Source organism: Ovis aries, chromosome 5 (assembly GCF_016772045.2).
Source record: "Ovis aries strain OAR_USU_Benz2616 breed Rambouillet chromosome 5, ARS-UI_Ramb_v3.0, whole genome shotgun sequence".
NCBI lineage: Eukaryota > Metazoa > Chordata > Mammalia > Artiodactyla > Bovidae > Ovis > Ovis aries.
Window position 1 is genome coordinate 11,803,895 of NC_056058.1, and position 57,991 is coordinate 11,861,885.

Sequence of the window (57,991 nt, forward strand, 5' to 3'; positions counted from 1 at the left end):
GTCTAGAGGATATCCTTTAGAATTTGTTGGAGAGCTGGTTTGGTGGTGCTGAATTCTCTCAGCTTTTGCTTGTCTGTAAAGCTTTTGATTTCTCCTTCGTATTTGAATGAAATCCTTGCTGGGTACAGTAATCTGGGCTGTAGGTTATTGTCTTTCATCACTTTAAGTATGTCTTGCCATTCCCTCCTGGCCTGAAGAGTTTCTATTGACAGATCAGCTGTTATCCTTATGGGAATCCCCTTGTGTGTTATTTGTTGTTTTTCCCTTGCTGCTTTTAATATTTGTTCTTTGTGTTTCATCTTTGTTAATTTGATTAATATGTGTCTTGGGGTGTTTCGCCTTGGGTTTATCCTATTTGGGACTCTCTGTGTTTCTTGGACTTGGGTGATTATTTCCTTCCCCATTTTAGGGAAGTTTTCAACTATTATCTCCTCAAGGATTTTCTCATGATCTTTCTTTCTGTCTTCTTCTTCTGGGACTCCTATAATTCGAATGTTGGAGCGTTTCATATTGTCCTGGAGGTCTCTGAGATTGTCCTCATTTCTTTTAATTCGTTTTTCTTTTTTCCTCTCTGATTCATTTATTTCTACCATTCTATCTTCTATTTCACTAATCCTATCTTCTGCCTCTGTTATTCTGCTATTTGTTGCCTCCAGAGTGTTTCTGATCTCATTTATTGTGTTATTCATTATATTTTGACTCTTTTTTATTTCTTCTAGGTCCTTGTTAAACCTTTCTTGCATCTTCTCAATCCTTGTCTCTAGGCTATTTATCTGTGTTTCCATTTTGATTTCAAGATTTTGGATCATTTTCACTATCAATATTCAGAATTCCTTCTCCGGTAGATTCCCTACTTCTTCCTCTTTTGTTTGATTTGGTGGGCAACTCTCCTGTTCCTTTACCTGCTGAGTATTCCTCTGTCTCTTCATCTTGGTTATATTGCTGCGTTTGGGGTGGCCTTTTATATTCTGATAATTTGTGGAGTTCTCTTTATTATGGAGCTTCCTCACTTTGGGTGGGGTTCTATCAGTGGCTTGTCAAGGTTTCCTGGTTAGGGAGGCTTGTGTTGGAGTTTTGGTGGGTGGAGCTGGGTTTCTTCTCTCTGGAGTGCAGTGGAGTGACCCGTAATGGGTTATGAGACATCAAAGGTATTGGGATAATTTTGAGCTGCCTGTATATTGAGGCTCAGGGGAGTGTTCCTGTGTTGCTGGAGAATTTGCGTGGTATGTCTTGTTTTGGAACTTGTTGGCCCTTGGGTGGAGCTTGGTTTCAGTGTAGGTATGAAGGCTTTTGATGAGCTCCTATTGCTTAATGTTCCCTGAATTCAAGAGTTCTCTAATGTTTTCAGGCTTTGGGTTTAAGCTTCCTGCTTCTGGTTTTCAGTTTTATTTTCACAGTAGCCTCTAGACTTCTCCATCTATACAGCACTGATGATAAAACATCTAGGTTAAAGATGAAAAGTTTCTTCACCTTGAGGGACACTCAGAGAGGTTCACTAAGTTACAAGGAGAAGAGAAGATGGAGGGGGTAGTTAGAGGTAACTGGAATGAGATGCGGTGAGATCAAGAGAGGAGAGAGCAAGCTAGCCAGTAGTCACTTCCTTATGTGCACTCTATAGTCTGGACCGCTCAGAGGTATTTACAGAGTTATACGGGGAAGAGGAGAGGGAGGAAGTAGACAGAGGTGACCAGGAGGATAAGAGAGAGGAATGAGTAGGAGAGAGACAAATCCTGCCAGTAACCAGTTCCTTAGGTGTTCTCTACCGTCTGGAACACACAGAGATTCACAGAGTTGGATAGAGAAGAGATGGGGGAGAAAAGAGACAGAGGCCACCTGGTGGAGAAAAAGGAGAGGCCAGAGGAGGAGAGAGTGGACAAGCCAGTAATCTTGCTCTCAGGTAAACTTGGGTAGTGAAGTTTGGGTTTTTAAATGTACAAAATTGACAACAAAGATTAAAAATCTGGAGTAGAGGTTGGATTTTCAAAGATACAATATTAAAGAAAAGCAGAAGGAAAAAGGAAGAAAGAAAAAAAGAATTATTAAAAACAAACAAAAAACAAAACAAAACACCAACAACCATCCAAAGAGTATATATGGTGTTTGCCTTAAAAAAAAAAAAAGTCTTTTTTTTTTAAAAATAGTAATACTAGGTTATAGAAATAAAAATTAGAGGAGAAATAGAAGATTTAACAATTAAAAAAAAGCTCGGAAAAAAAAGGAAAAAAATGCAAAAGGCACACACACACAAAAAAAGAATGATTTTAAAAATATTAAAAAATTAAAAATATATCTGGCTCTTCTCTGATGTTATGGGCCATGTGGGCTCACTTCCAAGGTGGTTCCCTCTGTTTAACTTCTTCTGTTTGCTGGTTTTTAGGCTCACTAGTTCAGTTGCGCTGTGGGGAGGGGGGATGCTGCAAACAAATAGCACTGTCGTGTGTACACAGTATCTCTGCCCTGCTTGACCTGTCCTTTCTCGCGGTGCACAAACCGCTCCGGCTCTACGATGCTCAGCCGGGAACCGTCTGGGGCCGGCCCTAGGCTGCGTGCACTTCCCCGGTCCAAGCCGCTCAGGTTCGGCCCTCAGGCAGCCCTCAGAGGCACAAATGCAGCTGGGACTGCGCTTTGTGCCCTTCCCAGGTCCGAGTAGCTCAGGAGTTTGGCGAGCGCAATTGCCGCGGCTTGTCACCTTTTCCGCCGCTGCTGCTCAGCTCTCTGGGTGGACCGCTGGCGCACGCCGTGAGGCAGACTGTGACTGTCCAGCACCCCCAGAAGTCTTAGCAAAGGAGCCTGCTTGCAGTTAGGTAAGTAAAGTCTCTCTGGGTCTGCAATTGCCCCTTTCCAGTCCTTACGGCTCTGGCTGCCTGTCCCCGGTGGGGAATGGTCTGCAGCTGGCTTTTTCCGTCCTTTGTTCTGTGCTGGGTCCTGGCGGTGTCTTATGTTCGAGCTTTTCGCGTGGTAGCTATCCCACAGTCTGGGTTGCTAGCCCAAGTTAGATCGTTCTGGTGGAGCGTGGGGCGTTCCTGCCCGATTCTTGCAAAGCACTGCAGCCCGCGCCTCCTGCGCGTCCCTGCCCTGCCCCCACTTCCCAATGGCGGATGCAGGCGTCTGTGCTGCTTTTCCGCTGGGGGAGTTACTGGTGGGCTTGTAATCTCTTGGTTTTAATTATTTATCTATTTTTCCTTCCTGTTGTGTTGCCCTCTGTGTTTCCAAGGCTCGCCACAGACTCGGCAGGGAGAGTGTTTCCTGGTGTTTGGAAACCTCTCTTCTTAAAATTCCCTTCCCGGGACGGGCTTCCCTTCCCGGGACGGAGCTCCCTCCCCACCTCCTTTGTCTCCTTTTTCGTCTTTTATATTTTTTCCTACCTGTTTTTGAAGACAATGGTCTGCTTTTCTGGTTGCCTGATGTCCTCTGCCAGCCTACAGAAGTTGTTTTGCGGAGTTTGCTCGGCGTTGAAATGTTCTTTTGAGGAATTTGTGAGAGAGAACGTGATCTTCCCGTCCTATTCCTCCGCCATCTTTCCCTCTCTGGCCCATTTTTTTATTGGGTCGCTTATTTTTCTGGAATTGAGCTGCAGGAGCTGCTTGTATATTTTTGAGATTAATTCTTATTTATCTTTATACCACAGGGTCTTGACAAAATCTCTCTTTTTTTTTTCCTTATTTTTTTTCTTTTTTAAAAAACTTTTAATTTTATATTGAGCTATTGGGCTTCCCAGGTGGCGCTAGTGGTAAAGAACCCATCTGCCAATGCAGGAGACAAAAGAGATGCAGGTTTGATTCCTGGGTCAGGAAGATCCCCTGAAGTAGGAAATGGCATCCCATGCCAGGACCCTTCCCTGGGAAATCCTATGGACAGAAGATACTGCTGGGCTACATTCTAGAGGGTTGCAAAGAGTCAGACATGACTGAAGCAACTTAACACACATAGCCAATTAACAATGCTTGTAAAATTTCAGATGAACAGTGAAGGGACTCAGTTTAGTTCAGTTAAGTCGCTTAGTTGTATCTGACTGTTTGTGACCCCATGGACTGTAGCACACCAGGCTTCCCTGTCCATCACCAACTCCCAGAGCTTGCTCAAACTCATGTCCATCGGGTCGGTGATGCCATCCAATCATGTCATCCTCTGTCGTCCCCTTCTCCTCCTGCCTTCAATCTTTCCCAGCATCAGGGTCTTTTCCAATGAGTCAGTTCTTCACATCAAGTGGCCAAAGCATTGGAGCTTCAGCTATAGCATCAGTCCTTCCAATGAATATTCAGGACTGATTTCCTTTAGGATTGACTGGTTTGATCTCCTTGCAGTCCAAGGGATTCTCGAGAGTCTTCTCCAATACCACGGTTCAAAAGCATCAATTCTTCGGTGCTCAGCTTTCTTTATAGTCCAACTCTCACATCGATACGCGACTACTGGAAAAACCATAGCTTTGACTAGATGGACCTTTGTTGGCAAAGTAATGTCTCTGCTTTTTAACATGCTGTCTAGGTTGGTCATAGCTTTTCTTCCAAGGAGCAAGCGTCTTAATTTCATGGCTGCCGTCACCATCTCCAGTGATTTTGGAGCCCCCCCAAAATAAACTCTATCACTGTTTCCCCATCTATTTTCCAGGAACTGATGGGACTGGATGCCACAATCTTAGTTTTTTGAATGTTGAGTTTTACACCAATTTTTTTCATTCTCCTCTTTTACTTTCATCAAGAGACTCTTTAGTTCTTCTTTGCTTTCTGCCATGAGGGTGGAGTCATTTGCCTATTTGATATTTCTCCCTGCAATCTCGATTCCAGCTTGTGCTTCATCCAGCTTGGCATTTTGCATGATATACTCTGCATAGAAGTTAAATAAGCAGGGTGACAATACACAGCCTTGATGTACTCCTTTTCCAATTTGGAACCAATCTGTTGTTCCATGTCCAGTTCTAACTGTTGCTTCTTGAACTGCATACAGATTTCTCAGGAGGCGGGTCAGGTTGCATGGTATTCCCATCTCTTTCAGAATTTTCACAGTTTATTGTGATCCACACAGTCAAAGGCTTTAGCATAGTCAATGAAGCAGCAGTGGATTTTCTAGAATTCTCTTGCTTTTTCTATAATCCAACGGATGTTGACAACTTGATATCTAGTTCCTCTGCCTTTTCTAAATCCAGCTTGAACATCTGGAAGTTCATGTTGAAGCCTGGCTTGGAGAATTTTGAGCATTACTTTGGTAGCATGTGAGATGAGTACAGTTCTGTAGTAGTTTGAACATTCTTTGGCATTGCCTTTCTTTGGAAAGGACCTCAGCCATACATATACATGTATCCATTCTCCCCCAAACGCCGTCCCCTCTAGGCTGCAACATAACCTTGAGCAGAGTTCCATGTGCTCTACAATAGGTACTTGCTGGTTATCCATTTTAAATATAGCTGTGTGTACATGTCCATCCCAAATTCCCTAACTATTCTTCCCCCTCAGCCTTCCATCCCGGCAACCATAAGTTCATTCTCTAGGTCTGTGAATCTCTTCCTGTTGACAAAGATCTCATTTTATTTCTGTTCATGAGGTGGAGAAACCTGAGGGAGGTTCAAAGCTTCTGGACCACTGCGAGAAGTTGTGCCAAGAGCTTGTCCATTAACAATGTTAGTTGGGTTTGAAATGTTAGTTGGGTTTGAAATATATCAGCAGTATCTTCATTAATAGAAACCTCAAGTGGAAAAACAAAGGAGGTAATGTATCCTTTCTGATCTGTAATGATCAGATCAGTTGTGTTTTTCTCTAGTCCTTTTGTTTTCCTCAAAGTAAGAGGGAGATCAGGGAAGAATACTGAATCTGGAGATGAGAGATGGGCTGCTAAATTAAAAACTATGTCGTTAGAAAGTGAAGTCAAGTGAAAGTGAAGTCCCTCAGTCATGTCCGACTCTTTGCAACGCCATGGACTGTAGTCTACCAGGCTCCTCTGTCCATGGGATTTTCCAGGGAAGAGTACTGGAGTGGGTTGCTAGAGAAGTACGTAAATCATAATAGTAATATCTTTTATTGGACACCTACCACGCGCCAGTCTTTTTACATTCATTATGGCATTGCATCATTATAACCCTCTTGACTAAGAGCTCAGATGGATCATATAGCCCTTCAGTCACAGCTAAGAAGAGATAGATGTGCTCAGTCGCTCAGTTGTGTCCGGCTCCTTGAGAGCCCATGGACGTAGCCTACCAGGCTCCTCTGTCCATGGGATTCTCTAGGCAAGAATACTGGAGTGAGTTGCCTTTTCCTTCTCCAGGGGATCTTCCCGACCCAGGGATCAAACCTGGCTCTCCTGCGTTGCAAGCAGATTCTTTACTGTATGAGCTACAGGGAAGTTCCAAAAACTCAAATCTATGTCTGTCTGCCTCATAAAACTGTCGTCTTAACTGCAGTGTCAGCCTTGTCTTCCTGGAGGAATGTTTTGAAAATAACTACCAATGAGGATGCTACGTCAATAGGAAGAGGATGCATTTCCTATAGAAATACATGTGAATGTTCTCTTCAATGCAAGTTTTATAAACACAGTTAAACCAACTTCCATAGAAAAGGGAAGATTATCAGAAAATCCATGCATATTTAAACAGAATGCAGGGCAAGAAGTTAACCAGAAGTGTTGAAGGGCTGGTTCTCCAACCCAGAAAGCTTCAGAATCAATGTCATCATCTCTATCTCTTTCCTTTTTTCTCTCCTTCCCTTATTCTCTCATGCCAAGTGATATGATGTCTCATTCTAAGTACTTGCCTTACTTCCTTCATCTCTGCAGGCTCTATTTCCCAACTTTTAAAGTTTATTGAGCCATGATTTCTTTAGGTTTCCATAGCGTGTCAGGAACTCTTCTTTAAACTCATTTATCCCTGTCAACAGTCCGATGGAATAAATACCATTAATAATCCCCTTTTATGCCAGTGCACTGAGACAACCCAGAGGGATAGGATGGGAAGGGAGGTGGGAGGGGGGCTCAGGATGGGGGACATATGTACACCCATGGCTGGTCATGTCAATGTATGGCAAAACCCACCACAGTATTGTCAAGTAATTAACCTCCAATTAATTATGTCACACTCCCATGTACTTCTTCCTCTCCTACCTGTCCTTTCTTGACATCTGTTTTCCCTACACCACTGTCCCGAGGATGCTAGTGAATATTCAGACACAGAGCAAAGACATCTCCTACATAGGCTGCTTCACTCAGGTGTATTTCTTTACAGTTTTTGCTGGAATGGACAATTTCCTCCTGACCGTGATGGCCTATGACTGGTTTGTGACCATCTGCTACCCCCTGCACTACACGGTCAGCATGAACCCCCACTTCTATGGTCTCCTGGTTCTCATGTGTTTGTCATTTTATTCAGCTCCCTGTTTCATATACTACTGATGATGTGGCTGACTTTCTTGGAATTGAAATTCCATATTTCTTCTGTGAACTGACTCAGACTCTCAAGGCAGCCTGCTCAGACACCCTCTCAATAACATCTCTTTGTATGTGGCCACTGCCCTGCTGTGTATGTTTCCTCTGACTGGGATACTCTTTTCTTAATCTCAGATTGTCTGTCCATTAATAAAGATGGCCAAGGAAATGGCAACCCACTCCACTGTTCCTGCCTGGAGAATCCCAGGGATGGGGGAGCCTGGTGGGCTGCTGTCTATGGGGCCGCACAGAGTCGGACACGACTGAAGTGACTTAGCAGCAGCAGCAGCAGCCACTGAAGGCAAGTACAAAGCACTTTCCATCTGTGGGTCTCACTGCTCTGTGGTCTCCTTGTGCTATGGGACAGGCCTGGGGGTTACCTTACTTCTGCTGTGACCCAGTCTTCCCAGAGAAGCTCCATTGCCTCAGTGATGTACACTGTGATCACTCCCATGATGAACCCCTTCATCTATAGCCTGAGGAACAAGGATGTGAAGGGGGCCCTGGCAAGGTTCCTGAGTCTAGGCACCCCTTGTCCGTGATAAGTCACTCACCTCAGACCTAAGTGGACTTTGTGAACCCCAAAGACAAATGTTGTAGATTTAAATCTTCTGGCTCCTTTTCTCCCTTAAAAGACATTCTCATTTCTTCTATTCTTAAAGCACCTGTGACTTCACTTTTTTGGGATTGTCTTTTAAGGTGTTTTTTTTTTTTTTTTTTATGTAGACCATTTTTTAAAGTCTTTATTGAATTTGTTACAACATTGCTTCTGCTTTTATGTTTCGGGTTTTTGGCCACGAGGCATGTGGGATCTTAGCTCCCTGACCAGGTAACAAAGAAGCACCCCCTGCAAGGAAGGGGAAGTCTTGCCACTGGGCTGCCGATAAGTCCCCACTTCTGTTTTTGTGTTTATTAGTTTCTCTACTGTTATATTAGTTTCTCTACTGTAAATTTTTTTAAACATTTTTCTTTATAGGCTGTCCATAAAATTTCATGGTTTTACATGCTTTCTTGTAGCCATTCTAACAATTTCTAACTTCAGATTTAGAGCACTTTATCAAGTGCTGACCTGGTAGTCCCCAAATTAGCCTCTCAAACATTGATGTTCTTCACATTCATTTGGTGGTGGGCTTGTTATCTCCAAAAGAATTGGGATAGAAATCATACAATAGACATAACAAAGAGTTTCTCACATCAGGATTGTGCTTGTTTCCTCACGTGTGACTTTATATCTTCTTGAAAACACTTCTTTGAGATATTTTCTTATTCACCCCACTTTTCAAAAGAAATGACTTCCCTGGTGGTTCAGACAGTAAAGAATCAGCCTGCATTGGCAGGAGACATGGGTTCGATCCCTGGGTCTGGATGATCCCTTAGAGAAGGAAATGGCAACCCACTCCAGTATTCTTGCCTGGAGAACCCCTTGGACAGAGGAGCCTGGCAGGCTACAGGCCATGGGGTCGCAAGAGTGAGACATGACTTAGGATGAAGCAACAAAAACAACAACAACAATTTTTTGATTACAGGAAATAAGCTGCATTCAGCCTCCAAGATCTTCCCTGAATTCCAAGGGCAGGTTCAAACAGTTGTTAATTAGGAAAGGGAGGGGATGCAGAGACAAAAGAGGAACAATCAAGAAGCAATAGTGCAATTCTTAAATCATCCAACATGTACATTACCTTTGTAAAATAGGGGCTTCCCTGGTGGCTATGGCACCCCACTCCAGTACTCCTGCCTGGAAAATCCCATGGGTGGAGGAGCCTGGTAGGTTGCAGTCCATGGGGTCGTGAAGAGTCAGACATGACTGAGCGACTTCACTTTCACTTTCTGGTGGCTCATATGGTAGAGAATATGCCTGCAATGTGAGAGACCTGGGTTTGGTCCCTGGGTTGGGAAGATCCCCTGAAGGAGGGCAGGGCAACCTGCTCCAATATTCTTGCCTGGAGAATCTCCATGGACAGAGGATCCTAGTGGACTACAATGCATGGGGTAGTAAAGAGTTGGACACACCTGAGCAACTAAGCACAGCACCGCACATGTGAAATAGATGACCAGTGTGAGTTTGATGCATGAAGCAGGGCACTCAAAGCCAGCGGTCTGAGGAGGGAAGTGGGAGCAGGGTTTAGGATGGGTGGGAAATGCATGTATACTTATGGTCAACTCATGTTGATGTTTGGCAAAAACAATCACAATATTGTGAAGTGATTATCATCCAATTAAAATACATGAATAAATTTTAAAAAAACAACTGGAAAAAAAAGACTCAATAGTATGGTGTTGGTGCAGGGATATAGGTGAAGATGGTAAACGACTTAGGCCAGTGGTATCTGGGGAGAGAGTGCACCAGGCAGAGGTTACGGTTAACACAAAGACCCTGAGGTAGGAGACTGCATGGGGGTGGGGGTAGGGGTTAGCTGGAGCAGAGTGACTGAGGAGGAGCACAGTAGAACAGGAGGACAGGTATCAGGGCTGATCTATGAGCCTTTCTCTGCCACTGAAAGACTCACACTTTCATTTACTCTGAATGAGATGGGGAGTCATTGCAGGGATTTGAACAGACATGTAACATGATCTGACAAGATTTTAAATATCATTCTGGCTCTGGGTTGAGCATGGGTTGTAGGGTATAAGGTAGCCTGTTTGGACTTACCTGCAGGCAAGCCTGGTGAGATATAGGTACCTAGGACCAAGGGCAGGATAGCAGTTAAGCACTGGGAAGCAGTCAGTTGAATTGTATTTTGAAGGCAGAACTAAAAGGATCTGCTTCCAGGAAGGATACATGTGTGAGAGAAAGAGAAAAGACAAGAATGACTCCAGGATTGGGGCCTGAACAACTGAAAAAATATAATTGAATTCATTAAGATGGGTTTCCCAGGTGGTGCAGTGATAAAGAAGGGTTTGATCCCTGGGTCAGGAAGATCCCTTGGAGAAGGAAGTGGCAACCCACTCCAGTATTCTTGCCTGGTAAATCCCATCAACAGGGGTGCTGGGCTGATTATAGACCAGTCTGCAAAGAGTCAGACACGACTGAGCTGCTGAGCACAACAGCACACATCCTTTGAGACATAGAAGTTAAGAATGGAGCAAATTTGAGAAGAAAAGAGGACACCAGAGATTCAGAAATATCTCAAAAGTGAGATATTTCAAATGGATATATATTCTATGAGTCCACATATAAGAAGTATGGAGAGTAGTCAAATTCATAGAGGCAAAAATAGAATGGTGGTTTCCAGGGGATAGAAGAAGGGAGGAAATATGATTAGTGTTAACCAGGTCCAGAGTTTCAAGTTGGGAAAGGTGAAAAAGATCTGGAGATGGATGATGGCAATTATTGTTCAACACTGTGAATATACTTAATGCCAAGTGTATAGAACTGTACACATAAAAATGATTATCATGGAGAGATGGATCCAAAAAAATATTGCTGTGATGTATTTCAAACAGTATTCTGCCTTTGTTTCCCTCTGGGCTTCCCTGATAGCTCAGTTGGTAAAGAATCTGTGTGCAATGCAGGAGACCCTGGTTCAATTCCTGGGTCTGGAAGATCCACTGGAGAAGGGATAGGCTAACCACTCCAGTATTCTTGGGCTTCCCTTGTGGCTCAGCTGGTACAGAATCTGCCTACAATGTGGGAGATCTGGGTTTGATGGGAAAGGCTACCCACTCCAGTATTCTGGCCTGGAGAATTTCATGGATTGTACAGTCCAGGGGATCAAAGAGTCGGACATGACTGAGTGACTTTCACTTCACTTCACTTCTATGTTTCCCTCTAAGAGTTTTATAGTATTCAATCTTACATTTAGGTCTTTAATCTATTTTGAGTTTATTTTTGTATATGGTGTTAAAGAATGTTCTACTTTCATTCTTTTACATGTATGTTATGTAAATGTAATCACAATAAAAGCATTAAGTAGCACAAAATAATGGAGAAAGATCGAGGCTGATAATATTTTCAACATCATTATAAAATAATAGAACTTAGGATTTTTTTTGGATGAAAATTTTATTTTTATTTATTTTTTGACCACACCACACAGTTTGCAAGATCTTAGTTCCCCAACTAGGGGTCAGACCCATGCCCCCTGCAGTGAAAGTGTGGCCTTAACCACTGGACAATTAGGGAAGTTCCAAGATAAAAATTTTAATATTTTTCCTCAACAACATAGACAAGGGTTTCTCAACCTCAATAATACTGACATTTTTGGTCTATATTATTAATATTTGTCATAGAGTCTATCTTGTATATTGTCTGATGTTTATCAGGATCCCTGGCCTCTACTCGTGAGATACCAGCACTGAGTTGTGATGAGCAGAAACTGTTTATTCCAGTGTTCTCAACCAGACTGATTTTGCCAGTTGTTCCAGAGAGAGCAAAATCAGTCTGGTTGAGAACACTGGAATAAAATAAAATTCTGTGGGTACCAGAATTGATGGTGTATGCTTTCAAAGAGATGGGATCATAGAAAAAGCAACATTTTGGGGAAGATAAAATGTCAGGTTATCTCGGAAAGTTTGAGTTGACGGCCTTCAGAACACCCCGCTATTATCTGAGAGGTAAGTGGTATTGGTCTGGACATCATTAATCTGCACAAGTGACAGTATAAGTTAATTAATCATACAGACAGAAGAAGTTCCTGCTGAGAGATTCAGGAGTTATTAATAGAAATAGAAGCCCATGCTTGAATGAACCCTACCCATGATGCTTCAGTTCTCATTTATAGAGCCTCATCTGGATATATGATCTCATATGACCCATTATAATATCCAATCATCCACATTCCCATTTCTTTCAAGGGAAATAAAACACTCATAGACCCATACTCCCCTTTGGGTATCGCTCCAAACTTTTAAAGAATTTGGTCAGTATTTGTTACTTCCATTTTCACAACATTCACTCTCTTCTCAACCAATTCATCAGGAGTATTTCTACCTCCATCACAACTGCCTTCCCTAAGGTCTGCAGTGGCCTCACATGCCAAAAAAGTTTTAAGGGATATTTCCTTTTGTCAAAATGTTTGATGTCTCAGTAGCAATATCACTAATGGCTGCATTCCCTTTCATAAAACCAGAACCTTTCTAAAGCATTTTGTTTCTGTTACAATGGGATTCCCAGATTCAAGTCCACTGGGTAACTTGCAGCATTAACACATCCCTGAGGGAGAAACGTCTAACTTTGAAATCAAATCCCATAAAGGGGAAGCAAGAATTAGGGCAGAATCTTAAGGAGCCCTGGGAGACTTCTTCATGAAGAAAGCTTTTTCATCTCCAGGGGAATAATCTTGACTGTAAATGTTTGAGCATAGCCAGATAAATTAAGAATAATTGGAACAAAAAATTTGCCTCTCTTTACTACGATCTTCTGGGAAACAGCAGTGGCAGAAAGTTTCTTTTCTATTATTCTCCTTCTACCCCAAGGGAGCTTAATTGTTTAAAGAGTAGAGTGAAAACAGCCAATTTATTTAATGAGACAGCCTGAGAATTCAGCTACCAAAGTTCTGGAAACTTTTGAAATAAGCTTTCTGTGTCCCCAAGGCAAAGTATCTTGGGCTTCCCAGACATATGGTGTGAATTCCCTTCTTGGATAATCTCCCTGTATTTTCTGGAAGAAAATGTGTGCTATAGGAAAACAACCAAGACAGCTAGGGGTTTCCATGATATCATCCGAAAGAGGCAGGGTACCAAAGTAAAGGTTGGGGGTGGGATAGAGGAGGGAGATGTAAGCAATGGAGGGAAAACTTATTAGACAGAGTCCTAGGGACACAAAGAAGAGTAGTGTTTCTCATAGTTTTGTCTCCAGACCAGCAGCATCAACATCAGCTGGGAGCTTGTTAGACAAGCACATTTTTGACCTTCATCCTAGATTTGTTGGTGCTAAGTCAGAAACTCCAGGTTCAGCCCTAGCTACTTGTGTTTAACAAGCCACCCAAGTGGATCCTATGGGTGGCTAAAATTTGAAAACAACTGCTTTAGGGGATTTGTTGAAATGAGTGATGAAGGACCCTCACAAGGCTGCATCTTCAGAGATCTGAAAGATCTTCACCTCCAACATCTAATCTACAAATGATAATACATTTGTCACTTTAAAATGTTTGTCTCCCTTTCCTGTTTTCATTTTATGCATTTGTTTGAATTATAGCAGTTAATTTTGCATGTTTGCTAATTGCCATTTCTTAAAGCTTCCACGTGCCATTGAATGTTACCTCTCAGTTAAACATCAAAATTTATTATTTTAAAGATATATCTTTATTTTTCTAGCATGAGATCCTGCACCTTCCCCTCCACATATTATGTACACATGGCCCTTTGCAGCAATGGCTATTAAAAATGAACAAATAAATTTTTAAAAATATAAATTTATTTATTTTAATTGGAGGCCAATTACTTAGCAATATTGTATTGGTTTTTGTCATACATCAACATGAATCCACCACGGGTGTACACATGTTCCCCATCCTGAACCCCTCTTCCTCCCCACACCATTCCTCTGGGCCATCCCAGTGCACCAGCCCCAAGCATCCTGTATCCTGCATCAAACCTGGACTGGCGATTCATTTCTTATATGATATTATACATGTTTCAATGCCATTCTCCCAAATCATCCCACCCTCTCCCTCTCCCACAGAGTCCAAAAGACTATACATTTATGTCTCTTTTGCTGTCTCGCATACAGCGTTACGGTTACCATCTTTCTAAATTCTATATATATGCGTTAGTATACTGTATTGGTGTTTTTCCTTCTGGCTTACTTCAATCTGTATGATAGGCTCCAGTTTCATCGACCTCATTAGAACTGATTCAAATGTATTCTTTTGAATGGCTGAGTAATACTCTATTGTGTATATGCACCACAGCTTTCTTATCCATTCATCTGCTGATGGACATCTAGGTTGCTTCCATGCTATTATGCTTCCTGGCTATTATAAACAGTGCTGTGATGAACATTGGGGCACACGTGTCTCTTTCAATTCTGGTTTCCTTGGTGTGTATGCCCAGCAGTGGGATTGCTGGGACATAAGGCAGTTCTATTTCCCGTTTCTTATGGAATCTCCACACTGTTCTCCATAGTGGCTGTCCTAGTTTGCATTCCCACCAACAGTGTAAGAGGGTTCCCTTTTCTCCACACCCCTCCAGAATTTATTTCTTGTAGACTTTTGGATTGCAGCCATGGTACCCCAGAAATAGTACCTCATTGTGGTTTTGATTTGCATTTCTCTGATAATGAGTGATGTTGAGCATCTTTTCATGTGTTTGTTAGCCATCTGTATGTCTTCTTCTATTTGGTTCTTTGGCCCATTTTTTGATTGGGTCGTTTATTTTTCTGGAATTGAGCTGCAGGAGTTGCTTGTATATTTTTGAGATTAGTTGTTTGTCAGTTGCTTCATTTACTATTATTTTCTCCCATTCTGAAGGCTGTCTTTTCACCTTGCTTATAGTTTCCATTGTTGTGCAGAAGCTTTTAATTTTAATTAGGTCCCATTTGTTTATTTTTTCTTTTATTTCTAATATTCTGGGAGGTGGGTCATAGAGGATCCTACTGTGATTTATGTCAGAGAGTGTTTTGCCTATGTTCTCCTCTAGGAGTTTTATAGTTTCTGGTCTTACATTTAGATCTTTAATCCATTTTGAGTTTATTTTCGTGTGTGGTGTTAGAAAGTGATCTTTTCATTCTTTTACAAGTGGTTGACCAGTTTTCCCAGCACCACTTGTGAAAGAGATTCTTTTCTCCATTGTATATTCTTGCCTCCTTTGTCAAAGATAAGGTATCCATAGGTTTGTGGATTTATCTGTGGGCTTTCTATTTTGTTCCATTGATCTATATTTCTGTCTTTGTGCCAGTACCATACTGTCTTGATGACTGTGGCTTTGTAGTAGAGCCTGAAGTCAGGTAGGTTGATTCCTCCAGTTCCATTCTTCTTTCTCAAGATTGCTTTGGCTGTTCAAAGTTTTTTGTATTTCCATACAAATTGTGAAATTATTTGTTCTAGCTTTGTGAAAAATACCATTGGTAGCTTGATAGGGATTGCATTGAATCTATAGGTTGCTTTGGGTAGTATACTCATTTTCACTATATTGATGCTTCCAATACATGAACATGGTATATTTCGCCATCTATTAGTGTCCTTTTTGATTTCTTTCACCAATGTTTTATAGTTTTCTATATATAGGTCTTTAGTTTCTTTACGTAAATATATTCCTAAGTATTTTATTCTTTTTGTTCCAATGGAGAATGGAATTATTCCCTTAATTTGCCTTTCTATTTTCTCATTATTAGTGTATAGGAATGCAAGGGATTTCTGTGTGTTGATTTTATATCCTGCAACGTTAGGAAGGAAAGAAATCTTAAAAATTAGGGCAGAAATAAATGCAAAAGAAACAAAAGAGACCATAGCAAAAATCAACAAAGCCAAAAGCTGGTTCTTTGAAAGGATAAATAAAATTAACTAACCATTAGCCAGACTCATCAAGAAGCAAAGAGAGAAAAATCCAATCAATACAGTTAGAAATGAAAATGGAGAGATCACAACAGACAACACAGAAATACAAAGGATCATAAGAGACTACTATCAGCAATTATATGCCAATAAAATGGACAACGTGGAAGAAATGGACAAATTCTTAGAAAAGTACAACTTTCCAAAACTGAATCAGGAAGAAATAGAAAATCTTAACAGACCCATGACAAGTACAGAAATTTGAACTATAATCAGAAATCTTCCAGCAAACAAAAGCCCAGGTCCAGACAGCTTCACAGCTGAACTTTACCAAAAATTTAGAGAAGAGCTAACACCTATCCTACTCAAACTCTTCCATAGAATTGCAGAGGAGACTAAATTTCCAAACTCATTCTATGAGGCCACCATCACCCTAATACCAAAACCTGACAAAGATGCCACAAAAAAAGAAAACTACAGGCCAATATCACTGATGAACATAGATGCAAAAATCCTTAACAAAATTCTAGCAGTCAGAATCCAACAACACATTAAAAAGATCATATGCCATGACCAAGTGAGCTTTATCCTAGGGATGCAAGGATTCTTCAATATCCACAAATCAATCAATGTAATACACCATATTAACAAATTGAAAAATAAAAGCCATATGATTGTCTCAATAGATGCAGAGAAAGCCTTTGACAAAATTCAACATCCATTTATGATAAAAACTCTCCAGAAAGCAGGAATAGAAGGAACATACCTCAACATAATAAAACTTATATATGACAAACCCACAGCGAACATTATCCTCAATGGTGAAAAACTGAAAGCATTTCCCCTAAAGTCAGGAACAAGACAAGGGTGCCCACTTTCACCACTACTATTCAACATAGTTTTGGAAGTTTTGGCCACAGCAATCAGAGCAGAAAAAGAAATAAAAGGAACTCAAATCAGAAAAGAAGAAGTAAAACTCTCACTGTTTGCAGATAGCATGATCCTCTACATAGAAAACCCTAAAGATTCCACCAGAAAATTACTAGAGCTAATCAATGAATATAGTAAAGTTGCAGGATATAAAATAAATGCTTTTAAAAAGTAAATTATTAAACTCTTCTCCTGGAGATTTTGAGTAGGTAAGTCTGGGATAAGATGGGAAGCTATATACTAAGAAAAACTCTAGTCAATTTGATTTTTTTCACTGTCCACAGTTCTTTTCATTTTCTACCAGTCTCTTCTCTATAGATACACAGTTTTTACATACACACACACACACACACATACATATACCCACAATTAATATAATTTTGTGCCTATGTTTGTGTAAGTTTTCTTCCTTTCCATTAGTTTTATGATAGTTTGGTTAATACTCAAATCATTTGACTGTGTGATTGCAATAAATTGTGGAAAATTCTGAGAGAGATGGGAATACCAGACCACCTAACCTGCCTCTTGAGAAATCTGTATGCGGGTCAGGAAGCAACAGTTAGAACTGGATATGGAACAACAAATTGGTTCCAAATATGAAAAGGAGTATGTCAAGGCTGTATATTGTCACCTGCTTATTTAACTTATATGCAGAGTACATCATGAGAAACTCTGGGCTGGAAGAAACACAAGCTGGAATCAAGACTGCCGGGAGAAATATCAATAAGCTCAGATATGCAGATGACACCACTCTTATGGCAGAAAGTGAAGAAGAACTAAAGAGTCTCTTGATGAAGGTGAAAGAGGAGAGTGAAAAAGTTGGCTTAAAGCTCAACATTCAGAAAACTAAGATCATGGCATCTGGTCCCATCACTTCATGGCAAATAGATGGGGAAACAGTGGAAACAGTGACTGACTTTAGTTTTGTGGGCTGCAAAATCACTGCAGATGGTGATTGCAGTCATGAAATTAAAAGATGCTTACTCCTTGGAAGGAAAGTTCTGACCAACCTAAACAGCATATTAAAGCAGAGATGTGACTTTGCCAACAAACGTCCATCTAGTCAAGGCTATGGTTTTCCAGTAGTCATGTATGGATGTGAGAGTTGGACTATAAAGAAAGCTGAGCACAGAAGAATTGATGCTTTTGAACTGTGGTGTTGGAGAAGACTCTTGAGAGTCCCTTGGACTGCAAGGAGATCCAACAAGTCAATCCTAAAGAAGATCAGTCCTGGGTGTTCTTTGGAAGGACTGATGCTGAAGCTGAAACTCCAGTACTTTGGCCACCTCATGTGAAGAGCTGACTCATTGGAAAAGACTCTGATGCTAGGAGGTATTTGGGGGCAGAAGGAGAAGGGGACAACAGAGGATGAGATGGTTGGATGGCATAACTGACTCACTGGACATGAGTTTGGGTGAACTCTGGGAGTTGGTGATGGTCAGGGAGGCCTGGCATGCTGTGGTTCATGGGGTCACAAAGAGTTGGACACGACTGTGAGACTGAATTGAACTGAACCCCAGGACAATGGGTCTCAAAAGATTGTCATGGGGACTGGAAAAATTTGTAAACTTAAAAAAATCCAAACTATTAGAGCCAAGCTCCAAACTTGCTGTTTAGTTGCTAAGTTGTGTCCAACTCTCATGTAACTCCATGGAGTTTAGCCCACCAGGCTTCTCTGTCCATGGGATTTCCCAGGAAACAGTACTGGAGTGGATTGGCATTTCCTTCTCCAGTGGATCTTCCTGACCCAGGGACTGAACTTGAGTCTCCTGTGTTGGCAGGTGGATACGTTACCACTAACCACCCAAAAAACTCAAGATCAAATTTACTGAGGCAGAAATTTGGGGTAGGACTCAGCAGTGTGTGATGTAACACATTCTCAAGATAATTTTGATGCAGGCTTAAGTTTGACAACTACCCTTGTGAATCCTGAGGCCCTCTGGTACTCTGCAATCTTTCTAATGTGGAAACTACAAATCCAAAATGCTGACACTTGTATCAAAGAGGAGATTGAAGGGAGACCAGAGTGATCCTTTCCAGAGTAAACAGACCCAAAATAGAGGAATCACAGGTAGACTCTGTAAGTCTCACAGGGACAAGGAATTAAGCAGGTCAGAGATCTTTTCCTGTGTGCTCCTTGTACTTAAGGAGTCAAACTGAACAGGGAATGGAAGATCCATTGATCAATTTTTCTAACAAGCTTCAGAGGGTATTCAGTCTCTAGGGGCACAAAAGCTGTAACACATAAACTTATAGTCACCAAAGCCTCTATGTGCAAGACCAAAGACACACAATGCCTTCTCCAGGAGACCAAACCATGACCCCAAACCATGTGTCTGGCCCTATATCCTTGTTTTTTGGTGGGACAGACCTTCTTCTTCATCATCCACACTCCATGAGAGAACAGGATTCAGGGAAGTTGGCCCCTGTGGTGATCCCATATTGGCAAGCCTGCATATCCCAGTAAGTGTTGTGGGAAGTAGAAAAAACAGGTGATTGAGTGGAAAAGGCATTGATGTATTAAGCACAAGGCACAGAAAACCCTATGATGTCTATGGAGAAATAGCTCTAGAGGATAATTGCTTGGGAAGGTGAATGGCTACACTACTTGTGTGAAGTTGACACAACAGAGTAAGATTTCACCTCAGTTATATATATGGAGTTTATATATACAGTTTATGTATATTTATATACAGTTATATATACAGCCTGCCAGGTTCCTCTGTCCATGGGATTCTCTAGGCAAGAATACTAGAGTGGATTGCATGCCCTCCTCCAGGGAATCTTCCCAACCCAGAGATCGAACTGACATCTCTTACATCTTTTTGACAGGCAGGGTTTTTTACCACTAGCACTACCTGGGAAAGTACTATCCTCTATGGTGTTCATAAATACTTATAAGAAGAGAAAATTTGCACCAGGATGTTTGTGAATGATTCTGAAAGGATGAGGGTCACCCATGAGGTGATGCTGAGAAGATGGAGAGAGGGGGCATTTGCCCAGTGTCTGCCTCCTCCCTGACTCTTTCCTTTCCAATTCCTTAGGCCCTATAACCAGAGGTAAAGGGATGAATGTCTTTATCCTCTTACCTGCCATTGCTCAGATGGCTCATTGGTCAAGAATCCACCTGTAATGCAGGAAACACAGGAGATGAGGGATCGATCCCTGAGTTGGCAAGATCCCCTGGAGGAGGAAATGGCAAGCCACTTCAGTATCCTTGCTGGGAAAACATCCCATTTGCAGAGAAGCCTGGAAGGCTACAGTCCACGGGGTCACAAAGAGTCAAAAGACTAAGCTCGCACACACACACCATTGTTCTGTCCTGGAAGGAGGTCTTTGAGTGTTTGAGGGGAGAGCACAAAAAAGGAAGCATCTCCTCATTCAGAGATTAAAGGTATTTAGCAAACGTGAAGGCAATGGCAACCCACTCCAGTGTTCTTGCCTGGAGAATCCCAGGAACGGTGGAGCCTGGTGGGCTGCCGTCTATGGGGTCGCACAGAGTCGGACATGACTGAAGCAACTTAGCAGTAGCAGCAGCAAAAGTGAAAGGACTCAGAATATAAATACTGAAGAAATTCCAGAAAGGGAAATCAGAAGACGATGATTATCTTTACTTATCATCACAGAAAAATAGCTGTGTGATAATTCATCCTTTGTGAAATTTCTTGCAAATGTGGAATTTCCCTATTTAGTCTCTCAGATACCTTCAGTTTGTGCCTTTAGATAATTAGGACAGGAAGTCAGAGATACATTTGATGGTTTCAGATAAAGACTGTAGAAAAGCAATTGCTGATGCTTTCCTGGCTAAAGACCCCAGGTGATAGGAATGGACAAATAACAAGGTCCTACTGTATAGCACAGAGAACTATATTCAATATCCTGCAATAAACCATAATGGAAAAGAATATAGAAAACAATGTATATGTATAAATGAATCATTTCACTCTTCAGCAGAAATGACACAACATTTTAAATCAACTCTACTTCAATAAAAAATTAAAACTGAAAAGAAGAACGATCCCAAGTGAAAGAAAAAGTAAATATCATGGCCAGAGCAAATAGGCTAAATTGTTGGAACTAGGGGTGGTTCAACATTGGGAATGAGCATGTTGCCCATTTAATTTATTTTTGGCTATGTGGGTCTTTGTTGCTGTGCAGGCTTTTTTCTCTGATTGCAAAGAGCAGCGGGTATTCTCTAGTTGTGGTGCATCGGTTTCTCAATGTGGTGGCTTCTTCTGTTGCAGAACACGAGCTCTAGGTGCTCAGTCATTGCGATTTCCAGGTTCTACGGCATGGGCTCTGTAGTTGTGGTGCATGGGCTTAGTTGCTCCACTGCATGTGGAATCTTCCCAGACCAGGGATAGAACTCTTGTCTCCTGCACTGGCAGGCAGATTGATTACAACTGAGCCAGCAGGGAAGTCTGGGCTTGGTTATTTAATGTGCAGAAAGTTTATATTCCTTTTCTGTCTCTCTATCTCTCTTCTCTTAATATTAACATCTTATTTCTTTTATCTTCTTTCCACATAGTAACTTCCTTGAGGGCAAGAGTTGCTGAAGGTTTGGGAGTCATAGACACCTAGAGATTTTGACGGGCAACAATGGAGAAATACTGGTTTGTACACTCATCTACTTATTAATTCACTCGTTGTAGTCATTTGGAGGGTTTCTGGGTGCCAAGAACTCTATGATGGATCTGCGATCCCCACCCAGGGATCGAACCCTCATCTCTTACATATGCTGGAGTGGCAGGCAGGTTCTTTATCACCAGTGCCACCTGGGAAGCCCACAACAGATCAATAGGAGACAAAATTACTTTCCTCTCTTTCAAGGCAGTTGATCCATTAACTTGCACAGCACACTCCAGGGAATAACTAGAATCTCAGGCACTCTCATATACTCTCTACCACTTTGCTGAATAAAGCAAGTTGGAATGCAAGAGAACAATCTACATTTATTAAAAGTCATGGAAATCTTTTTACAAACTATCATACTTCAAATATGAGTCATGGAAATTGGACTGCCTTTCAACTGATCAGAAGCCATTATAGACAATTGCAAACTGCCCATCTCCCCCAAAGTCAGATAGAATGAAGATACTCATGTGTAGTTGAACAAGTTGCATATGATATGGTCATTTTTATCTTTCCAAAGACACTATCTGCCTTGAGTTATTTTTAATTATCGACTGACAATGGACATATAACACTATATTATTTTCAGATGTACACCAAAATGATTCAATATTTGAAGACATTCAGTACTCAATATTTCAAAATGATTGCAACAAGCCAGTTGAGACCAAGTCACAAGATCACAAACTCAAAAAAAAGATTACAAAGTTTTTTCTTGTGATGAGAACTTTTAAATTCTACTTTCTTAGCAGCTTTCAAATATGCAAATAGTCCCCATGTTATACAGTAAAACCCCATGGCTTATTTATTTCATAACTGGAAGTTTGCACATTTGGACTCCCTTCACCCATTTGACCCATCCTTCATCCTCCTAAGGAAACTTAGGGGACTTGGATTTTAATACCTAAGGAGACTGACAGTGATGACAGCCAATGGTGGTCTTTCTCCTTTGTAATTAGAGGCATTACAATATAGCAAGTGTGCAGAAAGACTTGTAAAAGGCAAACAGAACACTGACAGTCATTGTATTGTTCAGTCGCTGTTGTGTCAGACTCTTTGTGATTCCATGGACTGCAGCATGCCAGTCTTCCCTGTCCTTCAGTATCAATCATTTTATGATCTTATATTATCCTTAATTGCTGGTTATAGGATCTATTACTTTGGGTAAAGGACCCTCAGGACCAAGGGTGGTGAGAATCAGAGGGCAGGTGGCCTCTAGATGAGTATTCTCATCTTCTTAGCTCCATTCTAAGCATCACTGTAATGTGGTTGCCACATACGACTCATCCTTTCAGGTTCATATGTAAATATCCTGGTGCAATTTCTTTCCTCCCAATATTTAATGAGCACCATACTCCAGTACTCTTGCCTGGCAAATCCCATGGACAGAGGAGCCTGGTAGGCTGCAGTCCATGGAGTCACTAGGAGTCGGACACGACTGAGTGACTTCACTTTCACTTTTCACTTTCATGCATTGGAGAAGGAAATGGCAACCCACTCCAGTGTTCTTGCCTGGAGAATCCCAGGGACGAGGGAGCCTGGTGGGCTGCCGACTCTGGGGTCGCACAGAGTCAGACACGACTGAAGCGACTTAGCAGCAGCAGCAGCATAGAGAACAAAATTTTGTTTGTGACCATTCTAGTATCTAATGGTACTGAAATGGTTTAAGACTTGGTGGACACATTTTCCTTGGACATTTAAACCAGTCCCTTAACTTCCCAGGTGAAAAGTGTTTCATCATATGACAAATGTCCAGGAAGCATATAGCCCTGTTTCTATGAGATAATTATTGTCTTGGTATTTGTTGTTGTTTGGACAATCAGTCATGTCCAGCTCTTTGTGACCCCATGGACTGTAGCATGCCAGCCTTCCTTGTCCTTCACCATCTCCTGGAATTTTCTCGAACTCATGTCCATTGAGTCAATAATGTTATCTAACCATCTCATCCTCTACCATTCCTTTCTCCTCCTGCCCTCAATGTCCTTGTCATACCAGACATTAAACATTTGTAGGTGAAAACTTGCTCAGTCGTGTCTGACTCTGAAACACCATGGACTATACACTCCATGGAATTCTCCAGGCCAGAAAACTGGAGTGATAGGTTTTCCCTTCTCCAAGATATTTTCCAGACCCAGGGATCGAACCTAGGTCTCCCTCACTGCAGGTGAATTCTTTACCAGCTAAGCCACAAGGGAAGCCCAAGAATACTGGAGTGGGTAGCCTATCCCTTCTCCAGCGGATCTTTCTGACCCAGGAACTGAACCAGGGTCTCCTGCATTGCAGGCAGATTCTTTACCAACTGAACTATCAGGGAAGCCCCTAAACATTTGTAAATGTGTTTTATTATTTAGTGAAAATATTTTCTTCATTTTTTCCATAAGAAATAAACCTTAATTCTACTCATCCCACAATACTCTGTCCAGATAGTTGAGATATTCTCTCAAATTTTCTCACCTCTGAGGCATGGTTAACTGACTCCTTTCTGGGTCCCAGACAAGGCAAATAAACTAGAACAAGTTACTGTATTTCTTTGGGCCTCATGTTCCACTTTTGCTTTAGAGCGTGAATGAACTATTTATCTAAAAGTTTCAAAGTTGCTCTTAACTTTTAATTATTATTATTATTTTTAGAAAATGTACTCATTTATTTTCCTCTACACTAGGTATTTGGAGCTGCACGGGGCTTTCTCTAGTTGCAGTGAGTGGGCTAGTTGTGGTGGCTTCTCTGTGGCATGAGCTCTAGGGCAGGAGAGATTCAGCAGTTGTGGCACGTGGGCTTAGCTGTGCTGCAGCATGTGGGATCTTCTTGGACCAGAGATCAAACCCACATTCTCTGCATTGGCAGGTGGATTCTTATCCACTGGACCACCAGGGAAGTCCTGCGCTAACTTTGTAGATTTGATGATCCTAAGCCAGAGATAGAGGCGTCCCTGGTGACTCAGTGGTAAAGAATCTGCCTGCAATCCAGCAGATGCGGTTTTGATCCCTGCATCAGGAAGATACTCTGGAGAAGGAAATGGCCACCCATTCCAGTATTCTTGCCTGGAAAATCCCATGGGCAGAGGAGCCTGGTGGGCTGCAGTCCATGCAGTTGCAAAGAATCAGATACACCTTAGTGACTGACCAACAACAAGCCAGAGTCAAGAGGATAGGTGAGTATCCCAAAGGTCAGTGGACAGTGGTTGAAATACTGTATAGACAAATAAAAATATAGGATTCTGAAGCTTTGTTGTGTTAATGTTTTATACCCAATCCTTCACTTTAAGAAATTAAAGAAGTAGAGAGACTCTATGGGCTCCCCTGGTAGCTCAGACAGTAAAGAATCTGCTTGCAATGCAGGAAACCTGGGTTCGATCCCTGGGTTAGGAAGATCTGCTGGACCCACTCCAGTATTCTTGCCCGGAGAATTCCATGGACAGAGGAGCCTGGCGGGCTACAGTCCATAGGATCAGAAAGAGTCAGACATGACAGCAAATAACACACACACACAGAGACTCTAGAGTTGGTCCAGTGGTTATTTCATGTTTTTATCCCCTCTTCTTCAATCCTCTAGTGGATGCATCAGCAATATGAAACCGGGAAATCAAACACATGTTTTAGAATTTTCACTCCTGGGATTTGTTCAAGACTCAGAGAACCAACACATCTTATTTGAGCTGTTTCTATCTATGTTTGTGGTCACTGTACTTGGGAACCTGATCATCATCCTGGCCATCAGCTCAGACTCCCACCTCCACACCCCCATGTACTTCTTCCTCTCCAACCTGGCCTTTGCCGATGTCTGTTTCACTTCCACCACAGTTCCAAAGATGCTGGTGAACATCCAGACACAGAGAAAATCTATTAGCTATGCAGGCTGCATCGCCCAGATGTATTTTTTTATGGTTTTTGGAGGTATGGACACTTTTCTCCTGACTGTGATGGCCTATGACCGCTTTGTGGCCATCTGTCACCCCCTGCACTACACAGTCATCATGAACCCTTGCCTCTGTGGTCTTCTGGTTCTTGTGTCTTGGTTCATCAGCTTGTCATACTCCCTGATCCAGAGTCTGCTGATGTTATGGCTGTCCTTCTGTACCAACTGGGTCATTCCACATTTTTATTGTGAACTTGCTCAGGTCCTCACACTTGCCTGCTCAGACACGCTCATCAATTACATCCTGCTGTATGTGGTGATTGGCTTTCTTGGCATTGTTCCCTTCTCAGGGATCCTTTTCTCCTACACCCGCATTGTCTCCTCCATTCTGAGAATCCCATCAGCTCATGGGAAATGTAAGGCATTTTCTACTTGTGCATCTCACCTGTCCGTGGTTTCTTTGTTCTATGGGACAGGCCTTGGTGTTTATCTCAGTTCTGATTCATCTTCCTGGAGAGGCATGATCGCCTCGGTGATGTACACTCTGGTCACCCCCATGCTGAACCCCTTCATCTACAGCCTGAGGAACAGGGACATCAAGAGGGCTCTACAAAAAGTCCTTGGAAGAACACTCTGTGTTCAGTGATGGGAACACTGATCCAAGGGTTTTGAGCTGACAATAATAGCAGTAGTTGCCTAAAGAAATTCTGCTTCTTTCTTGTATGTGTGATTTAAATAAACATGTATTTTATTTAAGCAGAGCATATAAATTTTAATGCAAATATCTTGCATTCAGCTCATTAAACAATTTCAGAATTGTCTTAGAAACACATTTCATGAACTTAGACTATCGACTATTATTTAATAATCTTACATAAGTAGAGAAAGTGCTTTTTAATGACCACTGATTGAATTTGAGAATGTGTAGACCTATGCTTAATTACTCAACAGATTGCATTTACTCAGTATACTATATTGACATTCAAGTATTTGAAATCCTGCCTCTTTAAAAAAATTTTTTTTATTGAAGTATAGTTGATTTACAATGTTGTGTTAATTTCAGATGCACAGAAAAGTGAATCAGTTATACATATACCCATATCTATTCTTTTTTCAGATTCTTTTCCTGTATAGGTTACCACAGAATATTAAAAAAAATTTATTGGAGTATAGCTGATTCGCAATGTTGTGTTAGTTTCTGCTATACAGTTAAGTGAATCAGTTATATGTATATATCCATACTTTCTCAGATTCTTTTCCCACATAAGTGATTACAGAATATTGAGTAGGGTTCCTAGTGCTATTCAATAGGTCCTTATTAGTTGTCTGTTTTATACACAGTAGTGTATATATGTTCATTCCAGTCTCCAAGTTTATCACTACCCCCACCCCCCACACTTCCCTTTGGTAACCATGAGGTTGATTTTGAGGTCTGTGAGTCTTTCTGTTTTGTGAGTTTGTTTGTATCATTTTTATTGGATTCCACATGTGATACTATATATTTGTCTGACATACTTCACTTAGTTTGATAATCTCTAGGTCCATCTATGTTACTGCAAACGGCATTATTTTGTTCTTTTTCATAACTGAGTAATATTCCATTGTGTATATGTACACATCTTCAATCATCCCTCTGTTGATGGACATTTAGATTGCTTCCTTGTCCTGGTTTTGGTGACTAGTGTTACAATAAACACTGAAGAGCATGTAGCTTTTTGAATTATGGGTTTCTCTCTATATATGCCAAGGAGTGGGATTGTGGGATCGTATATTCTATACAAACTTCTATAGTTAGTTTTTAAAGGAATCTTCATACTGGCTGTACCAATTTACATTCCCGTCACCAGTATAGGAGGGTACCCTTTTCTCCACACTCTCCCCAACAAGAAATTTTGCCTTTTAGTCACATTGAGCTTTGTTTCTCATCCATCCTCCGCAAGGGACTTTGGTCAAAATTGCCTAGTGAGTACTTTGTCTTCACCTCTTACAGTAGTGTCTCTATTAACCTCAGTTCTACTCTCTGCATCCCTCCTTTTACTTATCCATCACTGTAAATGGATTGGATTTCCAGTCCTGCAGGTTGATATCAGCCATTTCAAGTACAGACTTAGTATAGTTGAATGAGAGTTATGAAATAGTGCCTGTTCTTAATACCATGGCTAGTTCTTATCAAATTCATTTATTCAACAGTACTTACTGAGAGGTTCCCAGTGTGCCAGGCTGATGCAAATATCTGGAACACAGAAGTGAAGGGAGGAAAAAAAGAAAAAAATCTTTGCCCTCATAGAGCTTAAATCCTGGATTTCAGCGTTTATTAGATCATGCTCTATGTCCAAACAGAAAATACACTGACAAATAAATTATTTATTTGATTTTCAGCATGGTTGAACTTTTCTGAATATACTTAGTATGCTTCCAAAATAAGGTTTGAACATGTATCACTAGGACAGGAAAACTGCAAGGCCAAGACTATTAGAACAGGTCAGGTGCTAATAAATTGTTGGGTTTAGCTGCCTCGCTCTAGATGAATTTACTGAGGTTGAAACACAAGATCCATATGGTGACAAAATCTGGATGAAAGGGGACATATGTTAGGGTATTGTGCCAGGACAGAGTGCTGGATTAGAATTCAGAAAAGTAGGAATTGAATTACAGAATTGCCACCCTGGAGATATATGATGTTGAGCAGCTTCAGGGGGTACAGAATATGTTCAAACTACCAGGTGTCTTGATGGATGTTTATTTTCCCATCTTCTTCACCATAAAGAAATTGAATGGGACTTTCCTTGGTAGTCCAGCGACTGAGAGTCTACCTGCCAGTGCAGGGCACTGAGGTTTGATCCCTGGCCCAGTAAGATTTCACATGCTTTGAGGCAAGTAAGCCTGTGTACCACAACTACTGAGCCTGTGCTCTAGAGCCCATGAGCCACAGCTACTGAAGCCCATCCATGCTAGAGCCTGTGCTCCACAGCAGGAGAAGTCACCACAAGGAGAAGCCCTCACTTATCACTACCCTCGCAACTAGAGAGTAACCCATGCTTGCCACTGCTAGAGAAAGTGCACATGCAATAAGGGAGACCCAGCACAACCAAAAGGAAATATAAATAAATAAATGTTAAAAACCCAAAATTGGATGATGTGTTGTCTTTCAATGGTGTGTTTGCCAAGGCACTGCAGGCAGGAAAGGCAAACATAAACACACAAACATTAAACTTGTTAAAGAAGAATCGCTGCTCACACCAGGACTGGAGTCCAGTGGAATCAACTGGCCATCAAGTTATGTTCTTGAAGAGTGTTACCATTTTGAAGAACAAGAATGGGCTTCCATAAGGGAGGCTCATCTCCTATTTAATCCATTTAATTTCTAAGCTTTGAGATTGAAAACAGTCTTGGGTCTGGCAACTGGAAAAAGAATCATGATTTTCAATTGTGGGAACTGACCTTTTTTAAAATTTATTTATTTTTAAGTAGAGGATAATTGCTTTACAATGTTGTGTTGGTTTCTGGCATACATCAACACGAAGCAGCCATAAGTATACATATGTTCCCTCCCTCTTGAGTCTCCCTCCCACCTCCTACCCCATCTCATCCCTCTAGGCTGTCACAGAGTACCTGGTTGAGCTCTCTGTGTTATACAGCAGCTTCCCACTGGCCATCTGTTTTACATATGGTAATGTGTCTGTTTCAATGCTGCTCTCAGTTCATCCCACCCTATCCTTTCCCTTCTGTGTCCATAAATCTGTTCTCTATGTCTGAGTCTGTATTCCTGCCCTGAAAATAGGTTCACCAGTACCATTTTCCTACATGCTATATATATATATATATATATATATATATATATATATATATATATATATATATATATATATATGTATATATATATATACACACACACATATATATATATATATCTGTTATTATACAAAACTTGTTTTTCTCTTTCTGACTTACTTCACTCTGTATAACAAGTTTTAGATTCATCTACCTCATGACAACTGACTGAAATTTGTTCATCTTTATGACCGAGTAATATTCCACTCTCTGTATGTACCACAACTTCTTTATCCATTCATCTGTCAATGGATATCTAGGTTGCTTCCATGTCCTAGCTATTATAAACAGTGCTGCAATGAACATTGGGGTACATGCATCTTTTTCAATTTTGTTTTTTAATTGGGGTATCGATGCTTTACACTCTTGTGTTAGTTTCTGCTGAACAACGAAGTGGATCAGCTTTTGTATACATATGTCTCCTTCTGCCTTTTGCTGACTTGCTCTTGATTGTTTTGGTTAGCTAAATCTAACAATGCTCCTGATGTGTGCTTATCTGTGACTGTACCATTCCAGATTTCTTGCCTTGCCTCTCACTTAACACTGACATTTGAGTTTATAATTCAAGTTACTTGTAAGCATAATTTAAAACTCCTGCTCAGTGTGGAGGTTAGCTTCCCACACCACAATCAAAACCCCAAGAATTGCAAAGTTTTAACAACAGTGGAAATGTTGGATATTCATTGACTAAGACTACCTTAAGTTTCCCCCTCATCTTAAATGAGTTTCTATCAATCTGTCCTCACTCTCTTTTCTTAGAGTACATACATTAGAAAACTTTTGAATTCTTTTTCTACTCTTTTTTTTTTCTTTTTGGCCACGCCATGGGCATGTGGGAATCTTAGTCCCCTGACGAGGGACTGAACCCGTGCCCCTTGCAGTGGAAGCACAGAGCCTTAACCATTGAACCACCAGGGAAGTCCAGTCTGCTTCTTTTATTAGTAAACGCAGATAAATCTCCAAGTCTCTCATCCTTTTTATAATCAAAGAATGATTTTCACAAAGCCTTCCCTTTGAAATCTAATCATAAAGAAAATTAGTTCCCTATCTCCCTGCTTCTGTGGGAGTGTAAGAGCCTAAATTCAAAAGGCAGCAACCAAAACAATAGCATTGACATATATACACTATCATGTGTAAAATAGAAAGCTAGTGGGAAGCTGATATACAACACAGGGAGCCCAGCCTGGCACTGTGTGATGACCTAGAGGTGTAGGATGGGAGGTGGAGAGGGAGGGTCAAGAAGGAGGGGATATATGTACAATTATGGCGGACTCCATTTATTGTCCAGCAGAAACCAACACAACATTGTAAAGTAATTATCCTCCAGTTAAAAAGAAAAGCGTGCCTGTGTGCTAAGTCACTTCAGTCATGTCCGACTCTTTGCGACCCTATGTACTCTAGCCTGCCAGGCTCCTCTGTCCATGGGGATTCTCATGGGGAATCTCTAGGCAAGAAGGGTTGCCATTTCCTCCTCCAAGGGATCTTCCTGACCCAGGGATCAGACTCCTGTTTTCTTTATTGGCAGGTGGCTTCTTTACCACCAGCACCACCTGGGAAGTCCCCAAAAGAAACGCAGCAATTAGCAAACACAAATCGCCTATCCTATCAACTCATCTCCCTTCCCTAACATCTTCCAGTACTTTTCCATTACTCCCCCCAGCTTAAAAAATCTTCCCATTTTTTGTTTCAGTGAAGATGAGACAGAGAGAAATAAATGCATGATCCAGAGGCTGAAAATAATGTGGTCTGGTTGATGAACTAGAAGAAAACCAATATGTCTAAACAACTGTGTTCTCAAGTTTATCAACCCAACATCTGGGGAGGGAAGCTGGAAATGGAGTTCAATCATATGGACAAAAATTCAACTAATCACATTTATAGAATGAGTCTCAATAAAAATTCTAGAGACTGAAGCTCAGGTGAGCCACCTAGTTAGCAATATATATATATATATATATATATATATATATATATATATATAAAGTATTTTTGTCATATATTGTAGCAAGGAGGAGGTAATGGATCTGGACTCCATGGAAAGAGGAAACCAAGAAGCTTCACCTATGGGACTTTCCAGATCTCGCCCTATGTTGTATCTTTCATCTGATTTTAATTTTTCTTCTTTACTATTAAAAAAGCTATAATCATAGAGTGTTAGTCACTCAGTTGTGTCCAACTCTTTGTGACCCCATGGATTGTAGCCCACCAGCCTCCTCTGTCCATGGAACTCTCCAGGCAAGAATACTGAAGTGGGTTGCCATTCCCTTATCCAGGGGATCTTCCTTATCTAGAGATTGAACCCAGGTCTCCTACATTGCAGACAGCTTCTTTACCATCTGAGCCAAGAACTTTCCTGAGTTCTGTGAGTTTCTGGTGTACTATTAAACCTGAGGGATTCTCCTTAATTTGAACATTCTAGAAAATTACTGAATGTGAGAAAGTCCTCGAATTTGTAGATGGCTGACCTGAAGTGAGGGTCCCCCTGGGAACCTGGGAACTTGTGCTGGTGTCTGAAATGAGGACAGGCTTGTGAGGACTGTTTCCTCAGACATCATAGTTTGGCAAACTCTTTGTAGCCACTTTCTTTCCTAAATTGAAGAAAGTAAGGAAAACCACTAGAACATTCAGGTATGACCTAAGTCAAAACCCTTAGGATTATACAGTGGAAGTGAGAAATAGATTTAAGGGTCTAGATCTGATAGACAGAGTGCCTGATGAACTATGGATGGAGGTTCGTGACATTGTATAGGAGACAGGAATCAAGACCATCCCCATGGGAAAGAAATGCGAAAAAGCAAAATGGCTGTCTGGGGAGGCCTTACAAATAGCTATGAAAAGAAGAGAAATGAAAAGCAAAGGAGAAAAGGAAAGATATACAAATTGGAATGCAGAGTTCCAAAGAATAGCAAGGAGAGATAAGAAAGCCTTCTTCAGTGACCAAGGCAAAGAAATAGAGGAAAACAATAGAATGGGAAAGACTAGAGATCTCTTCAAGAAAATTAGAGATACCAAGGGAATACTTCATGCAAAGATGGGCTCGATAAAGGACAGAAATGGTATGGACCTAAAAGAAGCAGAAGATATTAAGAAGAGGGGGCAAGAATACACAGAAGAACTGTACAAAAAAGATCTTCATGACCCAGATAATCACGATGATGTGATCACTCACATAGAGCCAGACATCCTGGAATGGGAAGTCAAGTGGGCCTTAGAAGGCATCACTATGAACAAAGCTAGTGGAGGTGATGGAATTCCAGATGAGCTATTTCAAATCCTGAAAGATGATGCTGTGAAAGTGCTGCACTCAATATGCCAGCAAATTTGGAAAACTCAGCAGTGGCCACAGGACTGGAAAAGGTCACGTTTCATTCCAATCCCTAAGAAAGGCAATGCCAAAGAATGCTCAAACTACCGCACAATCGCACTTATCTCACACGCTAGTAAGGTAATGCTCAAAATTCTCCAAGCCAGGCTTCAGCAATATGTGAACCGTGAACTTCCAGATGTTCAAGCTGGTTTTAAAAAAGGCAGAGGAACCAGAGATCAAATTGCCAGCATCTGCTGGATCATGGAAAAAGCAAAAGAGTTCCAGAAAAAGATTTCTGCTTTATTGCCTATGCCAAAGCCTTTGACAGTGTGGATCACAAGAATCTGTGGAAAATTCTGAAAGAGACGGGAGTACCAGACCACCTGACCAGCCTCTTGAGAAACCTATATACAGGTCAGGAAGCAACAGTTAGAACTGGACATGGCACAACAGATCAATTCCAAATAGGGAAAGGAGTACATCAAGGCTGTATATTGTCACCCTGCTTATTTAACTTCTATGCAGAGTACATCATGAGAAATGCTGGGCTGGAAGAAGCACAAGTTGGAATCAAGATTGCTGGGAGAAATATCGATAACTTCAGATATGCAGATGACAGCACCCTTATGGCAGAAATTGAAGAGGAACTAAAAAGCCTCTTGATGAAAATGAAAGAGGAGAGTGAAAAAGTTGGCTTAAAGCTCAACATTCAGAAAACCAAGATCATGGCAACTTGTCCCATCACTTTATGGGAAATACATGGGGAAACAGTGTCAGACTTTATTTTTTGAGCTCCAAAATCACTGCAGATGGTGATTGCAGCCATGAAATTATAAGATACTTACACCTTGGAAGGAAAGTTATGACCAACCTAGATAACATATTGAAAAGCAGAGACATTACTTTGCCAACAAAGGTCCATCTAGCCAAGACTATGGTTTTTCCAGTGGTCATGTATGGATGTGATAGTTGGACTATAAAGAAAGCTGAGCACTGAAGAATTGATGCTTTTGAACTGTGGTGTTGGAGAAGACTCTTGAGAGTCCCTTGGACTGCAAGGAGATCCAACCAGTCCATCATAAAGGAGATCAGTCCTGGGTGTTCATTGGAAGGCCTGATGTTGAAGCTGAAACTCCAATACTTTGGCCACCTCATGGGAAGAGTTGACTCATTGGAAAAGACCCTGATGTTGGGAAGGATTGGGGGCAGGAGGAGAAGGGGATAATAGAGGATGAGATGGCTGGATGGCATCACCGACCAGATGGACATGAGTTTGAGTGAACTCCAGAAGTTGGTGATGGACAGGGAGACTTGGCATGCTGCGATTCATGCGGTCACAAAGAGTTGGACACGACTGAGCAACTGAACTGAACTGAACTTGTAGCCAGAAAAGACAGTGGAAAGAAATCAAGTCAAGTTCAAACCCATCACAGGCCTTTGAAAACCCCCAGGGAGCTCTGGAGCTAATACAATCCCTTAGAATTGCCTGGAACTGGGGCAAAAGAGTTCAATGTTTACACACCCTCACCATATAGTTATTGAATTTGGGCTGCCCAGTGATGCTCTGTAGCTGAGGCTGATCCCTCTAGGAGTTGATTGCTGAGGGCTGAGTAACACTCAACATTGGAGTAATGTGTCTCATGCCTGACAGGATAACATAACAACATAAAATTTCCTGTCTTAGCCATTTTATCTTTTTTTTTAATTGAAGGATAATTACTTTACAGAATTTTGTTTTTTATGTTAAACCTCAACATGAATCAGCCACAGGTATACATATATCCCCTCCCTTTTGAAGCTCCTTCCCATCTCCCTCCATCCCACCCCTCTAGAGTGATACAAAGTATGAGTTTCCTGAGCCATACAGCAAATTCCCATTGGCTATCTATTTTACATATAGTAATGTAAGTTTCCATGTTATTCTTTCCGTACATTTCACCCTCTCCTCCCCTCTCCCCATCTCCATAAGTCTACTCTCTATGTCTGTTTCTCCATTGCTTCCTTGTAAATAAATTTTTCAGCACAATTTTTCTAGATTCTGTATATGTGCATTAGAATATGATACGTATCTTTCTCTTTCTGACTTACTTTACTCTGTATAATAGGTTCTAGGTTCATCCACTTCATCAGAACTGACTCAAATGCTTTCCTTTTTATGGCTGAGTAATATTCCATTGTGTATATGTACCACAACTTCTTTATCCATTCATCTGCTGATGGGCATCTAGGTTGCTTCCATGTTGTAGCTATTGTAAATAGTGTTGCAATGAACAATAGGATACATGGGCCTTTTTCAATTTTGGTTTCCTCAGGTTATATGCCTAGGAGTGGGATTGCTGGGTCATATGGTGGTTTTATCCCTAGTTTTTTAAGTAATCTCCATACCATCTTCCATAGTGGCTGTATCAATTAATATTCCCACCAACAGTGCAAGAGCATTCCTTTTTTGCCACATCCTCTCCAGCATTTATTATTTGTAGACTTTTTGATGATGGCCATTCTGATTGGTATGAGGTGATATCTCATTGTGGTTTTAATTTGCATTTCTCTAATGAGCAATGTTGAGCATCTTTTCATGTGTTTGTTAGGCATCTGTATGTCTTTGGAGAAAGTCTGTTTAGATCTTTTTCCCACTTTTTGATTGGGTTGTTTGTTTTCCTGGTATTGAGTTGTATGAGCTGCTTGTATATTTTGGAAATTAATCCTCTGTCAGTTGTTGAATTTGCTATTATTTGCTTACCCTGTTAGACATCTTAAGTGTCCAGTTCAGGAGCATTTGTGGCTCAGTGGTAAAGAATCTGCATGTAAGGCAGGAGATGCAGGAGACATGGGTTTGATCCCTGGATCAGGAAGATCCCCTGAAGGAGCAAAAGGCAACTCACTCCAATATTCTTGCCTGGGAAATCCCAGGGAGAGAGGAACCAGGTGGACTATAGTCCATGGGGTTGCAAAGAGTCAGACATGATTGAACAACTGAGCACGCATGCACACACCACTATCCATCTCCAGAAATTTTTATCTTCCTGAAGTGAAACTCTATTTCCGCTAACCTAATTCCCCATTCTTCTTTCCAAAGCCTCTGGCAACTGCCATCCTACCCACTGTCTCTATAATTTTGACTACTTTAGGTGTCAAATCATTCAATTTTTGTCTCTTTGTGTCTTGCTATTTAATATGATTGGGAAGAAGGTAGATGGAATGGGGGAGAATTATCAGCAAAATTGGGAACTGACTTTGCTTTTGTAAGTACCCTCTCATCTACTCCTTGGGAAGCATACATCCCACTTTCCCCAGGAAAAACCCAGTCGATAAGTGTTTATTAAAACTTAATATTCATAGTGTCCTATTTCAATTTCAAAACACTCCAGTTTAGAAATCAAATATCTACTCTATTTACTCAAAAATCACTAAGGAGCAAAAATATATTAGATGTCTTGGTCATTAAGGTAGAGTTTAGATCCACCTAACACATAGGGAATAATCATAGGAAAGTTATAGAAATAATGCAAAACAAGAAAAAGAGAGAGCTGTATTTATTTTGTGATGATAGAAACAAGATTGCTTGTGACCAAGAGTCTTGAGTAATACATAAGGAAAGAGAGACGGGTATACTGATGTGATATGCAAAACCCAGAAGGGTTATAACTCACATGGGGCATCCAGCTAATCTCCCAATTCCATTAAAGCTATGCTATGAAGAGGAAAAGTTGTGTAAACATAAAGTAGAGAGCCAGATAGGTACATTTACAGTAAGTGACTTCAGATTCAGAATCACTTATTGCACATTTATGATTAGGCTATTCTGCTGATAATCCTCCAGGGGGCACTCTTGATGTCCTTGTTCCTTAGACTGTAGGTGAAAGGGTTCAGCATAGGGGTGACTACAGTGTACATCACTGAGGCCACTGCACCCTTCCTGGGAGATTGTGAGATAGCTGAGCTGAGGTACAACCCAAGGCCTGTTCCATAAAATAAGCAAACAACTGACAGGTGAGAACCACAGGTAGATAAGGCTTTGTATTTCCCACCTGATGAGGAGACTCTCAGAATTGAGGAAACAATTTAAGAATAAGAGTAAAGGATTCCCGAAAGTGGAATCCCACCGACAATGGTCCTGTTGAAATAAATTAATATGATATTGATGGAGTTTTCAGAACAGGGAAGACTGAGGAGTTTAGAAGGGTCACAGAAGAAATGAGGCATTTCCACTTCTGCACAGAGGTAAGCTGTGACATCATCAAGTAGTGAAGCTGGGAGTTCAAAAGTCTAATGGAAAATGACACCAGGACCGAACAGGTAGTGTAGAGTGTGATAAATGGCCACCAACCAGTCATAGGCCATCACTGTCAGAAGGAGACTCTCCAAACATGGAAAAAGAGAAAAGATGGTCACCTCAGCTAGGCAGCCTGCATAGGTGATGGATTTGCTGTGTGTCTGGAGGTTCACTAGCATCTTGGGGACAGTGGTGGTGTTGAAACTGATGTCAGCCAAGGACAGGTTAGAGAGGAAGAAGTAAATGGGTGTGTGGAGGTAGGGGTCAAAGGTGACAGCCAGAATAATGAGTAGCTTCCCAAGCACAGTGACCAAGTACATGGACAGGAAGAGCCCAAAGAGAAGGGGCTGCAGGTCTGGATAACCTGAGAGGCCCAGGAGGAGGAATTCTGAGACACCTGTTACATTCTGTGGTTCCATGTTGATGGGGTACCTTTAGGAAAAAAAGTGTGTTGAAAACAGAAAATGATTGTAGGGGCACCCAGATTAGTGTCCATACTTTGGATTGAAGCAATTTACAAATAAAGTATTTACACTTGATAATCATACCCTTTAGCACCTTCAGCAGTATTTCTCAGTTGTGAGTGAGTCTTCATTAGGGTCAAAATATTCACTGGTTTCTTTATTCATCTATTTTAGAGGCATGGGGCCAAAGAATATGAGAGAAGTAAAGACATTTTGAGGTAACAAATCCGTGAATACAGTAAAATATCTGTCCCCTACTTTTGAAGGAAAAATATTGAATGAAAGTTATTGTTTTCCCCTTTAAAAAATTATTCTAATTACAGGATACTAAAAAGCACTCCGGAGAAGGCGATGGCACCCCACTCCAGTACTCTTGCCTGGAAAATCCCATGGACGGAGGAGCCTGGTAGGCTGCAGTCCATGGGGTCGCTAAGAGTCAGACACGACTGAGTGACTTCACTTTCACTTTTCACTGTCATGCATTGGAGAAGGCAATGGCAACCCACTCCAGTGTTCTTGCCTGGCTAATCCCAGGGACAGGGGAGTCTGGTGGGCTGCCATCTATGGGGTCGCACAGAGTCAGACACGACTGAAGCGACTTAGCAGCTGTAGCAGCAGCAAAAAGCACTCACATGTACTGCTAGTACCAAATGTGGTATAAGAAATTCCCTTGCTTTGTAATGTAGTCCTGAAGAGATCAAACCACAGTCACTGTAGTATAAATTATAGTCAGATAAACTTTCTATATTCCAATTAGCTTTAAGGGTTTTTCTTTTTATGTGGATTTATGACATCCATCTTCCATGGAGATAAATGCTCACTCAAACGTGGCGGTCTGGTCAAAGTGTCCTCAATATAACTGAAATATAAATATTTGGCCTTGGGCTTCATATTTTGATAAATATATTTTTGCTAAAAGTGTATGTATTTCATTAAAAGTGTCACTGATCCTGAGGGTAGTATTAACATATGATGTATCAGTGATTAAATAATAATTCAGTTCAGTTCAGTTCAGCCACTCAGTCATGTCCAACTGTTTGTGACCCCATGGACTGCAGCACACCAGGCTTCTCTGTCCATCACCAACTCCCAGAGATTGCTTAAAGTCAAGTCCATTGAGTTGATAATGCCATCCAACCATCTCATCCTCTGTCATTCCCTTCTTCTCCTGCCTTCAATCTTTCCCAGCATCAGGGTATTTTCCAGTGAGTCAGTTTTTCATATCAAGTGGCCAAAGTACTGGAGCTTCAGCGTCAGCATCAGTTCTTCCAATGAATATTCAGGACAGATTTCCTTTAGGATGGACGGATTTGATCTCCTTGCAGTCCAAGGGACTCTTAAGAATCTTCTCCAACACCACAGTTCGAATGCATCAAATCTTTGGCACATTTAATTTGATAATTAAATTTTAATAAATAGTCTGAAGTTTTTTTCACTTTTGCAGTTTTTCTCTATCAGTGCTAGACACCCTCAAGAAAAAGCCTGAGGTTGGCTTTTGTTGTTTTTGTGTGTAGTGGCTAGGTAACCCTTCTTAACTATGTCTCTACTCCTAAAAATTTATGAAGGGTTGATTTATCATCACACCTAACTCTTATGAACAGTTGGAGAGCATAGGATCAAAGCCAAGTCTCAAACTCCAAGTTGTCCTTCTTAAGATCAGCTTATGATCTTTTCGAGTCATTTTTCTGTATTGGGAAATTGCATTTTTTTTTCTACATTCAGCTCCATGAAGGCAACTCAGGCCTTCATTTCTCCTACAGGTCAAAACATGATGCCATTTAGGAATAATCAAAAGGGGAAAAAACCCCAAAGACTAATATCACAAATACCTGGGGAGTTTGTGCATCTGTAAAGTGGGTATATTAACTGTACTGAACTTACAGGGTTGCTGGAAGAAATCAAATTAAAACAAATATAAAATAGTTAGCCAGTGTTATTAGTGCTGGCTGATCAATATAATTACCTTTTGATCTTTCAAAATTTAGCTATGGACTAGCTACAACCTAGAACCAATCAGATCAGAATCTCTGCTCATAATTCCTTTGGGCAAATGAACGTATTGTCAGGGTAGAGAAACATTGTTAGGCAATTGATAAACATTGCAATAATGTTATCTATCATTAAAACCATATTACCCATTAGTGCTCATGCTCCGTTGCTCAGTCATGTCTGACCCTCTCCCACCCATGGAACATAGCCCACCAGGCTCCTCTGTCTACGGGATTTTCCAGGCAAGAATACTAAAGTGGATTGCCATTTCTTCCTCATATTACTCACTGCCCATATTAAAATATAAATATTTGATAATATTTTCTTTCGAACTCATATTTATTACTGATGAAAATAGAGTGGTTTTGCTGTACCTGAGTGATCTTATTCCCCTGCACTTCACCATCTCAGAGGCAAACACATCGTGAATTGGGTAGACACATTTTTCTTTCAGTATTTCCATAACATTAGTGTTAAACTATGTGTTCATAAGCAATTTTGTTGAAAACTTACCTAGGTCCTATCTAACATAGATAAATTCTCATTGACCACAGTACTGGGAGTTTGGGATTGACATGTACACACTACTATATTTAAAATAAAGTGCCTTTCATGAAAGAAATGATACATAACATTATCAGAGGGATCACTTTATTTTTTGAAATTTTTTTAAAATTATTTAAAGATCACTTTGTACCTATAGACTTTGATTTTATACTATATAAGGGTATTAGTGTTTAGGTTTACTCTTAATCTTGAACAAGTCCCATAATCCTGACATATGAACTTTACTTCTTTTTTTTTTAATAGTTTTTTATTTTTTAAATTTTAAAATCTTTAATTCTTACATGCGTTCCCAAACATGAACCCCCCTCCCACCTCCCTCCCCAAAATTCTTGTAACCCTATGTACATTACACTAGTGAGAATTTCCAAAATATATATGCATACAAGAGTATTGATTCAGTTTTAAAATTTGAAAAATGCAAGTTTTCTATTAATTACTTACAAAAGTTATGCTAATGGAAAAATCAGACCAAATCAACTACATGTTCTGATATACAAGGTGTAGAATTAGACAAATCCTTGAAGGTTGACTAAGAATAGTCCTGTCATGACAGAACCATATGAAAATTCACATCTTGTATAGGGAATGATATTTCTATAACTCAAATTTACAAAATGGGCTGGAAAATGCATTACTATCCATAGAAAACCATACCATCCATAATATTCATACCACAAAGTCCCCTGCAAACAGTTTGGTCCATTCTGTTAATTTAGATATGAGCTTACCACATCCCAATTCAAGGAATTGATGGTTCTACTTCCATTTGATCATCTGGGACTAACATAGGTTTTAAAAGAAAATAATCTGGTGGGACAGAGCCCTGGGGTGGGAATCAGGAGGCCTTTGTCTGAGTTCCACGTGTTTCACCCACTTAATGTGCAGTGTGTGTAAATCTCCCTACTTCTCTGCAATTGTGTCCCTCACATTGAAGTAGGGCCAGCAACACGCATTTGTAGGATGTGTGTGGTGTGGAGGAAAGGGAAATTTCCTCTTCTACCCCTCTAGAGTTCTATGGCTGGAATAATAACAAAATTGACACAAGACAGATTAACAGGAGAAAAAAGAAACAAATTTGAGTTCCTGCACATGGAGGTCTCATAAAAATAGGACCTAAGTAGTGGCCAAAGCAGGCAGCTGTTTCCTTTTTAGACAAAGACACAATAAATTGGTGAGGAATTGACAAGAGGAAGAAATGCAGGCTTTGGGTCCTTCGCTAGTAAAGAATCCGTGGTGGATTCATGTCAATGTATGGCAAAACCAATACAGTATTGTAATGTAAAATAAAGTAAAAAAAAAAAAAAAAAGAATCTAAACAGATTTGGGCATGGGGCAGAGAATGAAAAAAAACAATCAAGTTTGTTTGTATAAGCTTCTATGCTCCAAATTCCCCATCTCTGAGAACAAAGTTGTCCTCCAACTTCCGGGGCAGGAATGCCCCTTTCATGTGATTTATTCCCTGCTCTTCCAGGATACACGGGAGGGTCACAGTTTCCATCTTGCATTAGCTGCTTCTCAAGCAACTTCAGTATAAAATAATCAATAAACCATTGCAGCACATTGTGGAGCAGTCCACCCAATAGTGTGTCCCCAATAGTGGCAGATCCCCAATAGTGGCGCCTAAGAGGTCAATGCTGCTGCTGCTGCTGCTGCTGCTAAGTCGCTTCAGTCGTGTCCGACTCTGTGCGACCCCATAGACGGCAGCCCACCAGGCTCCCCTGTCCCTGGGATTCTCCAGGCAAGAACACTGGAGTGGGTTGCCATTTCCTTCTCCAATGCATGAAAGTGAAAAGTGAAAGTGAAGTCGCTCAGTCGTGTCCGACTCTTAGCAATCCCATGGACTGCAGCCTATCAGGCTCCTCCATCCATGGGATTTTCCAGGCAAGAGTAATGGAGTGGGGTGCCATTGCCTTCAATACTTAATAAATATTCATCTATGTTTTTATTTTATCTATTTATTTTTAAAGTTTTTTTTAATGTGGACCATTTAAAAAGGCTTTGTTGAATGTGTTAGGGTATTGTTTCTGTTTTTTTGGCTGTAAGGCATGTGGAATCTTAGCTCCCCAACCAGGGACTAAACCTGCACCCCCTGCACCGGAAGGTGAAGCCTTAACCCCTGGACCACCAGGAGAAGTTCCCAGACACAGCTTTTAATTCAGAAGTTGAATCATTATTGGACTAGTTAGCTTATTGATGAAATACAATCCTAGGAGAGTTTAATGATCTTACACTCTATTGTATGACAGAGAGATAGAAGCCTGTCAAGTCCCAGACAATTCATTTACAGAATGAGTAGAAATCCTAAAATGTGTCTCAGTTCACACAATTAAATTAACTTTCCTTTCTCTTTCACTGTTTCTCCTTTTAAAAAAAATTATGATTCACTACTTGTTAAAATAATAGTGTACTGTAGATATTAAATGGGAAATGATAGGTCCCTTAGAAAATCACACAGAGGCATATGAACCCTGCTTTATGCTTTGTCTAGGCCTACAAGACATCACTGGAATGAATGATGGGGCAAGCAGACAGGAAGGGTCCAGCATGCATGCTAAGTTGCTTCAGTTGTGTCCCAGCTTTTTGAGACTCTATGAGCTGTAGCCCGTCAAGCTCCTCTGTGGGGTTCTCCAGGCAAGAAAACTGGACTGGATTGCTATGTCCTCCTCCAGGGGATCTTCCTGATCCAGGGATTGAACCCACGTCTCCTGCAGCTCCTGCCCTGGCAGATGGATTCTTTGCCTCTGGACCACTTAGGGAGCCTAAACTTCAGGATAACAATATCTAAAATTTACTTTGCTGTTACTGCAATGCCTCCATGAAATATTTAGTACCCATTTTGTTTCATTCTTACTCATGTAGTTGTATCAAGTGGATATCAATTTAGATGACCAGTTTCAGGCTCAATGGTATTAAAAGCTTGCTCAGTATCATTCAGGTACTAAGTAGAGCAGATAAGATTCAAAATTAATTTGTGGGTGTCTGAGGCTTATGCACTGTCCATTCTGTTTCCCTACACTTCAGAGGGTTTCAACAGAGGTTCAGAAGTCTCTTCCAACTTTTCTTTAAAATTAATTAATTAATTTTAATTGGAGACTAATTACTTTACAGTATTGTATATGCCTTTATACTGTTTCTTATTTCCTGATCAGCACCCTGACTGTGCTCCCTTAGAGATCCACAGGGTAAATAATTACAAGACTGAAAGCACAAGTTGGTAATGAAGCAAAATTCAAGGTCAAAGACAAGAGAGAGAAATGCCTTGAATTGCATAAGGTGATGCTTTCTAGGACCCCCAGCTTCAACTCAGCCTTCCTTCCTATAGCTGATGTAGCAGGTGCCACACATGGTCTGCACTGAGTCTACTGTGAACACCCAAAAGGAACAGCACAGTGAGCAGGGGGTCTGTGCCTGGGAAGAAAAGGAAGAGAGTTTGCTTTTTGCCAATTTATAGTAGCTTGATAAAACTCTTCTATGTCTCAAATCCTTAACATTTGTGAAGAATTCTCATCAAATCCAACCCTCTAATGAACAATTGAGCAATTTAGGACCAAAGCCATTCTCAAACCCTAAGTTACCTGGGATTCTCCAGGCAAGAATATTGGAGTGGGTTGCCATTTCCTTCTCCAAGGAAGAAGGACAGTTTAGAGAGACCTATTTCCTGATCAGGTAGAAAAGATGCCCAAGGAAGATAGAAACAGTCTGGGAGGTATGGCAAAACCAATACAGTATTGTAAAGTAAAAAAATAAAATAAAATTTTTAAAAAAGCTAAATTAATTAATTAATTAATTAAATGAGTTCTTGGGTCCCCACCACTAAAAACAACATCAACTTCATAAGCCTTTATATGCATTTTGGTAACCTCCTACTGGCTCTCCTATCTGTTCTCTGCTTTGGTGATGAGAAAACAACCCCATACACATACCCCCCCCCCAACTCAATCCCTCCTGCATTCGTGTCTCCCACTGCACTTGGCACTCACTGGATTGTGCTTGTCTCCACTGGACCAGGACTGAGGGATTCAGATCACCTGCCCCTCCCTTACCTGGAGTTGGATGAGGGCTGAAGCTTTGTGGTGAGGACTGGCACCAAGACAGCCTCAATTGTGGGCTTCCTTGTGCAGACAAAAACTCTGGGAGGAGGAGACACACAGGTATGGAACCCACTGGACTGGAGCTGACTAACTGAAGGGCTGGGAAGCACAGGTTGACTATCTAAAGTGATGCAGTCTAGAGACCTCAATACACGTAGAAAATAATTAATCATCTACAGTCTCTTAAACTCTGAGGATGCTAATTTCATGGAGGAGGAAAAGGAGAAAAGTGAATGTATTAGGAAGGATCTAGATTCATCATCTTCTCAGGGGAGTTTGACCTCTACTCCTCAGCTCTGACTGAAGTGACTTAGCAGCAGCAGCAGCCTCAGCTCTGACTTCCAAGTTTTTTTTTCTTCTTATGTCAATCAGAGAAAACATGTGACTTTCATATCTGCAAGCCCATTGAGTCACTTATGTAATTTAGAGAGATTTAGATCCACTTAACACACAGAGAATCAACATAGGAAAATTATAGAAATAGTATATAACAAGAGAGAACTGTGTTTATTTTGTGAAGATAGGAGCAAGGATGCCCATGACCAAGAGTCCTGGGTCATATGCAGCAAACATGAGAAGGGTGTACTGATGCGCTATGCAAAATCCTAGAAGGGCTATGACTCATTTGGGGCATCCAGATAATCTCCTCTAAGAGGAAAAACTGTGTAAACAGAGCAGAGAGCCAGATAGGTACACGTAAGCTATGTGACCACAGAACAGAATCACTTACTGCACATGTTTGGTTTTGTTAAATTTTCTACTCCTATGAGCCAAAAAAAGATACCACGGTGTTGAGATTAGGCTATTCTGCTGATAATTCTCCACAGGGTAAACTTAATGTCCTTGTTCCTTAGGCTGTAGATGAAGGGGTTCAGCATAGGGGTGACCACAGTGTGCATCACCAAAGCCACTGCATCCTTTCTGGGGGAAGACAAGACAGCTGAGCTGAGATACACTCCAAGGCCTATTCCATAAAATAAGCAAACAACTTGACAGGTGAGGGCCACAGGTGGAGAAAGCTTTGGACTTAGCAGCTGATGAAGAGACTCTCAGAATGGAGGATATAATTCGAATATAAGAGTAAAGGATCCCTGAGAGTGGAATCCCACCAATGATGGTACCAATGAAATAAATTAATATTTTATTGGTGGAGGTATCAGAACAGGCAAGGTTGAGGAGTTGAGGAGGGTCACAAAGGAAATGAGGAATTTCCACATTTGTACAGAAGGTAAGCTGTGACATCAGCAGGTAGTGCAGCAGGGAGGTCAAAAGACTGACGGCAAATGATGCCAGGACCAGCAAGATACATAGGCGGGGGTTCATGATGGCCAGGTGGTGTAGGGGGTGACAGATGGCCACCAACTGGTCATAGGCCATCAATGTCAGAAGGAGACTCCCCAAACCTGCAAAAAGGGACAAGAAGGTCACCTGTGCTAGACAGCCTGCATAGGTGATGGACTTGCTGTGTGTTTGGAGGTTCACTAGCATCCTGGGGATAGTAGTGGTGCTGCTACTGATGTCAGCCAAGGACAAGTTGGAGAGGAAGAAGAACACAGGAGTGTGGAGGTGGGAGTCAGAGCTGATGACTAGGATGATGAGCAGGTTCCCAAGCATGCCCACCAGGTACATGGACAGGAAGAGCCCAAAGAGAAGGGGCTGCAGGTCTGGATCATCTGAGAGGCCCAGGAGCAGGAATTCTAAGACATCTGTTAGATTCTGTGGTTCCATGTAGAGGGGACATCTTTGAAAAAGAAGAGAGTATTGAATAAGCAGAACAATTTCAGGGACATACAGATAAGTGTCCATACTTTGGATTTAATCAATTCACAAATATTTAAAACTTTTTTATTATGATACAGTTCTGAAAATTCTTGCAATCCTCTGTATACTACACTAGTGAGAATTTTAAAAGATATATGCATACAAGAGTATTGCTTCCATTAAAAAAACTGAAACATTAAATTTTTCTGTAACTATCTTTACACGTTATGCTAATGGAAAAATCAGACAAAATCAACCACATGGTCTGATTTTCAAGGTGTAAAACTAGAAAGATCCTTGAAGGCTGACTAGGAACAGTCTTTTCATGATAGAGTCACATGAAATTTCACACCTTATATAGGGAATGATGGGGCTTCCCTGGTGGCTCAGGTGGTAAAGAATCCTCCTGCCAATGCAGGAGATGCAGGAGACTCAGATTTGATTACTGGGTTGGGAAGATCCTCTACAGGAGGAAATGGCAACCCTCTCTAGTATTCTTGCCTGAAAAATTCCATGGACAGAGGAGCCTTGTGGGCTATGGTCCATGGGGTCATGAAGAGTCAGACATGACTGAGCAACTGAGCACAAGGAATAATATTATTATAACTATTATCACTCAGATTTACAAAATGGGCTGGAAAAATGCAATACTATCCATAGACAACCCCATCATCCATAATATTCATACAATAAAGATCCCTTGCAAGCAGTTTGGTCCATTCTGCAAATTTACCTATAAACTCACCACATCTCAAAAGAAGGAATTCATGGTTTTACCTCTATTTGATCATCTGGGACTACCATACGTTTTAAAAGAAAATAATCTGGTGGGACAGAGCCCTGGGGTGGGAATTAGGAGGCCTTTGTCTGAGTTCACCATGTTTCACCCACTTAATGTGCAGTGTGTGTAAATCTCCCTACTTCTCTGCACTTGTGTCCCTCACACTGAAGTAGGGCCAGCAACACCCATTTGTAGGATGTGTGTGGTGTGGAGGAAAGGGAAATTTCCTCTTCTAGCCCTCTAGAGTTCTGTGGCTGGAATAATAACAAAATTGACACAGGACAGATTAACAGGAGAAAAAGAAACAAATTTGAATTCCTGCACATGGAGGTCTCATTAAAATAGGACCTAAGAAGGGGCCAAAGCAGGAAGCTATTATCTTTTTTAGACAAAGAAATAGTAAGTTGATGAGGAATTGACAGGAGAAAGAAACATAGGCTTTTGGTATTTCATGAGTGAAGAATATAAACAGATTTAGGCTTGAGGTGGTAAATAAAAGGAACAATAAGATTTGTTTACATTGGCTTTGCAAAGAGTCGGACACGACTGAGTGACTGAACTGAACTGAATTGAACACTGGCTTCTAATCTCCAAATTCCCTATCATTGATCATAAGGGGGTCTTTCCATTCCCGATGCAAGTATGGATGTGAGAGTTGGACCATAAAAAAGGCTGAGCACCAAAGATTTGATGCATTTGAACTGTGGTGCTGGAGAAGACTCTTGAGAGTCCTTGGAGAGCAAGGAGATCAAACCAGTCAGTTCTAAAGGAAATCAACCCTGAATTTTCACTGGAAGGACTGATGCTGAGGCCAAAGCTCCAATACTTTGGCCACCTGATGCGAAGAACTGACTCACTGGGAAAGATCCTGATGCTGGGAAAGATTGAAGGCAGGGGGAGAAGGGGACAACAGAGGATGAGATGGTTGGATGGCATCACCGTCTCAATGGACATGAGTTTGAGTAAGCTCCGGGAGTTGGTGATGGACAGGGAAGCTTAGTGTTCTGCAGTCCATGGGTCACAAAGAGTCAGACATGACTGAGTTTCTGAACTGAACTGAAGAGGAAAAAAGTGTGTAAGCAGGAAGCAGATCCAGAAAGACATATATATGCTATGGGACTGCAGATCAGAATTTCTTCTTGCACATGATTGACCTTGCTGCCTTTTCCAGTCTTATGAATAGAAAGAAGATAACATGGATGTTGACCTTAGGCTATTCTGCTGATAATCCTCCAGAGGGCACTCTTGACATCCTTGTTCCTCAAGCTGTAGATGAAGGGGTTCAGCATAGGGGTGACCAGAGTGTACATCACTGAGGCCACTGCACCCTTCCTGGAGGAAGACGAGGAGGCTGAGCTGAGATACACACCAAGGCCTGTTCCATAAAATAAGCAAACAACTACCAGGTGAGAGCCACAGGTGGAGAAGGCTTTATACCTCCCACCTAATGATGAGATTCTCAGAATGGAGGACACGATTTGAGTATATGAGTAAAGGATCCCTGATAGTGGAATTCCACCAAAGATTGTACCAATGAAGTAGATTAATATGTTATTGGTGGAGGTGTGAGAACAAGCAAGGTTGAGGAGTTGAGAAAGGTCACAAAAGAAATGGGGGATTTCCACTTCTGCACAGAAGGTAAGCTGTGACATTATCAAATAGTGCAACAGGGAGGTCAAAAGGCTGATGGAAAATGACACCAGGACCAACAAGCCACAGAGGAGGGGGTTCATGATGACCAGGTAGTGCAGGGGATGACAAATGGCCACCAACCGGTCATAGGCCATCACTGCCAGAAGTAGGCTCTCCAAACATACAAAAAGAGAAAAGAAGGTCACCTGAGCTAGGCACCCTACATACGTGATGGATTTGCTGTGTGTCTGGAGATTCACTAGCATCTTAGGGATGGTGGTGGTGCTGAAACTGACATCAGTCAATGATAGGTTAGAAAGGAAGATATACATGGGGATGTGGAGGTGGGAATCAGAGATGACAGCCAGGATGAGGAGCAGGTTCCCAAGGATGGTGACCAGGTACATGGACAGGAAGAGCCCAAAGAGGAGGAGCTGAAGTTCTGGATCATCTGAGAGGCCCAGGAGGAGGAATTCTGAGACACCTGTTAGATTCTGTGGTTCCATGTTGATGAAACACCTTTTGAAAAAGAAGACAATATTGAATAAACAAATCAATTGTAGAGGGACCCAGATAAATGTCTATGCTTTGGATTTAAGCGGGTCACAAATAAAATGTTAGGCTTGAAGACCATACATCCCAAAGTCTTCAGCAATACTTCTTAGCTGTGAACACATATTTTGTTATTGTTGTTTAGTTGCTAAATCATGTTCAAGTTTTGCAACCCCATGGACTATAGCATGCCAGGCCCCCCTGTCCTCCACTATCTCCTGGAATTCGCTCAAATTCATGTCCTTTGAGTCAATGATTCTATCTAACCATCTCATCCTCTGTTGCCTGCTTCTCCTGCTGCCCTCAATCTTTCCCAGTGTCAGGGTCTTTTCCAATAAGTTAGCTCTTTGCATTAGGAAGCCAAAATACTGGAGCTTCAGCTTTAGCATCAGTCCTTCCAATGAATATTCAGGGTTGATTTCCTTTAGGATGGACTGGTTTGATCACCTTGCAGGCCAAGGGACTCTCAAGAGTCTCCTCCAGCACAAAAATTCAAAAGCATCCAATCTTTGAAGGATCACAGCTGTGTTGTGGTGAAGGGGCTTGCAGAAGTCAATGAAACTATAAGCCATGCCGTGTAGGGCCACCCAAGATGGATGGGTCATAATGAAGAGTTCTGAGAAAATGTGGTCCATTGGAGAAGGAAATGCAACCCATTCCAGTATGCTTGCTATGAGAACTCCAGGGATAGTACGATAAAGCCGGAACACATCTTTACTGGTGCTCAAAGTACTGACCAGTGTTTTTGTACACCTACTTTAAAGGTACGAGGCCAAAGAATTTGAGAGAAGTAATGACAATTTGAGATCAGAACTTAATGAACACAGCAATATATTTGTCCCCTGCTTTTGAAGGAGGTGTATGAAATTGAACGTATTCTTTTTTCTCTCTTTTTTTAAAATCTGATTAAAGAACACTAAGAAACACTCAAATGTACTGTATCTAATCCAAATGCACTACAAGAAGTTTCCTTGATGTGCATCTTAGTCCTAAAGATCTAGAATCATGTTAATTGGATCCTAAATTAAAATGAAATGCTCAGAGATAGTATTTCTATGCAAGTTATCTTTAATGGTTTTTCCATATTTACTTGGTTTTATGTCATCCATCTTCCATGGAGATAAGGCTGGGTTGTCTGGTCAAAGTTCCTTCACATATAACTCAGATACAAATATTTGGCTTTGGTGGGCTTCATATTTTGATAAACATGTTTTTGTTGAAAACATAAAATCATACAGCATCACTGGTCCTTATTACTATATGATATGCCAATGATTAAAGAAAAGTTCACTTTTAATAAATGCTTTTTTCATTTTTAAAGTGCTATACACACTCACAGAAAGATCTGAAGTTGAGTTTTTCTTTTACTGTTTTTGTTTGCAGCGGCTAATTAAAGCTTCTTAAATATGTCTCTAAATCATTTTAGTCGAGTCTGAGTCTTTGTGACACTATGAATTGTAGTCTGCCAAATTCCTCTGTCCATGAGATTTTCGAGACAAGAGTACTGGCATGGGTTGCCATTTCCTTCACCAGGGGATCTTCCTGACCCAGGGATCAAACCTGCACATCTTGTGTCTCCTGCATTGGCAGGCATGTTCTTTACCACTAGCACCACCTGGGAAACTCTAATATATCTCTTCCTATACATTTGTAAAGGGTTGATTTCTCATCAAATCCAACTCTCTTACATACAGTTGAAAAATTTAAGACCAAAGCCTGTTCTCAAATGCTACATTGGTCTTCTTATACCAGCTTTTCAAGTCATTCTTCCTTATTGAGCAATGACATTTCTCCTACATTCATCGTCCTGAAGGCAACTCAGGTCTTCATTTCTCCTGACAGGTCAAAACATGATGTAATTTGGAAAAAATCAAAAGGGGGAAAAGCTAAAGACTAATATCAGAAAAGTAGGGTAAAAAGTATACTTTCCATCTTGGGCAGGGAAGCTGGTAACCCCTGATAAAGAGTGGTAAAATATTTAACCTTGTTTTTTGGGATTAAGACTATGTACCTCTTGAAATTTACCAATAAAAGACTTCATAAGAAAAGAAAAACAATACATGAGTAGTTTGTACATCTGTAAAGTGGGTATATTAATTGAACTGGACTCAGGGTTTCTCTGATAGCTCAGTTGGTAAAGAATCCACCTGCAATGCAGGAGACCCTGGTTCAATTCCTGGGTCAGGAAGACCCACTGGAGGAAGGATAGGCTAACCACTCCAGTATTCTTGGGCTTCCCTTGTGGCTCAGCTGGTAAAGAATCTGTCTGCAATGCAGGAGACCTGGGTTCGATCCCTGGGTTGGGAAGATCTCCTGGATAAGGGAAAGGATACCCACTCCAGTATTCTGGACTAGAGAATTCCATGGACAGTCCATGGGGTTGCAAAGAGTAGGACACAACTGAATGACTTTCACTTACACTTTCTTCCAAGGTTGCTGTAAAAATTAAATTAAAATAAAGGACTTTGGCAGTGGTTATCGGTGCTAGCTGATTGATCTTTTTGATCCTTTTGATCTTTTCAAATTTAACTATGAATAGACCACAGCCTAAAACCAATTAGATCAGAATCTCTACCTGTAGTCCTTTGGGCATACTTATCAGGAGGCACTAATGGGAAAGAATCTGCCTGCCAATGCAGGAGACACAAAAGACGAGGGTTCAATCCTTGGGTCAAGAAGATCTCATGGAGTAGAAAATGACAATCACTTCAGTATTCTTGCCTGAAGAAGTCCATGGACAGAAGAACCTGGTGGGTGATAGCCCATGAGACCACACAGTCAGACATGACTGAGCAACTGAACAGACGCACACATCCAGCCTGGGTAGAGAATCATTACCAGTATATTAACTGTTGCATTAATGTTATATATTATTACTACCATTATTACCATACTATAAATATAAATATTTAATAATGCTCACTTTAGAATTCATATTTGTTACTGATAAAACCTGAGGATTTCTTGCTATTTCTGCATGATCTTATTCCCTTGAACTTCAATTGCTCAAAGGTAAACATTGTCATGAATTTGGTACATGCATTTTCATTTCAATGTTTCCTTAATATTGGTGTTGATTTTTGTATTTACAAGAAATTTCCTTGAAAACTCACTTAAATACTATTACACTAAAGATACTCTTGCCTTTTCCGTCAGGCGGCAGCCATCAGGGTGAGCCAACATGGGCGCCTACAAGTACATCCAGGAGCTGTGGAGGAAGAAGCAGTCGGACGAGATTTGCTTCCTGCTGCGGGTGCGCTGCTGGCAGTACCGCCAGCTCTCGGTGCTGCACCGCTCCCCGCGCCCCACCCGGCCCGACAAGGCGCGCAGGCTGGGCTACAAGGCCAAACAAGGCTATGTCATATACCGGATCCGTGTGCGCCGCGGGGGCCGCAAACGCCCAGTTCCTAAAGGTGCCACCTACGGCAAGCCTGTGCACCATGGTGTCAACCAGCTCAAGTTCGCTCGAAGCCTGCAGTCGGTTGCGGAGGAGCGCGCTGGCCGCCACTGTGGGGCCCTGTGGGTCCTGAATTCCTACTGGGTTGGTGAAGATTCTACGTACAAATTCTTCGAGGTTATCCTCATTGATCCATTCCATAAAGCTATCAGAAGAAACCCTGACACCCAGTGGATCACCAGACCAGTTCACAAGCACCGGGAGATGCGGGGGCTGACGTCCGCGGGCAGAAAGAGCCGCGGCCTGGGCAAGGGCCACAAGTTCCACCACACTATCGGTGGCTCTCGCCGAGCAGCGTGGAGAAGGCGCAATACTCTCCAGCTCCACCGCTACCGCTAATATACGTGATGTCTGTAAAGTTCTTACCTAATAAACAATTTAGGACGTTCTTGTCTGCTTAAAAGTGTTTTTTAATTTGTTTGTAAAACTAGTTGTCTGCAGATTGCTTCATTGAATGCATTGTCAAATTATGAAAGTTAAAGTGCAATAATGTTTGAGACTTATTGAAGTTACACATATAAAGTGTATATGAAGTGATGGTGTATCTTGTTTTTAATAAGGGAAATGCCTTTGTTTTTGCTTTATTAGGGAGTTGTGTCTGTGTTTAAAATACTGTTTGGTACAATAGTTGTAAAATTGTGTAAAAGAGGAGTGCAGAAACTTAACCCTGTAGATTTGTTGATGCATGTGGTGAGACCTGCGGCTTTATTGGGGTGATGCAATGCTCTGCAGTTTTACGGAGTTTGGCAGGGACAACGTTTTCAGTTGGGTTTTCATTGGCAATGTGAAGGGTGTCCTGATCCTTTCTCGTGATCATATGCAGAAAACTAATGAAATTTTTGACTAGGGCCCACTTTTAGGCTTAATCGAATACTACATTTGTGTAACTGCTGCTTCGGAAAAGCAAGTAATCCCACCATTTTTAAGAAAATTGAATAGACCTGTTGCAAGAGGGTTCTGACGAATCAAATCCTGGTTTACCTAAATTAAATTGCCTTGGCCTCCCATGGTACCACTGAAGTTCATATAAAGCTCCTGGTTCAGGCTTTGGGATCTGTAGAATACGGAACTTTGTGCAAAATGGTTGTATTTACACCGGTGTCAATTAAAACTGATGGAAATTGAACATTAAAAAAAAATTAAAGATACTCTTAACTGAATTCTGATATACAAAATATTGTCTTTTAAGCCTCTTGAAAAAGAAAGATATATCCATTTGAATTCAGAGTTCCAAAAATAGTAAGGAGAGATAAGAAAGGCTTCCACAATGATCAATGCAAAGAAATAGAGGAAAACAATAGAATGGGAAAGACTAGAGATCTATTCAGGAAAATTAGAGATACCAAGGGAACATTTCATGCAAAGATGGGCACAATAAAGGACAGAAATGGTATGGACCTAACAGAAGCAGAAGATATTAAGAAGAGGTGGCAAGAATACACAGAAGAACTATACAAAGAAGATCTTCATTTCCCAGATAACCACAATGGTGTGATCACTCACCTAGGGCCAGACATCCCGGAATGTGAAGTCAAATGGGCCTTAGGAAGCATCACTATGAACAAAGCTAGTGGGAATGATGGAATTCCAGTTGAGCTATTTCAACTCCTGAAAGATGATGCTGTGAAAGTGCTGCACTCAATATGACAGCAAATTTGGAAAAACTCAGCCATGGCCACAGGACTGGAAAAGGTCAGTTTTCATTCCAATCCCAAAGAAAGGCCATGCCGAAGAATGCTCAAACTACCACACAATTGCACTCATCTCACACGTTAGCAGAGTAATGCTCAAAATTCTCCAAGCGAGGCTTCAACAGTACATGAACCATGAACTTCCAGATGTTCAAGCTGGATTTAGAAAAGGCAGAGGAACCAGAGATCAAATTGCCAACATCCATTGGGTCATCGAAAAAGCAAGAGAGTTCCAGAAAAACATCTATTTTAGCTTTATTGACTACACCAAAGCCTTTGATTATGTGGATCACAACAAACTGGAAAATTCTGAAAGAGATGGGAATACCAGACCACCTTACCTGTCTCCTGAGAAATCTGTATGCAGGTCAAGAAGCAACAGTTAAAACTGGACATGGAACAACAGACTGGTTCCAAATAGAGAAAGGAGTAAACCAAGGTTGTATATTGTCACCCTGCTTATTTAACTTCTATGCAGAGTTTGTCATGTGAAATGCCAAGCTGGATGAAGCACAAGCTGGAATCAAGAATGCCGGGAGAAATACCAATAACCTCAAATATGCAGATGACACCACCTTTATGGCAGAAAGTGAAGAGGAACTAAAGATCCTCTTGATGAAAGTGAAAGAGGAGAGTGAAAAAAAAAGTTGGCTTAAAACTCCACCTTCAGAAAATGAAGATCATGGCATCCAGTCCCATCACTTCATGGCAAATAGAGGAGGAAACCATGGAAACAGTGAGAGACTTTATTTTGGGGGCTCCAAAATCACTGCAGATGGTGCCTGCAGCCATGAAATTAAAAGATGCTTGCTCTGGAAGAAAAGCTAGACAGCATATTAACATGCAGAGACATACTTTGCCAACAAAAGTCCATCTAGTTCAAGCTATGGTTTTTCCAGTAGTCATGTATGGATGTGAGAGTTGGACTTTAAAGAAAGCTGAACACCAAAGAATTGATGCTTTTGAACTGTGGTGTTGGAGAAGACTCTTGAGAGTCCCTTGGACTGCAAGGAGATCCAACCAGTCCATCCTAAAGAAGATCAGTCCTGAATATTCACTGGAGGCACTGATGCTGAAGCTGAAGCTCCAGTACTTTAGCCACCTGATGTGAAGAAATATCCTATTGGAAAAGATCCTGATGCTGGGAAAGATTGAAGGCAGGAGGAGAAGGGGATGACAGAAGATGATACGGTTGGATGGCATCACTGATGCGATGGATATGAGTTTAAGTAGGCTCGGGGGTTGGTGATGGACCAGGAAACCTGGCATGCTGCAGTTCATGGGGTCACAAAGAGTCAGACACGAATGAGCGACTGAACTGACCTGAAGTACATACATTTGTTACAATACATAAAACGAGCATAGTATATCCTGGGGGATAAGCTGAGTTTTCAGTTAGGGAAATTCTTGTACCATCCTTCATAATACACAAATGAGAATTTCCAAATATGCACACAGTATTGTTTCAATTGTAAAAATTGAAACCTGTCCAATTTTACTATTAATTACCTGTAATTGTTTTCCTGGTGGAAAAATCAGACAATCAAGTACATGTTCTGATTTTCAAAATTAAGTCAAAAAGATTCCTGAAATCTGACTAGCAATAGTTTTTCATGATAGAGACACATGAAAATTCCCATTTTGTATATGACTGTTATTTTCATGTGTCAAATTTCCAAAATGGGCTGGAAAATGCATTACCATTCATAGAAAATCTTATGGCCCATAAATTTGTATTCAAAAAGTCCCTGCAAGCCATTTGATGCATTCTGCTAATTCATAGATGGACCCACCGAATCACACTAGAAGGAATCCATCATTCTATTTGCTTCCATTTGGTCATCTGGGACTAAAGCAGTTTTGGAAATAAAGTAATCAGTCATTGCCCCCTGGTGGGACAGAGGCCTAGGATGGGAATCAGCAGACCTTTGTCTGAGTCCCACATTTTTAATCCACTAAACATGGAGTGTGTGGAAATCTCCCCACCTCTGGGCACTGGTACTCCTTACACTGAAGTCGGACATATAACATCCACTTGTAGGAGATATGGGTTATCAAGGAAGGAGAAATTTCCCCTTCTACCCTCTTGGGTTCTTGTGCATGGAATAATAATAGCATCAACACATGCAGATTAATAGGAGAAAAAGAAACACATTTGAATTCCTGCACATGGAGGTTTCATAGAAATGGGACCTATGAAGCGTCCAGAGCAGGCAACTTTTATACTTTTTGGAAGAAGAAACAATAAATTGGTGAGGAATTGGCAGGACAAAGAATCTTAGTATTTGGGTGCTTAATGAAGAATCTAAATAGTCTGGGCTTGGGGTAGTAAATTAAAGAGACATAGAGTATTGTTTATACAGGTTTCTAGGCTCCAAATTCTCCTTCTCTGATGATAAGCAGGTCCTTCTATCTCCAAATGCAGGGAGTGGACCTTTCATAAGAGAGATTCATTTCCTGCTTTCATAGAGACAGAGAAGGACAGAGTTTCCTTCTTATATCAGCTCCTCCAAAAACAACTTCAGTTCATACCAGTCAATACATCATTTTGGCATGTTTTGGGGTGACCCATCCTGATCCCCTGGAGGAGGAGATGGCAACCCACTCCAATATTCTTGCTTGGAGAATCCCATAGACAGAGGAGCCTGGTGGGCTACACAGTCCATGCAGTTGGAAAGAGTCTGACACGACAGAAGCGACTTAGCACACAGCACATCCTGATCCCCAATAGTGGCCTCTAACAGAGGTCAGTAGTTAATAAATATTCAATCCTGATTCTTAAATCAGAATTTGAGACATCCCTGGAGTAGTTAGGTATTGATGAAGTACAATCCTAATAAAGCTTTAATGTTCTTAGATTCTATCCTATGGCAGAGGCACAGAAACCTATCATGGTTCAGGGAAGTCATTCATAAAATGAGTGGAGATCCTAAAATATGTCTCAGAGCACACAATCAGATTAATTTCCCTTTTCTCTCTCTCTCTTTTTCTGAAAAGGGCTGTTTATTTTCTCTTTTTTTCCCTTATTTTTCTTTCTTTTAAATTTTTAACCAGAGGATAATTGTTTCACAACATTGTGCTGGCCTCTGCCACACATCACTGTGAATCAGCCATAAGTATACATGTGTCCTCTCCCTCTTGAACATCCCCCCACCTCCCACCCCATCCCACCCTTCTAGGTTATCACAGAGCATCTGATTTAAGCTCTCTGCATCATACAGAAAATTTCCACTGGCTATCTATTTTACATATGGTCATTTCTTTTAGGACCCAGTGTTGTTGTTTTTTTTTTAAAATAATCTCATATTTTAAATTCTATTAAATGGAAAATAATAATTCTTATAGAAAGTGACACAGAGGGTTACAAACACTGATTCATCTATTGTCTAGTCCTATAAGACTTCACTGGAAGGAATGTCAAAACAAGCAGGAAAGTGCCCAGCGTGTGGAAGTCATGTTGCCCACACTCTTTTTGAGAACCAAAGAAAGTCTATTCAATATTTTAACAGATTTTTGTTCTTGTATCTTGTTCTGTGCCAAGCAAGGAGAGGCTCTGAGAATTCAAGAAATGAAGGAAGCTCAGATGTGTCCCACCAGGCACTCTAACTCTACCTGCAGAAAAACAAAAATAAAATGTTCAGACTTCCCTGGAGAGCCAGTGGTTAAGAATTTGCCTACCAATGCAGGGACACAGGTTCAATCCCAGGTCCAGGAAGCTCCCACATGCCTTGGGGTAATTAAGCCCATAAGCCACAACTCCTGAAGCCCATGCACCCTAGAGCACCTGCTCTGCAATAAGAGAAGTCATCACAACAAGAAGCCCATGTACTGCAGAGAGTAGCCCCTACTCGCTGCAAGGAGAGAAACCACATGCAGCCACGAAGACCCAGTGTAGCCATAAAAAAATAAATAAATAAATTGTAAAAAAAATGTTCTCTCAGAATTTAGGGAAAAAAAACTTCTGATCACAGCATATGTCACTTAACCTTGATGCTGCTGTTGCTGATGATGATAAAGATACCTAGTTTACTCTGGTATTGCTGTAATGCATCCATCACACATTCAGTCACATGCTTAATACTCATTCTATTTCATTCTTATGCACCACAGTTACATTGACTGATATCAATTTAGATGACAACATTCAGGCTCAAAAATATTAAGATCTTTCTCAGTGTCACTTAAATACATACAGCAGATACAACTCAAAATTGACTGTGAGTCTCTGAGGCCTGTGCACTGAACTTCTCCGCTGTTTGCCTACACTTCAGAGAGTTTAAGTAGGGGACCAGAGGTGCCTTCCAAACGTTCTAAGGTATACCTTTAAACTATTTTTTGT

The 57,991-nt window shown here is 41.1% G+C and overlaps 3 protein-coding genes and 3 pseudogenes across 3 annotated transcripts; 3 read left to right on the forward strand and 3 right to left on the reverse strand.

Moving 5' to 3' along the window:
- Nucleotides 1-7,053: 7,053 nt before the first annotated feature.
- On the forward strand, nt 7,054-8,035 carry LOC114114798 (olfactory receptor 7D4-like; annotated as a pseudogene).
- A 12,915-nt stretch (nt 8,036-20,950) lies between these two features.
- LOC101107961 (olfactory receptor 7D4-like) lies at nt 20,951-26,979 on the forward strand. Its single transcript, XM_060415433.1, has 2 exons — nt 20,951-21,382; nt 24,372-26,979. Exon 2 carries the CDS (start codon nt 24,922-24,924, stop codon nt 25,900-25,902), a length of 981 nt encoding a protein of 326 aa, XP_060271416.1. The 5' UTR covers nt 20,951-21,382; nt 24,372-24,921; the 3' UTR covers nt 25,903-26,979.
- A 9,207-nt stretch (nt 26,980-36,186) lies between these two features.
- LOC105614252 (olfactory receptor 7E24-like) lies at nt 36,187-37,086 on the reverse strand (annotated as a pseudogene).
- A 7,489-nt stretch (nt 37,087-44,575) lies between these two features.
- LOC106990741 (olfactory receptor 7E178-like) lies at nt 44,576-45,521 on the reverse strand (annotated as a pseudogene).
- A 2,007-nt stretch (nt 45,522-47,528) lies between these two features.
- LOC101108747 (olfactory receptor 7E178-like) lies at nt 47,529-48,473 on the reverse strand. Its single transcript, XM_012177851.3, has one exon. The coding sequence runs from the start codon at nt 48,456-48,458 to the stop codon at nt 47,529-47,531; it is 930 nt and encodes a 309-aa protein (XP_012033241.1). The 5' UTR covers nt 48,459-48,473.
- Nucleotides 48,474-51,648: 3,175 nt separating this feature from the next.
- LOC101109701 (large ribosomal subunit protein eL15) lies at nt 51,649-52,349 on the forward strand. Its single transcript, XM_027969578.2, has one exon. The coding sequence runs from the start codon at nt 51,686-51,688 to the stop codon at nt 52,298-52,300; it is 615 nt and encodes a 204-aa protein (XP_027825379.1). The 5' UTR covers nt 51,649-51,685; the 3' UTR covers nt 52,301-52,349.
- Nucleotides 52,350-57,991: the final 5,642 nt, after the last annotated feature.

What these genes read in the sequence shown, in the direction of transcription:
- LOC101107961 (XM_060415433.1), top strand. Translation starts at nt 24,922, where the DNA reads ATGTTTTTATCCCCTCTTCTTCAATCCTCTAGTGGATGCATCAGCAAT.
- LOC101109701 (XM_027969578.2), top strand. Translation starts at nt 51,686, where the DNA reads ATGGGCGCCTACAAGTACATCCAGGAGCTGTGGAGGAAGAAGCAGTCG.
- LOC101108747 (XM_012177851.3), bottom strand. Translation starts at nt 48,458, where the DNA reads ATGGAACCACAGAATCTAACAGGTGTCTCAGAATTCCTCCTCCTGGGC.